Below are 63,002 nucleotides of genomic sequence, written 5' to 3' on the forward strand. Positions count from 1 at the left end.
ATTACTTCTTTAAAATATCTTTGCAGATATTTATCAATCATTGATTCTGTTGAATCGCTACTAACATTTTACACAATGTAGCCCCCTTTTTTATAAATACCCCATGGACCTTACTAAAAAACCATTTACATAAACTGAATCAACATCGCATAAATCTTCTCTGGATCAATTTAACGCGTACTTCATACGTATTAAATAATCGCAATTGAAATTTCACACATCGCTTTCATTCACATTCTAAGATACACAACGCCAGCCATAATTCATTCATTGACACCGCATGTGACGCTCCCCAAAAGGCCTAAAGGTGGTAACAATAGAGATGCGTTGGGCGATTCTGTTAGCCGATCACCGAATGGGAACCAATCACTATCGGATGCGATATTCTTTTGTTGTTTCTGTATGCCACGTTTTGCTTTGTCGCTGGGGGTGTTGCTGGCGATCAGAGGGAAAAGGGATCAGAGTTTTTTTATTAAGACTTTTTTTGTTAAACAGTGCAGTTTTGTATTTAATTTTTGCAATTCATCAGTAGGTTTTTTGGAGCCATGATTTAAACTTGCATTGTTAATTTTTACAATGTATTAAAACTAGGGGTGCAGTATATGCAACTACACAGAGAGAAACTAAAAATTGCCAGTGAATAATCGGTTTGTTTAGCCTTTCAATGTATATTAAAGTAATCTAAGAATTGCAGTCTTCCATTTCTATTAACTTTTTCATTACTGAAGGTTAGCTATAAAAATAACGTAATTTATCGGAAATTCTTGTTATGTATGTTCTCTTTTATTGATCCATTAGTCTGGCTTTGCGAGCTGTACAAGATTTTGTAGAAGTTTTCCACTATCTTTGTTATTTTATAAGTTTTGTTCTCGTTTTTGTTATTAGTCTCTTTAATTTTGATAATTTTTTAGCCTGTAGTTCGGCTTCGAGAAGGTTTTTGCTTATATTATTGTTAATGTTGTCAACTTGGTCTTGATTATATAAAGGATTTGATTCTTGCTTGCTAAGACCTTTCGGAATTACTCTCCATTTGTTCTATCCGAGTCTATCCGCGTTGTTTTTAAAGATCAAAGTTAAATTAGAAATTGAAAAATGTCTGTGCCGGGATCGAGCCCGTGCCGTCCAGTACCTAGCCACTGACCTACGTCCTTCCCTAGCGATCGTGTTAACAGTAAACATACATTTTTAATTTGCTAACACTACATTTACATGATTCTGTTCCAAGTTTTCTCGCGTTTCTACTAGAACATACTTTTTCAACTCAGACATTTTGGTTACTAGGACACATAAAAGCAAAGAAGTGAAAGATGAAAAACATCTATCTTGAAAGTATGTAGGAGCGGTACAGAGTAAAAGGGGATAGAATGGTGAAATGGAAAATTGAGTAGAGTTAGATCTATATGGATAAAATGGAAGAGGGCGAAGGTATGATTTCAATGAAACTGAAGGAGAAATTTTGTAAAACTCTCTTAAGACCAACTATGATGAACAGAACTGAATGTTCAGTAGGTTACAGCTGGTCTAACTCAGTAAAACATAAAGGGTAAACGTTAAATGTTTCTAAAATTAAAAATGAGAATTTTGGAGGTGGTACCAATTAGTACGAATATGACCGAGCATAAGTCAAAATGGTTAGAATATATTCAACATAGATATGATAATCACCTAATAAGAAGAATTGCCGATTTTCAAGTTCTTGAAAGAAGTAGTAGAGAAACAATATAATATGTGATGTTAGATGGGAGACACTTACGCACGACATTTTGGTAAAGAAAATTGATATTAGTCTGAACAAAGATAGAAATTTGCGGAGAAATCTAATTAAAAAGGCCAACAAAGCATAAGGATCATCATCATTATCATGCAACCTCTTCTGTCCACTGCTGGACATAGGTCTCTCCCATTTTTCGCCACTCTTCACGGTTCTGTGCTTCTTGTTGCCATTTCTTGGATATTCGTCCAATGTCGTCCATCCAGCGTGTTGGTGGTCGTCCTCTGCTGCGTTTGTCTTCTCTTGGGCGCCAGTCAATTAGTTTTCTGGTCTATCTTGTGTCTTTCAGTCTCGCTATGTGACCTGCCCAATTCCATTTCAGCTTGGCTATACGTTCGACGACATCACTGATACCTGTTCTTTTCCTTAAATCTTGATTTCTTATTTTGTCTTTTTTTGTCACGCCGAGAATTGATCTTTCCATGCGCCTTTGTGCCACTTGCATTTTTAGTGCTGTTGTTTTTGTGAGCGTGAGAGTTTCTGCTCCGTATGTCATAATAAGAAGAACGCATTGGTCAAATGTCTTCCGTTTCATAGCTATCGGGATGTTGCTCTTAAAGATGTCTCTTAGTGAACCATACGCCACCCAAGCAAGTGTTGTTCGTCGTTGAAATTCGCAGGTCTGGTTGTCCTTGCCTATTCTGATTTCATGACCAAGATATATGTACTTTTCTGTCAATTTTACCACTTGATTTTGGATGATTAGGTGTTCGCTGGGAACTAAATTTGTCATAAATTTGGTCTTACTGATGTTTATTTTTAGACCTATTGTTGAAGATACGTTTTCTAATTCTTGTACCATTTGTTGGGCTTCACCCAGATCTTTGGTAATAAGTACTATGTCGTCGGCAAAGCGCAGATGATTGAGCATTTCTCCATCTATTTTTATTCCTCTATTTTCCCACTTTAGCATTTTAAAGGCGTATTCGAGGACCGTTATAAATAATTTAGGTGAGAGAGTGTCGTTCTGTCTCACACCTCGCCTGATATGAATTTCTCTGGTGGTATCATGTAGTTTTACACGCATTATGGCGTTTTGGTATAATGTTTGTACTAGCTTTGGGAGCCGGTAATCTATTCTACTATTGTTCAGAGCAGTTATAATACTGTCTAATTCCACAGTGTCGAAGGCTTTGTGGAAGTCTACGAAGATAAGTACCAGTGGTCTGTTATATTCTAGCGACTTTTCTATTAAGGTTTTTACTGTTTGCAGGTGATCGTTTGTTCCGAATTTTGAGCGAAAGCCAGCTTGTTCTCGGGGCTGGTAGAAATCTAACTTTTAACATTTTAACATCTAGATTGGAAGTCAAAATAGTTATTTTCTACTCTTATGAATAAATCAGAACATATACCAACAGCCTCAAAGCTATGAATCCTGCCAGCTCTTGTCGAATGAGGTAAACATTACATATGAACTGCTACTTGGACACTATGTTCTGATTAACAAAAAAAAAATATGAAAAAATGATACAAAAAGATCTTTCACTGTTAAACAGAAAATAATTCAAGGCAACCACAAGACAATACAGAAGTCAGAATAGCGACCTATTAACAACAAGGAAAGATGTATTGAATAGATGGGTGGAATATTTTAATCAGGCACTTAATATGGACAACGAAGAAGAAAACCTGAAAGACTAGAGAGATGAGGTTGGGGGAGCAGACGAAAGGGAAAAGGAACCACCAACGATTCTTGAAGTTAAAGGTGCAGTTAAAAAACTAGCCGAAAACAAATCACCTCGGAATAGATAATGTCCCAGCTGAACTATATAAAGAGGGTGGCCATGATACCATAATGGCATTACAGCAGCTTATAAAAGAAATATGAACACAAAAATTCCTCCCCAATGATTGGGATATTGGAATACTTTAAACCATACACAAAAAAGGAGATACCTTTGAATGCTCTAACCACAGAGGAATTACGCTTCTGAATGCAGCGTATAAAATATGTTGCACAGTACTAGGTCACCGTATGGCACCATATGCAGAACGGATAGTAGAAAAATACCAGGATGGTTCAAAAATGGTAAATCGACAATTCATCAGATTGCAACCCTAAAAAAAATTTTGGAAAAAACACTGGAATATGGCATTGATACTCATCACATATTTATAGACTAAAAAGTAGTCTACGACTCTGTGAATCAAAGAAAAATGTTCAAAGCAATGAAATAGCTAGGAATACTAAATCAGTTGGTAAATTTAACAAAACTAACTCTTGAATCTTATTTCAGAGATGCAGAGACGTCAGCTGCGACGTACACGCATGTCTGGTTGATTACGAGAAAGCGTTTGATCGAGTACAGCACGCCAAGATGATGCAAATACTAAAATAAACAGGAATTAACAACCAAGATCTGAAAATAATTAGAAGTCTCTACTGGAATCAGACAGCAAATCTCAGAGTTGAAGGTGAACACACCGACTATGTGAAAATCATGCGTGGAGTGAGGCAAGGCTGTATTTTATCTCCTCTAATCTTCAATCTGTACTCTGAAAGAATATTTATCGAAGCTTTGCACGAAACTGAAAAAGGTATTCTACTAAATGGTTGTCGGCTAAACAACATCAGATATGCAGATGACACCATAGTATTTGCGGACAACTTAGAAGACCTACAAGTTCTTATGAACAAAATCACGTATTACAGTCAACAATATGGACTCAATATAAACGTTAAGAAGACAAAGCTTATGATAATTAGCAAGAAAAGAATAACAGAAGGTCAACTCTACGTCAACCAATCCCCTGTAGAAAGAGTGACGCACTACAACTACCTCGGCACCATAATAAATGAAGAATGGACAAAATACCAGGAGATTAGAGCACGCATCGGAAAAGCTAGATCCACCTTCAATCGGATGGGGGCCTTCTTCAAGAGTCACAACCTCTCTCTTGATACAAAAGTAAGAATGCTGCGATGCTACGTCTTCTCTGTGAAAGAATCTGGAAGCATTTGAGATGTGGCTATATCGGGGAATGCTTAAGATCCCGTGGACTGACCGAGTCACAAATGAGGAGGTCCTCAAAAGAATGAATAAGAATCGAGAAGTGCTGACCACCATCAAATCTCGAAAGTTACAGTTCTTCGGACATATTATGCGAAATGAATTCAGATATACTCTCCTTCAAGCCATCCTGCAAGAAAAAATATTTGGAAAACGAGGTCCAGGAAGAAGAAGAACATCTTGGTTAAAGAACCTCAGAATTTAGTTCAATACAACATCTGTGCAGCTTTTCCGCGCTCCTGCAGATAAGATAAAGATTGCCATGATGATCGCCAACATTCGTAACGGATAGACACATCAAGAAGAAGAAGAACTCTTGAAAAAGTTTAATGTAGAGTACGAATTCCTGGACTCTCAAGCAGAACAATATAAAAAATATTGAAAGTTTCGAGATGTGGTGCTACCGTCGAATGATGAAGATAAGTTGGGTTGAAAGAGTTACAAATTTTAAAGTAATGCGAAGGATAGGAAAAGACCCAGAAATTTTGTCAACGATCAAACGAAGAAAACTCGAATATTTGGGTCACGTGATGAGAGGACATAAATACACATTACTTCAAAATATAATGCGAATATATAGAACGAATTCAGGGGGAACTGTCTGAACCTTTTAAAACAAATAACGAACTGCACCAGGGAGACCCTCTCTCCTGTATACTGTTCAATCTGGCTCTGGAAAAAGTAATACGTATGTCACAATACACAACCACCTGTTCAATATATAATAAATCAGTGCAAATCCTGACCTATGCTGATAATATCAATATTGTTGGGAGAACGGAAAACGCTGTACGAGAAGCGTATGTAGCATTAAAACAATCAGTTACAAAAATTGGTTTAATAATAAACACCAACAAAACGAAGTATATGAAAATAAGCACGCAATCACAAATCCTACGACCACTTGTTGTAGAAAACGAAATTATCGAAGCAGTGAACAAATTTGTATACCTAAGAGCGCTCCTTAACACTGAAAATAATACTGCTGCAGAGATAAACCGCAGAATTTGCACGGCCAACAAATGCTATTTTGGGCTCAATCTCCTCCATAAATCCACAATTATATCGAGAAATACAAAAATAAAACTCTACCAAACAATAATACGCCCAATCTGAACATATGGTTCAGAGACCTGGACTCTAACAAAAAATAATGAAAACATGTTTTCATGTTCATCCCCAAACAGGATGTTTTGAAAAAAAAAGTACCAAGGCCAATCCATGGAGCAGTGAATGACAATGGAGTGTAATATTAAGATAGGATGTCTGAGGTGGATAGGGCATGTAATGCAGATGGAACAAAATGACCCAGCTAGAAAACCGCTCCTTGATAGACCCATTGGTCAGAGAAGAAGAGGAAGACCCAGAACAAGGTTCCTTGATAACATCGATGAAGACATGAGAAATATGGGAATACGTGCTTTATCGGAGAAAGGCGGTGGATGAGAAATTCTTGAGGAGTATAGGATCCACGCAGGGTTGTAAAGCCCGAATGATAATGATGATCTTTCACTGCTGAAAAAGAAATAAAAAAAATCATGAATACATACTATGTAACTACATTGTATTAGGTTTTGATTTATTTTCATTTCTATCAAAATGTTTTTTTCGAATATTGAGAATATCGAGATATTCTAGACAATTTTTTAGGTTTTCATTTTTTTAAACTTACATGTATCCAAGTGATATCATTTGGATTCCATTTTTCTTCCATTTTTCCATTTTTCTTCATCTCATTCTTGAAATTAAACTAAGGAACTCTAAGTATATGTACACCTTACTAATTTTTACGTATAGGTAAGAAATTCATCAGTTTACAATTGATTTTTTTATAGTTCAGGTGGCTAAAATCTTACAAAAGAACACATTGCTAAAAAAATTATATTTCGCAATAATAATACCTGACTCTTCCACCGTCAATTGTGTATTCAAAATTAATGTACTAGAAATGTATTTGTCGTCTACTACATATTATATATTGGTGACAATCTACATTGTCGACAGGATGTCCCCACCTAATATTATTCAATAAACGCATGTGGGAAGAAGGATTAGTATTGAATATAATTTTCGTATTACGAACAAGTTGTAAATTTACTGCTTTTGAATAGATCCATTCATAAATTATTGTTATTAAAAAATAGAATAAAAATACCGAAGGAATTGTGGCTATCAGAAAAATGTGCGGAAATAAAAATATTAGAAAAACATGACAGCTTTAATATATACTAGAAAATTAAAGAAGCAGTCGGCATATACAAGATAAAAGGTAATGGAAACAAAGGTGTTGGACAAAAATAACAAAATAATAATTAAAAGTTCAGAGAAAATCAATAGATGGGAAGAATATATAAAAGAGGTATGTGAAGATGACGAAAAAATAGAGACAATAGAGCCAAGAGGCGGAAATGTGCCTGTAATTATCAAAGTTGGCGTTGAAAAAGCTCTAGGACGTATAAAAAATGATAAAGCAGAGCTATGTACAGTAATCCCAAAAATGCCTTTAGCTCAGTTAAGTCTATCGGGCGAGCTGTTTTATAGGTCTGGGCGTACTCTTTCAGTAAAATATATTTATTGGTATTTTCGACGATAATTTCCATTAAAGCCAGTGTAAAAAAATAGACTTCAAATTTCGAGGGCTTCTATTTTCTGTTTTGCAACTCTTCTTGAGCAATATTTTGGGCACTAGTACGTACAGCTGTTCGATTTCGAGAGGAAACATGCATATTCCATCTGATAATCTTAGCTTTTCCGAGAAAATACGGAATTCTGTGAAGAAGAATAACTAAACTTTAATATACTAAAAACAAACGCCAAAAAGAGAACTGTAGTAAGAATTTTATAATAGAAAATAACAGCTTAACTAACCTCGGTCCCAGAGACAGGTTTTGATTCTAGCGGGAAAAATGTACACTACACTAAACACAAGACGTCATTCCAAGAAACTATTCCCATCTATATTCTTTGCTACTGCGATGCATCGAAACGGATCGGTGGCAAATTTTGGTGCAGTTGGTCTCAGAGACCATACGTTAGCAATGAATTGTTAAAGCAGCACTGCCCATACTATACACTTTTTGCCAACCTGAGTTAGAGCAGGAACATGTTGGTTACAGAATCTATGTCAATAACAATAAGTTTTTGTCGAAAACAAACTAATTAGCGATATAAAACTAATAATGCAGACACGTTATTTTAGTAAACAGTTTTTTTATCAAGTCTTAAAATGGTAAATATATACTTGTACCTTTACAATGTATATTTACGGCCGTGGGACAAACTGTAAGTTCATATACACCAAAAACATTTCTACATCATCTGTTACAGTATTTTAAACGGTATCTGCAGGTAAAATCCGAATCCCTAAAAAAATGTAGGCCATACCATGAAGTAACCTTCCGAGAACATCGAACAATCCATTATTCACTTTACAACCTATAGTTACAGAAAAAGCAAATATGCTGTAAAAGTTTATTGAATTCGACTGTCACGATTTACAACTCTGTCACTTTTATGCTCCAGTATTGAGAGAGTCAATCATCTCCGATCATGCATTTTGTCAACAGCGGACCATAAAATCGCCTGAGATAATTTTGTGGAACTGAATGATTCCTAGACGGAATTTTTTTAGAAATTTATGGTACATATTTTGAAAATTTATGCGGAAATATTCAGTAAAGGAATAAACTTACGGGAACAGAACTAAAAAAGTTTCGAGGAAGGAATTGTCACAACGATTATTTTACCACACAACTCATTCGTATTTTATTAATTTTTTTATTTATTTAACACATTTTTCAGAAAAAAATTTAATTACAAGTATGAATTTTACACGCACACATATAGAATGGTCGACGAAAAATCCACAGAGGCATCGAAAATCAAGTACAAATAATGAAATATTGGACTATACTTGAATTTTTTCATTTATATCCAGGTTCATTTTCCCATGCGTGTTTACATATTTGAGATCTATTCACATCCTTGTGGACTGCTCTCATTAGAATAAACGACGCCAAGAACTGGACATGAAGGGCGACATCACAGATATATTATCGAACCAGAGCCAAGTCATCACAGCTATCCAGTTCCTTAAGCTAGAAAACTTACTAAATAATATATAACTATAGTATATTATAATATGTAATTGTACCTTATATATAATTGTATCCACGGTGCCTCGTGCTAATGGCCGAAGCTGTCACAAGCACGTTAAATTAAATAAAAAAAAATTCCAAATTTTTGATCTAAGATTGACATTCACTTATTCGAACGTTTAATGGACTTGATGTTTCACCTAAATAAAAATGTTCGCACTCACAAGATATTTTATATTTGAATATAATGATCAAGAATTGACAAAGAATTGTATTCATAAAATAGCTTGTGAATGCGAATATTTTGATTTAGGTGAAACATTGTTTGACTTCTTAGCTAAAGGTGAGCTATTCTTTTCTCTGTTGCAACCTTTTTAATATCTTCGTTAAGCTATGGTTTCATGTTTTGCTTTTCATTTTTGGTCAAAAAGACCAACCAGAAAGAAAAACAAAAAGAAAAATAGGGAAGATCAAAATCTATAAAACATATCGAAAAAACTATATTCACGATGCTACAGAATCCAGGGCTGAAACATCGATTATCTTCCGAAGTGTATCATACTACTCCGAAACGTCCCACAGTACTTGAAATGTCACAGAATTGAAAGCTTTCTCAAAATCTATAAAACTAAGGTAAATGTTGCTTGGAACTACTTTTATTTTTCACTGGGATTATACGGAGAGTATTAGTATTGAGGGTGCAACAGTATCGTGCTGTAACTGTAGGTGTGCTCCTGATAACACATCCAGAACTACGTTGTCCTCTGCAGCCTGTCCTGGTCCTTCCGTAATCTAGTTTCGTCAGACTCTTTAACCCTTTTTAGTATAGGTAATACGGACAAGAATTTTGCTAGAGGCCGAGAGTAAGTAGGCTAATGTCTCCCCAGCTGGAAGGTCAGATAATAGAATAAGTAATCGAATTTAAATATCTAGGCATCACATTATCTAGCTACAGAAAGCTCGAAACTGAAGTGAAAGATAAAGTAAGTAGAGTAAACAGAGACTCAGGCTGCCTGAATAAAACAATATAAAGAAATAAAAATATCGGGAAAGAAATGAAAGGCAGAATTTACAAAACAGTTATTCGACCAATAATGAACATAGGGAACAAAAAGGATGATAGAAACAGTAGAGATGAAAACACTTACAACATCGTACAGATATACGACGTAGATACAAGGTGACGAACATTAAGAACTGGGTAAAAAATAAAATAGTAGAATGGAACGATCATATATGCACAATGACAACAAATAGAGTAGTAAAGACGGCAAAAGACGGTTCCCCGATAGGAAGACGATCAGTAGAAAGACCACGAAAACGATGAATCGACAACTTACTGGAGGCACATGGAAAAACAGAGTCATATTTATATACAAATGAGAAGAAGAGGAAGATGAAGAAGAAGAAGAGTTGCTCCGCTGGTAATATTTAGTGATACCTTATTTACACATGTCGTATAATTCTTTATACCTATAAAAAGTTTCCTATTAGTCAGGACATGCCGTTTTGGAGATAAGGACTTCGCCGCCTAGCCTGTCTTGCGTTGTGTATTAATGAGCTTAAAGTCTCAGATAGTCTCGGATAAAAAGAGTTTGAAAGAAGTGTAAACATATGGTATATAGCATGACTTATTTCCATTAAAAAACAAAAAGAAGTAAAAGAAGTTCTCCTTTCTCCACTATTTGTATTTACAGTCAGAACATGAATCGTGCATTTGTACATTAAAGGAGCAGAATGTGGATCTGATCACCATTTGCTTAAAGCGTCACTACTATTTACATTTAAAGGAAGCCAACGACAAAATGAAAACGAAAGTTCAATGACACTGCAAGACATTTCAACAAAGAGATATAATCTACAAGGTTTTGAAAATGAGTCTACCCAGTTTCTGTATCGAATGAGGTTGAATCTGAAATTGCACGATGTTTGTTACTCCTCACCAATTAATACGTACAACGAAATTATGAAAGCTCTTGACGAAGCTGCAATGGAAGCTATTGGAGAAGTGGATAGCATAAAAAATAGAAATGAATGGTGGAATAAAGAAATAGAAGATCTTGTGGGGAAGAAGAAGAATATGTATAACAAATGGCTAGCAACAAAGGACCCTTACTATTCACAACAGTACAACAGCTTAAACAAAGAAGTAAAAAAAGAGGTAAATAAAGCCAAAAATGAGATGTGGAATAAAGCCTGCGATAACGTAGAAAATTTTATGGGTACAGCAAGAAGTAAAGAAGCCTGGAAAACAATTAGAGGTAGTAGAACAGATAGAAAAGAATGCAGTAGGTTAACTCTAATAGCCCCAGAATTATGGGTCGAATATTATGAACAAATGCTGACAGAAGATCGAACAGAAAGATATTGGCTACCAAAAATATGATATTTCCTACCGCGAAGAAACTGAAATAACACCAGAAGAAATTAAAAAACACGCCAACGCTATGAAAAATGGAAAGGCTCCAGGACCGGGGGGAGTACCCATTGAACTGATTAAATACGGCCCTGACAAACTATTTCAGCTATTGGCTTATACTTTTAATTTATTCTTGAGAGGAGAAGAGCTACCCCCAGAATGGAAAACTGCATATATCAGCAATCTATACAAAAATAAAGGCGACAGAAAAGATTGTAAGAACTACCGAGGGCTTAGTGTAACTAACTCAATCTGTAGAGTCTACGGGAAGATAATTAAAAGCCGAATTGAAGATTGCTGGGAAGACGCTGAAGATCAGAGTGGCTTTCGTGCTGGTCGTTCTTGTATAGACAATGTGTTCTGCCTAAAACAAACAATAGAAAAGCGTTTGGAACATAATATGGAGACACACATGGTATTTATTGATCTTCAAAAAGCGTATGACAGTGTCCCATTAGCCAAGCTATGGCAGGTGCTAGAAGACAAGAATATTCCACCGATTTACATTAATGCTGTAAGGGAGTTGTACGATGATATGACGAGTGTAATAAAGATTGGACAAAAAGTGACAAAAAAGATAAAAGTGACCAAAGGACTTCGCCAAGCATGCTGCATTGCACCTACACTCTTTAAGATTTATTTGGAGGGGGTTTTGGATATTTGGAAAAGAAAATGTGAACCTATGGGTGTTAAAATTGGAGACCATACACTGTACAGCTTGCATTTTGCTGATGACCAAGTAATACTTGCAGAAGATAAAGATGATATCCACTACATGTTACGAAAAATAGATGAAGAATATACTAAGTGGGGCTTATCAATTAATCCATCAAAAACAGAGTACGTAGTAGTGGGAGGTGAAGGAAAGCACTTAGAACTAGGAAGCAAACAAATTCAAAATACTGATAGCTATAAATATCTCGGTGTAAACATTACAAACAATGGTCGGAATACAAAAGAAATAGCTACTAGAATTGGTCAAGGAAATTCAGCAATACGTCAACTGAATAGTATACTTTGGAATAACCACATCACCCGAAACACAAAAATTAGGATATACAAAAGTATCATAGAAAGCATTGCCACATATGGTTCAGAGCTTTGGGTAATAAATAAAAATGACGCATCCAAAATAAAAGCAATGGAAATGAATTATTTTTTAGAAGATGTTGTTAACTCACTAGAAGAGATAGAGTAAGGACTACTGAAATCAGAGAGCGTATGGGCATAGACATTGACGTCCTGGAAACTATAGAATGCAAAAGTCTGAAATGGTATGGCCATGTAGAAAGGATGGATGATCCACGATGGCCAAAGAGAATATTACAGTGAATCCCCACCAACCGCAGGAAAAAGGGAAGACCAAGAAGATTGTGGAGACAAGAAGTAAAAGGTGCAATGGAAGATAGGGGTCTACAAGTAGATGACTGGAACGATCGCAAGCGTTGGAAGCTAGGTTGCGAGAAACGGCGGCAGCTGTAATAAACTCATATATATATATATATATATATATATATATATATATATACATTAATGGTCCAGTTAGCATCGTTTCTATGAGAATACTTTTGAGAATGTTCAGATTTTTTGGTTGCTTCTGCTCCTCTTTAATAAATACAAAATCTTAAATAGTTGCACTAAATTCTTTACTAAATATTAAAATGTATGTCTGTTGACATACAATATTTTTATATAATCTGTATCTGTGTCTGTAATCGATCCTTAAAAAACATTTATTTCAATATAATTCAATTAAAACTTCATAAACTCTACTACTTGCATTATTAAATAAGCTTTTAAATTATTCTGTAAAGCTTAAATAAACTGAACAAACACTGTAACAGTCATAAGTGATGAATACATAAATTTTATATAATTTAAAACCGAGAAGGGTAGCAACTATCCCTTGCATGTATCATATTTCCATTAGAGGGCAGTTATTTCTTCATAATTCTTAATGAATTCATACTGACGACCCCGATTGTATTCGTACCGGGTGATTATGGTGCTTAAGTCCTAATTGCGTTGTAATAATTTGTTTCAATTGGAAGTATTTTGCTTAAATACTCTCAGGATTGGTTTAATTATTTTATTAGTTAATAGTTATTTTATTAGTTTTAACATATAATCAAAACCTAAAGAAGTAAATAGAAACAATCAATTTACACAAAAATGCCAAAATATTAGGATAAATGAGAAAATAAAACATTGATAGAAAAATTATGTAATATTTTACTACGTCAGTTCTATTTTTATTCGCGAACTACATCTTTGACGATACACCGGTGTGGGTAGTTTTGACATATTCTTCTTTTTCTTCTTTTTATGTAGACATGTTTTTCAATATGCCTCCGGTAAGTTGTCGTTCGATCGTTTCCGTGGTCTTCCTACTGATCGTCTTCCTATTGGGGAATCGTCTCTTGCCGTCTTTCTACTCTTCTATTTCTTACCCAGTTCTTGATGTTCTCTACCTTGCACCCACGTCGTCTATCTGTACTTCTAGCTCTGCCCCATAGGGTCTTGCCATCTTCACGTGGCAACTTCACGTGGAGTCATACGTCGCCATGTTACCAAATCCACTGGTAACTTTAACATCATAATATTTAATACCATACAATGTAAACCAAATTTATATATGGTTTTCCTGCGGTTGGTGGAGATCCACTGTAACATTCTCTTTGGCCATCGTTGATCATTCATCGTTTCTACATGGCCATACCATTTCAGCCTTTTGCATTCTATAGTTTCCAGGACGTCAATGTCTATGCCCATACGCTCTCTGATTTCAGTATTCCTTACTCTATCTCTTCTGGTGAATTGGCAACATCTTCTCCAATAATTCATTTCCATTGCTTTTATTTTGGATGCGTCATTTTTATTTATTACTCAAAGCTCTGAACCATTTGTAGCAATGCTTTCTATGATACTTTTGTATATCCTAATTTTTGTGTTTCGGGTGATGTGGTCATTCCAAAGTATACTATTCAGTTAACGTATTGCTGAATTTCCTTGACCAATTCTAGTAGCTATTTCTTTTGTATTCCGACCATTGTTTGTAATGTTTACACCGAGATATTTATAGCTATCAGTATTTTGAATTTGTTTGCTTCCTAGTTCTAAGTGCTTTCCTTCACCTCCCACTACTACGTACTCTGTTTTTATGGATTAATTGATAAGCCCCACTTAGTATATTCTTCATCTATTTTTCGTAACATGTAGTGGATATCATCTTGATCTTCTGCAAGTATTACTTGGTCATCAGCAAAATGCAAGCTGTACAGTGTATGGTCTCCAATTTTAACACCCATAGGTTCACATTTTCTTTTCCAAATATCCAAAACCCCCTCTAAATAAATCTTAAAGAGTGTAGGTGCAATGCAGCAGCCTTGGCGAAGTCCTTTGGTCACTTTTATCTTTTTTGTCACTTTTTGTCCAATCTTTATTACACTCGTCATATCATCGTACAACTCCCTTACAGCATTAATGTAAATCGGTCGAATATTCTTGTCTTCTAGCACCTGCCATAGCTTGGCTAATGAGACACTGTCATACGCTTTTTGAAGATCAATAAATACCATGTGTGTCTCCATATTATGTTCCAAACGCTTTTTTATTGTTTGTTTTAGGCAGAACACATTGTCTATACAAGAACGACCAGTAAGAAAGCCACTCTGATCTTCAGTGTCTTCCCAGCGTAAACTTCCCAGCGTAGTCTTCCCAGTGTAAACCAAATTTAAAAAACAATTTTTAACGGGTTTTTACCCACGTATTTAGTGGCTCAATACATGTATACCCACCTAGTGCACTGATGATGGAGTATGGATTCCGAAAACGTTTTGTGATATAGCCCTTTGGGTATTTTAAATTATATATCTTTTATAAAGGATTTTTAATAAAATATTTTTTTATATTCATTATATTATTGGGGGTTTTTAGTAACCGTATTTTTGGGTTGTCTCTTACTATTTTTATCTCCAAATACTAATCTTAAATTGTGTTCTATGGAAATTATTTTTAAATAAATTTTTTAGTTTGTAAGAAATAGTTGTATTAAAATCCCTGGTCACTATACTAAGAATATTATTACAGAATATACTAATCGTATACATAAACACCATTACGTTTATCTCCAAAACGCTACCACAAAAAATGCCGTACACAGATTTATCTAAAAATTGCATAACTTTTTCTTTTGTTCGTGGAGCAATAAAGATTTAAGTAACAATGCAAGAATAACATTCTTATCCTTCCCTACAGTTTCCACAACATAGAGCACATATTTTTGTTAATCCTCAAATAGAGACATAAGGTCTAGATTGGACCAATCTGTAAATTACTTAATTTATCAAATAGGAGTATAGACGCCAAACGCGTACACTGAGAAAAGTTTTCAGGTAAGGTTTTAATAACAAAGTTATTAAAAACATAGTAAGCATGAGGTGTAATTAAATGTTGAATAAGAAAACTAAACATAATTTTTTAAATTAATATTATGGACTGACTTCATGTTTGGGCATGGCATATTGTTTTAACATCCAAAGTTTATTGCAATCTGTCTCATTACAAACAATAAGCAATATGTATAATTTTTACGAATATGAAATCGAAAAATCCATAAACGACATGAAAAGAAATAAAGCGGTCGGTGAGGACAAAATACTGGCGGAACTGCTAAACGAAGGAGGAGACACGATAAAAAAAATGCTAAAAATACTGTTCAACAAATGTCTGTTTGAAGGTAAAATACCTAAACAATGGAGAAATGCCAACACAATCTTAATACATAAGAAAGGAGACCGAACAGACCTAAACAACTACCATCCTATTTCCCCTTTGTCACAACTATATAAAACCTTCACAAGAATAATAAACAACCGACTAACCTATAAACTTGATAACTACCAACCAGTGGAACAGGCCGGATTCAGAAAAGGATACAGCACAATCGACCATCTACATGCGCTTAAAATCTTAATTGAGAAAACCAATGAATACAACCCTCCGCTGTACTTAGCATTCGTAGATTATGAAAAGGCTTTCGACAGCATTGAACACTGGGCGGTGGAAGAAGCTCTGGTCAATAGTAGCATAGATTCAAGATACCGACAATTGATACATGATATTTACCAAAACGCAACCATGACCGCAATTCTGGACGACAAATTAATAACGGATAATATAAAAGTTAAACGAGGAGTCCGACAAGGCGATATAATTTCACCTAAACTGTTTACCTTGACCCTCGAAGATATAATAAAATCAACAGATTGGGAAAACAGAGGAATATGTATTAACGGAAAGTACCTAAATCACCTTAGATATGCAGATGGTATACTCCTGATCTCCTCGGAACAACAAGAACTAGAATTAATGCTGAATGAACTTCATGAAAAATCACTGTAAAGAGGCCTAAAAATTAACTTCAACAAAACAAAAGTAATGACAAACACGGAAGACCAAGAGGCAATAAAAATACAAACAGAAAAAATAGTACAGGTAAATGAGTATATCTATCTAGGGCAAGCAATCAGAGCTAACAGAGAAAATCAAACAGCCGAAATATCGAGACGAGTAAGAATGGGATGGGCAGCGTTCGGCAAACTTTCTTACGTTCTAAAAAATCAAATAATCCCTCTATACTTACGAAGCAAGGACGAAGCAAGGTATATAACTCCTGTATAATACCGGTGCTCACCTACGGAGCACAGACATGGACATTTACACAGGCCAATTTTTGGATAGGATAAGGAAGGCACAAAAAACGATGAAGAGACAAATGTTGGGTATATCACTTAAAGATATAAAACGTAACCAGTGGATCAGAACCAGAACAAAGACAGTAGACGCGATAGAACAAGCAGCAAAACTGAAATGAAAATGGGCTGGACACAATGAACATCTCCAAGACGGACGATGGAACAATGTCATCGGAAAGTGGCGTCCATACAATGCAAAGAGATCAAGAGGCAGACCACAGATGAGGTGAAAAGATGACATCAGGAAACAAGGAGGTCCCACATGGCAGAGAACAGCTCAATATAGGGAAAGATGGAGAGAACTGGGGGAGACCTATATCCAATGGAAGGATAGAGAATAGGTTCAAAAAAAAATAATTTTTACATACATTAACATAGTGGGAAGCCGCCCAGTGGCGAGCACCCAGATAAGACATATAATATTATAAATTTAATCAATGATATAACAATTAATTGTAACTTATTTGTTACCAAACTTGGTTGTTTGGTTGTTGTTGAAAACACCAACTATTGTTATTTCATCGCACTATAGCACTGTGTTCTGTTTCTCCAGATTCTTCTCCAGACTAGACGTTCAAAAAGTCTGGTCGTTTTAATCTTCTTACGTGTGAAATGTTGAGCACATCTGTGGTCGTGGATTTGAATGGCGGAATAGTCTGGTCTTGTATGCATAGGTTACAGCAGATATTGGTTCGCTAACTGTTGGTAACTGTAGATCGTGGTGTACTCTGTGGTTCATAATATACCAAGGGCCATTGCAGATCTGGCGTAGTACTTTCGATTGAAATCGTTGAAGTTTTTGTATATTGGTGTTACTTGCTGTATCCCAGATCTGTGCTGTATATAGCCATATCGGTTTTAAAATACATTTATAAATCAAAAGTTTGTTCTCCAGCCTAAGATTTAATTTTCGACTCATGTACCAATACATTTTCCTGAGAAAACACAAAACTATACATAATCAACACCACTGTATGCTCATTTAAGATACCTACAATGACTAGGAGGAACAAACTCATCATTCGAAGACTCCGAATAGGACACACTCGCCTCACTCACGGATACCTGATGACTTCCGAAAACCCAAATGCTTGTGAACATTGTGATTCACACTTACTAATATATAGACGAGTGCATAATATAACCGGTAACCTGAAACAGATATTTAGTTCGCCAAATATGAACAGTGATCTAATTGCAGATTATATTATCGTATATAACAAATATTGTAACATTGTTTGTTAAAAAAAACAAAGTTTGTAACACTATATTTTTCCAAATCTAATGCAACTTACCGTATTTATCTTATATAATGTAATAATCTTATATGTATAATGTAATACTCCAGACATTTTTGTACCCGTGTCAATGGTCATAGATCTCGAGACACGTTAATTTCAATTAAAAAAAATGCTGTCTTCTTCACACATATATCTCATAAACAACTCTGTCATGTTGGTTGAATTACAGTGGATATCACTAAACACACTCCAATCTTTGGATTTAATTTTTTCCACAAAGTTCCTAACATTTTTTTTATTAATTAATCTCAAATTGGTGAATTAAACAAATTATATTAGAACTTGCTAGAATTGTGGCAGAGGCAGATTTACCAAGCAAATACCCAAGAAAAAGTAGATGAATGTGATAGAGAGATAAAAAATAAAGATACGTCTTGAAGACCTGTTGATATTTTTTATAAATGATATCTACAAATTATTTTTGCTATAAATTTGACTGCAAAACTTTTGGGTTACAGTTTTATCACATAAACAATAAAGAAGATACTTTTCTCAGTATATAACCAGCATTCCAAATATTCACAATCTGCATTACCACTACCAATACAACAACCAATACCCCGATAAATATTGAAAAAGCCGAAAATGGTCGGGGGTGGGTGAGTTTCGCAGGGCAGCTGGGTTGAATAAAAGAACTCGGTGACGAACCTCAGGGGGTCGAAACCCCTCCCGCTCATACACTTCGGGGTACAGTTGACAATGTTCGACATCAATCCGGCGAACGTGCCTGGACCGAAGGCCAGATTTATTTTAGTAGTTGCAATTTCATGTCAATCTGTGTGCTAGTGTAGTGAAAAGATACCATGAGTGCTTCGACGGACTTTTCCTGCGATTACTGGAATCCCAACCACTACTATAGGTAACTAGTGTTAGTTTATTAAAATATCATGACACTATTATAGCAGTTTAGATTTATATATTAATTACATTTCTCTGAAATGCAGAACTTAGTATTAAGTTTTGTATTTGCTCAAAACAATAATTTCAATTACCACAACTGTTTTAAATATTTTTGTACATACATACATATTTTGTACGTAAATTATCGTGGAACTGTAACAGAAAAATCAATTATTAAAATCACTATCGCATATTAATAGTAATGATAGATTTATTGGGCTATTAAAAAAAGTAAATTTGACAAAATGTCATTTCAGTTTCAGCCTTTATATAATAAATTAATATAAATGAAAAATTCCGTCTAATTTCTTACGAAAATGGACAGTTTACGTAGAAAAATGTTTACGAGTTTCCTTGCAATGTTTCTTATGTGCGTGTTGATTTACTTCCTGTTTATATTTTAAGGTAACATTAATTACAAAATTAATTTATACGTTCTAATTGTACGTGAAACATTATAGAACATAATCTTCTTCGATTTAGTGCATCAGTATGCACTTTCTAAGATTAATTACACCTTTAACATAACTAAACGTATTATACAATTATACACATAAGTCTATACAAATTTGTGTGGTTTGGTTTGTATGGTAAGATCTTTTGCTTCTTGAGTATTCTCCAGGATTAAACAGTTTCCACGTATGGCGTGGCGAAGAAATTTTCCTGTGTTTTCCGCGTAATCTTAAAAACAAATCGCTGTGGAATTGTTTGTTGGTTACGTAGTGGTATTAGTTTTAAGTTATTCAGGGGAATTTGTTTTGACTACTTTAGATAGTTTGAAGATTAGATGACTTGCTACAGGGAGAAGGCTACTTAATAAATTAGATGATTAAAATACCATCCTTGATCTAAAAAGATATAATCAATTTTACTCCAATTTCATTTATCCATTTTCATTCATCAAATTTTATCTTCTGAGGTGTGTTGTCCACTGGAGTCTTCTGGACTTTATGTCTTTTATTATGTTAGCATCTGTATATGATTCTTCGAGCTCTTTGTTAGTTCAGACCTAGAATAACAGAGAGTGTTGGGTTGTTCTCTGGTTCAAATCCTATATCGTCCTGCTGCTTCATCAAGCACAGGCCCAAAGATCTTCCTTAAGATTTTTCTTCTGGTGTTTTATATTAGACCGGTACCGTTTGCTAATGCCAACAGTAAGTTTTGTCCTTCTCGATGGAATACTGTAGTTGGTTTTTCGATTTTTGTACTCCTGATTATGTGTTCCAGAGCTAAGTTGAGTTGTTGTGAAGTGCATTTCCCTGTTTTATTCCATTATTTTTTTTAAATATCTGCCAGTACTGTGGTCCAACCTTACGTAACCCTTCCATTTAAATCCGTATCAAATTCACTAATGTTTTTTTGAAAATCCAAGTTTTTGCATCGCTGTTTTCGCATATTCTATCAAATGTCTGTTTAAAATGTATGAACATCTGAAGCTCACGATCAAACTCCCAAAATTATTTCATTATTTGTTTTATTATGAATATCTGGTCAATAGTGAAGCGACCCGTTCTTAATCCGGATTGATAATTTCCGACGATTTCTTCTGTGCAGGTTTTGGTGCTTTCTAGTAGGATGTTTGCAAGGACTTTGTAGGTGCCATTAAAAGGCGTTATTCCCCGGTAGTTAATACATTGCTTTTTGTTCTCTTTTTTTGGATTGTTACAATATCCCCTTCTTTACAAGTATCTGGCATTGTTTGTTCTTACCAAGTGCCTTAAATTGTATTTAAATTTGTACTACAGGACAATTATTCAATGTGGCAGAAGATCGAGAAGCCTGTGCAATGGTGATCAACAACGTTGGATAACTGTGAGATGGCACGTGAAGAAAAAGATATATCTGTACAATGCTTCAACAAGTTTTTATTTGCCAGGGTTAATTCTTCATATGTCGGGTATTGGTCTTCTATTTCAGCTATATGCACTATACTCATTAATGTCATTAATAAGCTGTCTGCTGTCGTTTTAAAGGAAGTTTCCTGTTCTTGCTGAAACTCCTTTAAAGAATTGTTCTACTTGGTTGTTCTCTCAATTTTCTTTTATATATCTGATTATTTGTTCCTGGTACCCCTTCTTTTTTCTTTTAATTCGTTTTTCTATCTCTGTTCTTGTCTGTTTGTATGTTTTTTTTCTTTTATGGATTTCAGGCAATCGTCATCGAACCATTTATTTGATGTCTGTTCTCTTTTGTGCCTAGTATTTCATCTGGTATGCTTGTCAAAGTTAATTTTATACTTTTCCAAGCCTCCTCCTCCTCCAAGAGTCCTCGTTGCTCTAATTTTCTGTCTGCGTTAGTGCTATTTGTATAGCCTTTTGAAATTTCTGCTCTGTTTCATTATCCCGAGAACTTCGGTACTCCGTAATGCTGTTGACGTATTCTTGTGGATTTTTTGGGACGCTATTTTATTCTTGTTCTTACCTTCGTTTTTACCAGAAAATGATCCATCCCCCCCCTCTTATGATTTTTACTTCTCAGCAGTTAATATTCCCCTCCCCCCTGGCATCTAAAAGAAAATGACCGATCTGATTTCTTGTAACACCGTTTTTGGAGACCCACGTTTCTTTGTGTATTTTCTTGTGTTCGAACATTGTTGATTTTATTAGTACGTTGTGAGATGATGCAAAGTTTATTAACCTTAAATCACGAAAGTAAAAATGAGAAAATTTCTATTGACAAAACCAAAATTCAAATTTTTGCTTTAATCTGTGCCTTTTATAAATTGGAAGGCAAAACAGACGATGCTAAAGGTGTAAGGAAGATAAGGAGCATCTTAAAGTTGCATTCCAAAACATATCTCCTCATCTAAACAAACATCCTTGGCTAATTGGTTTCTAAATAGTACTCCGTAATAGGAAAGAGTAAACCGACATAAAAGAAAAGATCCTAAAAGATTTCTGGTAGGGTGAGATACGTATAAGCGAATATACAAGGGCACTATACGTGAAACCAAATCTTAACTGTCTTTTCTTTAATTTCGGTTTACTCTTAATGAGTACTAGAAACCAATTCGCCAACGATTTTTGCTTAGATTAGGGGATATGTTGTAGAATGCAACTTTAAGATGCTCCTTATCTCCCTTGCACCTTTAACGTCGTCTGTTTTGACTTCCAATTTATAGAAGGCACATATTAAAGCAAAAATTTAGATTTTGGTTTCGTCAATAGAAATCTTAGCATTTTTACTTTCGAGATTTATTATCAGATGTCGCTATAGCGTTCATATTGAAGTCATTTTATTGTTGCTTCTTTTGACGGAAAAGATTTGTTTTCACCTTTAAAGCTAATATACAGAGGCACTATACGTGAAATCAAATCTTAACTATGTTTTCTTGTCTTTTCTCCTATTAACCTCGTTCCATTATCGTTACTGGCATCATGGAGACTATGGTTATTTGTCAGTCCTCTAATTCTGTCCTGTTTGGTGAGATTATTTGTCAGTTCCTCTAATTTCTCAAAGTTGTCTTTTACTTGCCCTTCCTTTTCCTCTGTCGGTGCATGGGCAGCAATTAGGCAATAGTTATGATGCAGTTGTCGTTTTAGTCTGATATAACAGAGTCTTTCTTTAACGGGTTTGAAGCTTACTTGACTGACCCCACAGGACTTTCCTTGACTAGGAAGCCAGTGCCGAATTGGTGTTCCTGTTTACTTTCGCTGAAAAATACTACAGATTTATTAGTTTTTAGTATGCCTTCTTCAGTTCACAAATATTTACCTATTTACCTTTACAGAAGCAATTTACAAAACAGCTATAGGCAATCATAGTAATCCTGAAGACACCGAGATGGAAATGGAATTAAACTCATTAAATGTGTCACTGAAAGACAATTAATAATAAACAGTAGCAATAAAAAGTCTAAAAACCCCAAAAAGGTACAAAAGATCTGAGAAAGAAGGTCAACAATTATAGCCGATAAAAACAATTAAATCTGTATTAAATATGACAAGATGAAGCTTGAAAGAAGACAGTAAGAGGTAAACATAGATAATGTTTCAACGAGGATAGAAGATGCATTAAAATTATTCACAGCAATAGAAGAAAGTTCAGGAGGAAGCCAAAAGCAAAAATAGTGGTTCGACGAAGAATACGAATATTCGCTTGGATAAAACTAAAAATAAAGCTTACAACAAACTTCCAAGGATAAAAGACTTCGGAGATCGAGATAAATTTCAGAAACCAAAGCAAAAAGTGAAAGAAGTATAAAGAAAGCTTTATCTACAACATGTTAATAAACAATTTTAATAACAAAGATCTGAGGAATTTTTACCAATAAGCAAAAAAGTGAAGCGGTTATTAGCAACAGAAAATGATTTTCACTAAAGACGAAGACGGATATCAAGTAAGGGGAGTAGCATATATGACAAGCATATGGAAACAGTACTTTGAACGTTTATTAAATAGCAATGTCCTTGACTTATCAGACGGGGTTGATCTAGAGAGTAATGGAAAATAGAGAAAAATCTTCAACCGAGCCCTAGGCCTGCAAAGCATGTGGTACTGTATGTAGTATAATCCCACAATTGAACTCAACAGGTCTACATTCGGTTTGTTCTTCTTGGAATACCAGTATATTATCCAGATTTATCATGTTTTACCTATCTGGTTTTCTATATCTCTCTTAAATTTTCTCTTGTATTTATAACATCCTTTGATAATTATTAAATACGATGATATTTTTTTTGTTTATTTCACTTTGTGATCACATCTCTTCACCTAACGTAATATTGTTTGTATGGACGAAACCAAACAACACAAGAATGAAAAATGTTGAGCAGTTGTATGAACCCGAGAATCAGACAAGAAATATTTTTTTCTTTTTCTACTTGTCCATACAATCTTATATTTTCTCATGATTTGTTACAGAAACAACTATTTCTACGATGCCCAGAGAATCCCTGGATACGATTCACCAATTACGAATGTACCAGCCAAAGATGAGCCAGCCACCACCAATCCAAATCACCTACCTTACCCATTCTTCGGCGACAATCCGTATCAAATCAAAGACGCCACGTATCAAATTAAAGAAGAGGTGACCTACAGCAACTGTAGGTTCAACATAAATCAGAGTTATTTAGGTCCGGACACCGGTACGGATAATTCTTTGAGCCCACCGCCTGTGAATAAGAACTACATGGGTAATCAGGGGCAGTTTGATAGTTGTAGGCGATACGAATTGAGTCCGGTTGGAGGGAGTGACAGCTGTGATAAGGAGGTAGACCAAGCAAAAGTAATTTCCTTTGTTTATTTATCTACAAGTTTTTTTAATACAAAAAGTTTTATATAACAACAATAATTTTTAAACGCATTAAAAAATTATGTTTGTACTTTTAAATAAATTAAAATATTATATTATTTCTACTTTTCTGTAAAGTTAATTAAGTTTCGGTAAGATAGTTTCGAAACAAATTCAGATTTCTGCTTTAATCTGGAGCCTTCTAAAAATTGCAAGGCATGGCCAAACGATGATAAAGATGTTAATAGAGACATGGGGAATCTAAAATTTGGGAATCTAAAATGGGGATCTATTAACATCTTTATCATCGTTTGGCCATGCCTTGCAATTTTTAGAAGGCTCCAGATTAAAGCAGAAATCTGAATTTGTTTCGAAACTATCTTACCGATTTTTCTATCAGATGTCGCTATTGCGTCCATAACGAAGTCATGTTATTGTTACTTCTAATAAGACAGAGAATTTTATTTTTCACGTTAAGAACGGCTATGAATAACTATTCTGATGAGCTTTATTAAAGCGAAATACGTATCAATAGGTACATAGACGCTTTGAACGTGAAATAAAATCTTTTCTGTCTTTTTCATTTTTCTTCGGATCTACTCTGTATGAGTACGAGAAACAAATTCGTTAGGATTTCTGCTTAGATGAATAGACATGTCGTGGAATGCAAATTTTAGATTCCCCATGTCTCTATTAACATCTTTATCATCGTTTGGCCATGCCTTGCAATTTTTAGAAGGCTCCAGATTAAAGCAGAAATCTGAATTTGTTTCGAAACTATCTTACCGATTTTTCTATCAGATGTCGCTATTGCGTCCATAACGAAGTCATGTTATTGTTACTTCTAATAAGACAGAGAATTTTATTTTTCACGTTAAGAACGGCTATGAATAACTATTCTGATGAGCTTTATTAAAGCGAAATACGTATCAATAGGTACATAGACGCTTTGAACGTGAAATAAAATCTTTTCTGTCTTTTTCATTTTTCTTCGGATCTACTCTGTATGAGTACGAGAAACAAATTCGTTAGGATTTCTGCTTAGATGAATAGACATGTCGTGGAATGCAAATTTTAGATTCCCCATGTCTCTATTAACATCTTTATCATCGTTTGGCCATGCCTTGCAATTTTTAGAAGGCTCCAGATTAAAGCAGAAATCTGAATTTGTTTCGAAACTATCTTACCGATTTTTCTATCAGATGTCGCTATTGCGTCCATAACGAAGTCATGTTATTGTTACTTCTAATAAGACAGAGAATTTTATTTTTCACGTTAAGAACGGCTATGAATAACTATTCTGATGAGCTTTATTAAAGCGAAATACGTATCAATAGGTACATAGACGCTTTGAACGTGAAATAAAATCTTTTCTGTCTTTTTCATTTTTCTTCGGATCTACTCTGTATGAGTACGAGAAACAAATTCGTTAGGATTTCTGCTTAGATGAATAGACATGTCGTGGAATGCAAATTTTAGATTCCCCATGTCTCTATTAACATCTTTATCATCGTTTGGCCATGCCTTGCAATTTTTAGAAGGCTCCAGATTAAAGCAGAAATCTGAATTTGTTTCGAAACTATCTTACCGATTTTTCTATCAGATGTCGCTATTGCGTCCATAACGAAGTCATGTTATTGTTACTTCTAATAAGACAGAGAATTTTATTTTTCACGTTAAGAACGGCTATGAATAACTATTCTGATGAGCTTTATTAAAGCGAAATACGTATCAATAGGTACATAGACGCTTTGAACGTGAAATAAAATCTTTTCTGTCTTTTTCATTTTTCTTCGGATCTACTCTGTATGAGTACGAGAAACAAATTCGTTAGGATTTCTGCTTAGATGAATAGACATGTCGTGGAATGCAAATTTTAGATTCCCCATGTCTCTATTAACATCTTTATCATCGTTTGGCCATGCCTTGCAATTTTTAGAAGGCTCCAGATTAAAGCAGAAATCTGAATTTGTTTCGAAACTATCTTACCGATTTTTCTATCAGATGTCGCTATTGCGTCCATAACGAAGTCATGTTATTGTTACTTCTAATAAGACAGAGAATTTTATTTTTCACGTTAAGAACGGCTATGAATAACTATTCTGATGAGCTTTATTAAAGCGAAATACGTATCAATAGGTACATAGACGCTTTGAACGTGAAATAAAATCTTTTCTGTCTTTTTCATTTTTAATTAAGTTTATTTTTTATTACCGTTTTTATATAGATATATAACAACCATTTTAGTACAGCTATCGTCGTTTCTCGCATCCTAGCTTCCAACGCTTGTAATTTTTTCAATCATCTGCTTGTAGACCTCTATCTTCCATCACATTGGCTACTTCTTATCCTCACTATCCTCTTGGTCTTCGTCTTTTTCCGCGGTTGTTGTGATGTGTGATAAGGTTATTCCAAAATATACTATTTACTTGACGTACTGTATTGTCAAATTTTACTTGCTATTTCTTTTGTATTTCGACCATCGCTTGTAATGCTTAACTGAGATATTTATAACTATCAGTTTTTTTACTGCCTTCTAGCTCTAAGCATCTTCTTTCCCTCCCACCAGTACATACTCTAGTTGAAGTCAGTATGAAATATTCGAGACTGGACAAACATGACTGTAGACGAATTATTCCACGTTGCAAAAGACATAGAAACTTTTAGAAATGTGGTTGCCAAGCTCCGTTAATGGGGACGGCATAGTAAGAAGAAGAAGTATTCTTGTGTACTTTTTGGTATTTTATTCAGCTTCAACTTCTTCTTCTTGTAGTAATCTATCCATTTCGGATGATGCGACCATCATGGCAATCTGTATTTTGCAAACTGCTGCTCTAAAAAGATTTGTGGTTGTTGTGTTGAACCACTACGTAGATTTTTCAGCCAGGAAATCCTTCGCCTTCCTGGTCTTGGTTTTCTTTAAACTTTTCTCTGTGGAGCTTCGCAGGACACAATGCCCGATTGAAGGATAAGAGATGGAACCACGAAATACAACAGTAGAGGCCATGGTTAGGAAAGAGAAGCAGAGGAAGACCAAAAATGAGATGGGCTGATGATATTAAGAAGATCGGAGGACACAACTGGAAGCAAGTGGCGCAAAATAGAAGACACTGGATTGATTTGGGGGAGGTCTATGTCCAAAGTTGGATTACTGAAGGCTGAAGAACATCGTTAAAATAGCACTTGTATGCTAAAGAGAGCCTCTCTCGTACCCACTGCGTTCCGAAAATCAAACTGAGTACGGCTAATTTTTTCTTCACATAATCTGCATATCCTTTGATGTGTGATTTTTAGAAATAACTTTAAAATGTGGTTCATTAAGCTGATGATCCAGAAATCATTGCAGGATACGGCTTTGTTTTCTTTGGTAGAGCAATAAACGTTGACTTTAGCCATAATCTTGGTATTACTCCGTTTAAATATATGTCATTGAATATTTTTGTTTGTCGTTGAGTACCGCCGGTGTTAAATAGCTTGCGGAGGTTGTTCGTACCTATTATCATCAAAGAATTCTTGTATGTATTTTGTCCATATTCATATTTTTTAATTTTTATCTGTGATGATCCACTGTTGATCTTGCAGTTTCCTAGCTGTGTTGGATTTTTGAAGATCAGCTGCTTGTTTTACCTTTTCATGTAAGTGTATCGTGTTTTTGTTCCAACAACTTTATCTCTTCACACTTTGTTTTTAACCAATTTTCTTTGGCCTTTCGTTTTTCGATTCTTATTTGTCCCCGAATATTTTTGTACATTCTTTTGTTATTCTTTGATTTTCTTCTTTCTTCCATAAGATGCAGTATATTGTCATTCATCTAACTTTTCCTCTTCTCTTTGTTCAAATTGGTAAAAAGAATTTTTATCAGATATCTTAACAATGAGGAAACTGGAACTCTGGATGCGGTATTCTTGTAATATTGTGCATCTAAATCTAGCCAAAGTTTTTTTGAAATTTTATTTTGTTAATTAGATCTATGCCTTATAGAACAGTGATCACATAATTTAAATAAAGTAAAGGTGAGTAATTACTGAACACAATCTTTGTTTCTTCAAGGATTTTCTTTCGTATTTGTTTATTTGTCTTAAACTTTTACAGAACGCTAATAATACATTTAGATATATTGTATTGAACTGTTAAGTGTATTACTATTGTAACAATTTTTGTGGAAGTAAATAAACAGTATTATTATTATAATAATTATTTTAAACAAATAGTCATGTGACGTTGATCGTTGATATATTGATACGTTGTGATGTAAGAAGTTGATAAATTTATTGATAGTATTTAATCTGAATAAATTAAATAATATCAAATAATATCTTTCATGGTATATTTAGCCAATATTAATAGAAAAAGGTAATGACAAGTGTATATTATCCATATATCTACTTTTTTCTTAAGTTTCTTGCAGAAATAAGGCTTTCTATTAAGTGTCTTAATATAATACATAAGTTGGCAACACGTGATAAATCTTAGACAGATAAGGAGAGGTTAACAACAAAGTAATAGAGGGGTATTTGTAGGGCAAGCTAGAATATTAAGTAGAAAGTCCTCTTTAAAATATATATATTTTGTAGTAGGTGTACTATGTATAATTCTAAATAATTTTCACGTTACCTTCTTTTATATTTTTTATACACTGCTTAACACATTTCTTTGTACTTGGCAATATATGCAAAGAAAGGATCGTGTTTTCTGATCGTAATTCCTGTTTTTGAAACGTACCTTCTATACGGGCGTTGTATTACTTTTTTCTCTTCACTAAAATGCTGACACAAGCGTCACAGAACGAACGCCACAAGATGTCGTATGGCATCTTTCAGATAAAACATTGACTTTTTCACCTAGAATTCTAATCTGTAATAGAAATGTGGTTTTTTCATTTAAGATTTTAAAATTGCCCCCGCCCCACTGCTTCCAATTGATTGAGACATCGTTTATTTAAACTCCCCACACCATACAAAAGAACAGAAAATACATAACACTTTAATACTCGTTTTGTAAGATTTAGGCTGAGGTCTCTACAACATAATATTTGTTTCACATTATTGAATTCACTTTTAGCCTTTTCTATTCTAACCCTAATTTCTTTGGTATAATCGTTTGTATCATTAATGTTTGCCCCTAAATAGTTATAATTCTGAACTCGTTCTATCGTCTTAATATTTAGGTGTAGATTGATGTATCTAATATTTTCCTTTTATATAACAATGAGTTTTGTTTTCTTTATGTTTAATGACAGACCAAATTGTTCACTCGCTGCAACAACCTTATCTAGAATTCTTTGTAGATCTGTAATATTTTTTGCTATTAGTATTGTATCATCAGCATATCTAATTTCACGTATGAGTAGGCCATTTATTTTTATGCCTGCTATTTCACCTTCTAATGCTTTTTTGAATATTTTGTCTGAGTATGCATTAAACAGTGATGGCGACAAGACACAGCCCTGTCTAACACCTCTTTTGATTTTTAATTTATTGGTTTTTAAATTATTTATTCTAATGACAGCTTCTTGTTCATAATACAGATTATTTATTATTCTTGTATCCCGTGTGTCGATGTTCTTTGTTCTCAGTAGTTTTATTAACGGATTATGTTTCACTGTAGCGAATGCCTTGTAATAATCTAGGAAGCAGACATAGATGTCCTGGTTTATATCTAAACATCTCTGTATTAGCACATTTACTGCATATAATGCTTCTCTGGTTTCTTGAGCATTTGTAAATCCGAACTAAGTTTCTCCAATGTCTTGTTCTAACTTTTTATATATTCTACGATGAATAATCCTTAGGAATACTTTTAGTATGTGGCACATTAGACTGATGGTACGGTGATCGCAACATTGTCTGGCATTTTCCTTTTTCGGTATAGTCATGAATGTTAATAGAAGCCATTTATAGGTAATAGGTAGATAGGTAAAATACCTGTTCTGTATATGATATTAAATAATTCGACAATATCATATATATTGCAGTCGGCGATAAGTTGCAATATTTCTGTCGGTATTTCGTCTGGTCCTACTGCTTTTCCAGTTTTCATTTCTTTAATTGTGTGTTTTACTTTACTTTCTGTTATTTCTGGTCCAGTCTCTTCAACGAAATATTCGTTATCTATTTTGTCTCGTTTGTCGTTAAAAAGCTGTTCTATATATGTAGTTTGCCCATATTAACGAGTATATTTTATTTGTATTCTGGTTTTCTAGATCATTCTTTTATTTTCCTGTGTAAATTAAAGCTGCCATGTTTATTATATAGCATTTCTAGTTCATCACATTTTTCTTTTAACCAATTTTCTTTTGCTATTCAAATTTGTACAATCTGGTACAATGATCTTTTTTCTTTTCTTTAGTTTTGCGTAGATACTTTTTTGAAGATTCTATTAAGTCAGCCTTTATTTTTTCCCAGTTTTTGTTGATGTTTTCTTCATTGCATTCCTCTTCAATCTGTACGGTGTTTACAGGTTCATTTATTTTTTTCTTTGATATTTTCTCTGATTTCTGGATCTCTTAGTGCATTTATATCAGTTCTTTCTTCTTTTTCTGTCTTCTCTATTTTTTTCATTTTAATTTTCATATGTGCTACTAAGAGATTATGGTTAGATTCTATATCTGCTCCAGGTTGTGTTTTGATTGCAGCAATACTATTCCGATATGTTTCTTTGATCATTATGTAATCTATTTGATTTCTCATTACCTGATGTTTATTATCTCTTGGCGATTTCCACGTGTTCAAAAGTATATTAGGTAATTCAGACGGTAATAATAAGTAATATTCACGTACAATACAAAATCGGTTCAATAACCACTACTGCTAATATCGTCGTACCAAATATCTAACAGAAGAAAAGGTGAGACCCAGATGGTCCCGTAGAAACAGGGTATTGATTAGTAAATATAAATTTCTTTGTTCACCTACCATAAGTAATTGTTCATAGACAGTTCAGTTCCCCTTTTATTTGGCAATTTTTTCAATGTTGTCATATATTTAGGTTCTGCATCATATTACCTTGTTTTTTATTCTATCTCTGATAGTGATTCCGATCACAGTTTTATATATTGTTTTCTAAATGTTTATCAATTTCTTTGGTGGTATTTTATCTAGCTATTCAGCCACATACGTTATAATCTGCAAGCCACAATGGGCAAAGATCTTACAATTGACTTACTTCTTAATGAAATGACTTATAAACATGTCTTAATTTTCGACATGCTCCTCAATCTAGTCTCCGTTAATGTTTATTTGATGCCTAAGGTATATATATAATTATTGCAATTGTGCCCCAAAAAAAATGACTGTTCTCCTAATGACGTTAAACAAATATAAATAAGACATAAATATTGCTTAAAAAATAAAGATATGATCTGGTTTCATTCTTATATTTACTTTATTTAAACCTTTATGAAGATGATCAAAAGTTTACCTTAATTTTTGAGCAGTGTATAAAGCAATTGTAAGTTCCTTGATAATATAAAGCTTTTCATCGTTTTCTACAACACGTGAAAGAGCCTGTAAAATAACTATATTTAACTTTACATAAAAAGACATTTTTATTTTGCAGAAAACAGCCAAAGCGGAGGACTCGCCAGCATTAAGGGCTTTATTATCCAAACCTGCCGGTAAGAAAATTGCATATGATTACGGCGATCTCCACAAACCGGCTAATAATGGCTATCACAAAAATCGTTTTGATGATGGTTTTAGTACTACAAGAGAGGGCAACGGATTCGATGGCGAAGATAAAGAGATTATTGGCGTATTTAATAAAGAGGAAGGTTGCGCCGAAGATAAGATCGCTGGTGATAATTTACAATCTGTTCAAGCCAGTTTTTACCCGTGGATGAAGACATCACACGGTAAGTGGAAGACTTATTTTGTAATAAAACAAACCACGACTAAATTGATAGAAAAGGAAGTATATTATCTGTAAAAAAAAGAAAATATGATGATAATGCTTTGTTTATTAAGAAGTTTCAAGTAAATTCACATTATTATGGCCTTCAGTTTAATCTTGTTGAGATCAGACACGCAACACCTCTATTAAAAGTTCTTACAATCTTGAAGCTAACATCAACATATTGTTATATTTTTTTACAAGCGAAATAAATAAAGAGAGGAAGCTATTTTTTTACTTAATTGGATTTCAATTTTTCTCTTAAATCTAATGTTAGTATATTTTAATACAATTAATTGATTTGTAAAAGTAAAACTAAGTACTTAATATACTTAATATAATATACTTATATAATATAACATAATTACTTATATAATAAACTTAATATATTGGAGAATTTATAAATATCATCAACTTCTTTTAAATGATCTAACTCTTACAAGTGAAGCTTTGAGTTTGAAAATAAATACAAAGAAGACAAAAACAATGATTATAAGTAAAACCTATGCACCCACACGCAAATATATATCTACCTAGAGTAGAAATCGAGCAATTCAGTCAGTTTAATTACTTTGGTTGTCTGCTAAACGGTAGTTGGGATCCTGAGACTAAAATAAAGAGCAGAGTAGAAGAAATGCTTTTTTGAAACTTCGTAAATTTCTGACTGATCGCAAGTTGGATGTCAACCTGAGGTACAAAATGCTTAAGTGTTACGTTTGCCCTGTTCTCTTGTATAGAATGACAGAATGGACGTTAAAGGCCAGATCCATTAACAAACTTAAAGTTTTTGAAATGTGGTACCTTCGCCGAATGTTTAGAACATCATGGAGGAGAAGAGTCAGAAATGAGGAAGTATTAAGGAGAGCGGGATTCCAGAATAGGGAACTTTTGATTATAAAGAAACTTATTTAGGGCACATATTATAAGGAAAACGATACACTCTTTAGCAACTAGTAATAGAAGGAAAGATGGAAGGTAAGAGAGATCTGTTGAGGTATTTTTGTTCCAAGAATGTGCGTCTTACGTTTTACGGTTGTTTGTAGATATTAGCTAAAATGCAGAAAGAAATTAAATTAGTGTCTTACGCTTTCAAATATGTATTAGCCCTATAAGGCCTTTTAAGTTTTGTGTAAATTACTCGTTAAAATTTTAGAACATTTTCTCTCTATTAGGTGATTTAAGTGCTAAAGGAAGCAAAAGAACAAGACAAACCTACACACGCTATCAAACGTTGGAGCTCGAGAAAGAGTTTCATTTCAACAAATACCTTACAAGGCGTCGCCGCATCGAAATAGCACACACGTTATGTTTAACCGAGAGGCAGATCAAAATTTGGTTTCAAAATAGAAGGATGAAAGCGAAGAAAGACGGCAAGCTAGGTAAGTTGACTGAATAGAAATATTTAGGCATATAGTTTTGGACTTTCAAAGTTTAATATAGAAAAGCAGCTTATAAAAGTGATCAAATAAGGTATTTGGACTCATTTTAAAATTTTGGTGTAGAATAAATTGCAATAATTTTGTTCTCTTAATACATTTTCTAGGTATTTTCATATTTCTAATGTCTGTTCCGGTTTGTTTTCATTAAAGAAATTGTTGTTCTATGATCTTTACATTCTTTAGAGTTGTTTTTCTTAGAGACTGCAATGACAGTAGAAGTCAGCCAATCATCCGGTTTTTGTCTTGTTTCATAGACGGTATTAAAAAGTTTGGTAAGCACATGTGTATTGTTTTCGTTTAATAACGTTTCGTTTAATAACATTTTATGTTTATAGGACCGGATCAGGACACTTACCGTCCTTAATATTTTGAGTTCATCTAGTACTATTCATTTATTTTCATTGGTCCACTGTCTGGTTTTTTTAATACTGTTGGTCCGAGTATTTCATTTTGAAAGATGCCTTTTATATATTCTTGTCACGGTCGTATTTTTGTTTCGTTGTCTGCTGATATCTAACCATTGACACTAATATGTTTATTTCCGTACCTACGTCTGCGGCTTGCGGTGATTTCTTTAATCTTCTTCTCTATGTTAAACGAGTCATGTATTTCTTGTAGATTGTCTATTTCACTGAATTTTTTGTTCAAATCATTTTTATTTGCTTTCCTTTTTATCTATTGTATTTCTCTCTGTGTCTTGGTATATCTTGTTTTGTATACAGTTTAAATTGTCAATTTGATGTCTTCTATCTTTTTAAGATCTTGGCCACTTGTGTAACTCATTGTTAACACTGATAGAGGAATAAAGCCATTTATTGATCTATTGGTAATTTTATCAACCAAAATTCCGAGACAGTTTGGATGAGACTGCTGAGTGTCGCTTTCACAATAGTATAGCACCACACTGCATGTGGGACATTTACCATTACGCGGCCATCTGATTTCATTAATTCCGAGAATACCGATATTGAGTTTTTCCATTTCTTATTCTAAATTATATAATTTATCAGCTTGAAAAAGCTTTTTACGTTTCACCTTGCACTTAAGGTCGTGGCATATTATCATGCACGTTGCGTTTCCAGCACGTAGCGTTTAGTTTCCGAAAAATACACCTAACGTTTCCGTTCAGTATATTCGAAAACGATATTTTACTGAAGCCGACGGCTACGTAAGCGGTTGGTACGGATAATGTGAATAAGATGTCCGTCGTTTTCCCCTCGTTGTTTATTTAGGTATTTATTTGATTTTGATACAGAGTATTTAAAAAAATAATTTTCGAGGCTGTTTTGTCATTTATGCATGTGTTTTTATTGCTTTCTGACAATTAATCACAGAAGTAATAAACAATTAGGACTTTTGTACGGAAGTGATACCTCTTCTTTTTAAAAATACTTTTTGGTTTGATATGTATGGCTTCGTAAAATGTAGTATTTTGTTTTTTAACTGAAGGTATAATTAAATTCAAAACATATTCAAACTGAATCCTATTCATTCTAAAATATCCATAATATTTTTCATCGTCATCAATTAATTATTTGTATAAAGTCCAGTATTTACCTTCCTTCTTCCTTTCTCTTCATCGTTAAGTAGAAGAGCAATTGCACATAATTTTTGTCGAGAAAAGCGCGATCATATCTTCACCGAACCAAACTGAAACGTTCTATGTATGAAAATGTGAACGCGCAGTCCGATTGCTGGACTGGAAACGCTATGTGCCGGAAACTATACGTGCACGATAATATGCCGCGACCTTTATTGTTAAGTAATACAAATTAAACACTGATCAATACAATTCATCTAAGAATTTAATATTATATCAATGCAAATGATACCGAATCAACATTGACCATGTATACTTCAATAGTGACCAATAAAATATGCTGGATTGTGATGAGTAACACCTCTAAGTAAATAAACATTATACAAAGAAAAGGTTTTACCAAAAGTGTGTACCGCAAAATTTAAAAAAAGAACTTCCACAATATACACTAGGTACAGCTATCTGTTTCTCTACTTTTTATAAAATAAAATATAGACTCATAATGGATAACTGGTTTTTGTTAAAAGCACTACCATTTGGTAATTTTTTTATCTTTTTTTTTTCAATTTTCATTTCCGAATATAGGATCCTTTTAGTTCTTCTCATTCATCTCAATTCTGGACTAGTCAGTCTAATCAGCCTGACTAGAACTAAAGAGGACACGGAAAGGAAAGATTACCGATTTATCATTTCCGTTTGACATTATTTTAGTTTTGCTGAAGTTAATTTTCAGCCTTTTTTTTTGAAGATTCTAAATATAGCTCAATTATCATCGTTCCAATATCTTCCATTGATCTCGATTCCTTTATTTTTCGAGTCCAGTGGCTGAAAAATGTGTCCAGTGTTGCTGTAGATAGTTTTGGGAACATACGCCTCGGTTGATTTTTCTGGTTTTAGTTTTCGTTCTGTTCTCTTTTACGTTTTATAAATTTTAGAAAAAATTGAAATTGGTCGGTATTTTTAGGTATATGATTACTTCTTTTACATATTCTTTCAGCATTTTGGTGAAGATCCCATTGCTTTCAGGTGCTTATTCCTTTATCATTTTTTCATCTAGTAAACTGAAACATCAATGTTTCAGTTTACTAGTTTTTTACATTCATCAGGCTCAGAAAAACAATCTCTGAAACATAATTCACAATTGATGGTGGTATCGTTTAGCATCATATTTTGTTTTCAAAACATTTGAAAATTTTTGCAGAATTTACAAATTTATGTGTGGTTAAAGTCTCAAGTATTTTTTATTGATCAATTATAACCTCTATATTTAAATTTAATTATTTTTACTGAATTTAAACCGCTGAATTATTTTAAAAAAAGTCATTTTTGTGTAGGGGAGACCAGGGCTAGTTGACTAAAGGGGTTAGTTAACTAATTGCCTCTTCTTTCTCTAATGTGTAACAGATGTCGCCTCTAGACACGATACCTCAACTATAAACTCTTGCGCCTCCATTTTACAATACCGCTGTTATGGTCACTTGTGTTTTGTGTCGGTGAGAAGGAGAAATCTAGAATCATCCTTAGTAAGTAATTAATTTGGTTCTCAACATTTTCGTACTATTATCTATAAAATCGTTCATCACAAATTTCACTCGATATTTTTAAGAAGTAAAATATATTTCCTATGATTTGACGTGATTTATTCGGATCTACCTTAACACTTGTCTATCGTACGGACCTCAGAATGACAGGATGACGCTGGGCGCTTGTTGACTAAGCCGTACCGGTGTCTGTTGACTAAGTCGACAAACCCCAACAATCTAGATAGAGTGTTTACGGACCCCTAAAAAATACTGCAATTCAGCTATGGATAAGAGGATGGGAAAAAATCCATCTAAGACATTTTCCATATATAATGTTCCTGGCATTGTAAAATTGAGTCTGCCTCTAGCTGCTACGCCAACCAGTATGATGGCTGGGTTCAGTAAAACAGGGATATGTCCTCTGGATGAGGGTATCTTTACAGAGAGTGACTTCTTGTCAACATATGTGACAGACAGGTCTACACCAAGAAATGAAGGAGGAAGCGCTTCCGAAACCAACAGAAATATTTTAACATTGGAGAAAGCTAAAATCGTGGAGAATCCATCGGAAATTCTAGAACATTTCCCAGATGTCAACGATAATTTGTCTGCAAACACAGTTGCGTCGACAAAAATAGAACCTCCAAGTTCGATATTACTTTCCTTTGGAGAAGTAAGGCCGTTTGCTAAAGCAGGTCTTTGACAAAATCCGAGAAAATCACGGAAGATGAGACAAACTGCTATTTTAACCGATACTCCAATAAAAGATGCTCTCGCGAAAGAAAGACGGAATGCGAAAGACAAGAAAGGTTCACACAGAAGAAAAAGATACAACCAAAAGAAAGACGTACTTAGAAAAAAAGAATACGAAAATTAGAGAAGGTCGAAAATTTCTTTTTCGGGAAGAAATTCCGATTCCATCTACGTTTGCAGCTTATCATGACCCTACATCCTCAGAATATGAGGGTGAAACTGAGTGCTTAGTATGTGAAGAACCATATTGAAATATCACTAGAGGTGATGACTGGGTGCAATGCACCCATTGCAGCAGATGGACTCACATCAAATGCACGAACATAGGTAATATCACATTTTTCATATATCATATCATATCAATTGTAATTCAGATGATGATTTGTGAGTTTCGTTTTTAATTGTTAGATTTTATTAACGTCAATGGTCAAAATAAAAGTAAACAATTAAATCCGTATTTGTTTTTGGATTGTGTCTCTATTATTACCCTTATGATAACACTAAGAAAATATTGAGTCAAACCCCCAGGCCGTTAGTCAACTAAACCCGTACCCGGGGTTAGTTGACTTATTTTGCAAGGCAGTCAAAATTTGCTTGAAACTTTTTTCTACGGAGAATTTAAATAAATTGAAAATGTACGTCCAATACCTGAAGGAGTATAGAAATAGATGACATACTTAAATTTAATAGTATGCAAAAAATAAATCAGGAAAAATTAATTATTAAAAAAATAAGTCAACAAACCCCGGTCTCCCCTACTCTTAAACAAGCCAAATTTGTATGTTGTAATTTGTACTCGTAATTAAAACAATTTTATAAAACATTAAATCAGGAGTAACAATCAACAATTCTATTTCAGCTTTCCTACAGCAGGATTTCTCCCCTTTAGACGACCTCAGCGTAAGCCAAACGATGTACCCCTCCCCTTCAGATGTTACCAATCCCTTTTATCAGAATTGCGTACCAGAAAATCGGGAAATACCGCGGGAGAATTTAATGTCGGATGAGAACAGAAACTCGTTCAGAAACGATCTGGCCAAACCATTGACTGCAATAAAAAATATTCCAGGTCCTCCATTAACTCCCTGAAGACCTCACATTTCTGAAATTTATTTGGAAGGAGCTTATATCAAAATATAAATAGTTGAATATCCTGTTTAAGGAGTAGGAAGTGATTTATTTATATTAAACGATATGTTCAAATTATTTTTTTAAATAATTTGCTTTTTAGCAGGTACAAATTTAATTTAAAGCGGGTATAAACAAAAATGTTCCTATAAAATTATCTCAAAAGACTTTTAGACATTTAAGTCAACTTAAAAAGGAAAATTAGAATATTCTAATAGACAACAAAAATTTAATACTAAGACAAACGGATTACGTATTGTTTTTGATTAAATATTCCAAAGGAGTTTTAATTCTTATAGTTGTAAATAATTATCATGGTAAACGTTCCAGTGTTACTTTTCATATTTCTGTTTCCTTTTCACTTGCTTAACTAAATCTCTCATTTACAGTGTCATGCATAATGATTGATCACGCAACACCTTACTCGCCTTTCAGTTTCATATATTATACTCTAATTTGATTGTACTTAATATATTTGTGAAATACGCTCTTTTACTACATTTTTAAATCAATTTTTCATCGTATATCTTCACTACATTTCAGTATTTTTTACAAAAATTATAGTGGTATCAAAATCACCGTAAATTTTGAACTAATATTCCATCTATGTATGTTTGGATTTTTTAGGGTTTTAGCGCATAAATTTTGCAAAGCCCCGAGTCCACATATCTCTCCGTACTTATTCATCGCTATTTACTCACAAATTTCCAATTCAAAACTGTAAATTTAATTCAAATGTTATACTTACTACTGTATTCTAATATTGTCTCTGACTGGTATGTGATTTGAACCAAATACCCAATAGAGTTACTCACTATGAAGTGAGCCCGCTAACGCGCTAAGCTTTTGTGCCAATAATATGTGCTCATGATATTAATAAATTGCCTTTTAGAATATAAACTATTATTTTTATTAACTCTGTTTATTAATTGAAAGATCAGACTTTCTGTCGCATGCCATAAATTACCTGCCTTAATACTAGATTTGAGAAAGAACCGTATAAAGTTATATTAATTAAGAAATAGAAAAAAATATAGTCACTAGATTTTATAGAAATATATTTATTATAGATTAGGTGTATATTTTTGCTATATTTTATAATAAAGATTGTATATTTTGTTATGTGTTTTCTTTATTACCTTCAGAAATACGAAACGACATAAAAATTCGAAACGTATAACTGTATGCTCTTAAAAAAATACGATTATTAAGTTTAAATTTGGAGAAAGCAGAAATAGCTAATTCAGAGAAATGAAGAAGTAGATCTTAATCTTGTATAAGAAAAATCTGTGAGAACATACTGCTAGCATACGCGGACGACATCAACCTAATGGGAAACTCAACTCAATCCTGTAGACCAGCTACAACAAAAAAAGTTCATAAAGAGAACAGGCCGAAGGGACACAAGTGGACAAAATATCACCGACAACTCCTTTAGCTTCGAAAGAGCTTCAAATATCTGGAAGCAACGATTACGGCTGAGAATAATATCATTGAAGAAATGCAAATCAGAATCTAGCCTGCAATCGCATCTACGTGTGGGCTGAATAAGCTTATAAAATTAAAAAGCTTAACAAGAAAATCAAAATCTACTAATCTATTGTCAGACTTATGGACTATGGACTTATGTCAGACTAATAACATATGGATGCATCACATGGACAATAACCAAATACTAATGAAGAAAAACTCCACAAACCAATATAGAATGGGAACAAATATAAAAGTAAAACAACTGTATAGTAATAATGGTAATTGTACAAGAGACTCAAAGACTAAGCTGGGCAGGACAAGTACCTATATAGATTTAGTAATCAAAAAACTTGTAAAACTGGTTTGAAAGAAGGTTGCTAAAGGACAAAAAATAACTGGGCGTCCCAGAATATTATGGAGAAACTGGACAACAGATTGATGGAGGACCGAGACTTTTGGAACAAAAGTTGTACAGTCAGTAAGGTTCAACCAGGGTTGGACTGAGAAAGTAGTCTTGATGAAAACAACTAAAGAGAGTTGGTAAAAAAGTAGACCGAGATAGAGATGACAAAATAGTAAAGTTGTATAAGTTGTAGGTCAACTCTACGTCAACCAATCCCCTGTAGAAAGAGTGACGCACTACAACTACCTCGGAACCATAATCAATGAAGAATGGACCAACAACCAGGAGATTAGAGCACGCATCGGAAAGCTAGATCCACCTTCAATCGAATGGCGGCCTTCTTCAACCTTTCTCTTGATACAAAAGTAAGAATGCTGCGATGTTACGTCTTCTCTGTCCTTTTTTATGGTGTCGAATCGTGGACCTTGAACGAAGATATGTGTAGAAAACTGGAAGCATTTGAGATGTGGCTATATCGGACAATGCTTAAGATCCCGTGGACTGACCGAGTCACAAATGAGAAGGTCTTTAGAAGAATGAATAAGAACCGAGAGGTATTCACCACCATCAAATCTTGAAAGTTACAGTTCTTCGGACATATTATGAGAAATGAATCCAGATATGCTCTCCTTCAAGCGATCCTGCAAGGAAAAATATTTGGAACCAGGAGGAAGAAGAACATCTTGGTTAAAGAACCTCAGAATCTGGTTCAATACAACATCTGTTCAGCTTTTCCGCGCTGCTGCAGATAAGATAAAGATTGCCATGATGATCGCCAACATTCGTAACGGATAGGCACATCAAGAAGAAGAAGAAGTTGTAGAAAGAGTAAGTAATTCAAAAATATACAATTCTTATAGGCTAACATCGTTTGTCGTGAGATTAGTTACGATATACGGTAATCGATGTTGGGATGTTAAAAAGAAACACCAATGATGAGTACACTAAATAGTATCAGAGCTTTATTCATAATGAATGTTATGGAAATAAGTCTTCTACTCATAATCCGTAATAGGTATTTATTTTATTATAATTAAAATTGAAAAGCGATTGGGCCACCGGCCTCGCTGTTTACAAACTTTTAAAACATCTTCAGATCCTCAAGAAAAAAGGATAAAATATATAGCGTATGTAAACAAAAGTGTATATAACAAACCAAACAATTACTTAAGTAGTGCAGAGGACTTAATTGATAGTTATGATCATATAAGACCTTCTGTGTACTTTTAATCTTAATTTTCTATAAGGGTATTCCTATGCGTTCTAGAATCTTCTTATGTTCTTCTTAGCCTTCTCTCGTCCATTTTTGGACACAGGCCTCTCCCAACTTCTATCGATATCTATCCTGAGGATTCATTTAGGGTCTCCCACGGAACAGCAAAATACACGACACATGACATATCTGATTTGACAGTCCTGTCATCACACCAATACCATAAAAAATAACATGGTACCTTAAAAAATAAGATCTAAAATCCCCCCTTTTATATATTTTGAACTTTATCACTGTCACTTGTCATAACAAAAAAGATTAACGACTGGTATTTTGTATATTAATGTGAAGGTATTAACATCTGATGCATCGATACAACTTGTACTCATATGTAAGTATTCTCATTTATTTTATTTTATTAAAAAAATTACTCATGCAGTCAACATCTGAGTTAATCTGGTGCAAAATTTTAAAATCTAATTTGAAACCCGCTTGTTTCTATTTTAATTTATCTGTTTGTGTTGTCATTACATGACTGACTATGGATTAACCCTCTGTACTACTCATAAAAAGTTTGTTTTGTCATATTTTGTTTTCAATTACAAACATTTGTTTTGCAACAATATATTTTTTGCCCTAGGTCCTTGATGGTCAGAAGATGCTGTAAAAGTTGGTTAACAGCGAAACCGGTAGCCCAATCATTTTTCAATTTTAATAAAAACCTATTACGGATTGTGAGTAGAAGACTTATTTCCCTAACATTGATTAATATGTGCTCACACTAGTAACTCTTTCATTAGTTTATTCGTAATTTCGTAATGCTTTAATACTTGTCATCCAACAAATAATTGTTTCTACAATTAAATTTTTATAATGGCCTTCTGTGCCATCGGCGCATTTGTTTGAATCGGCTCTTGCATCATCTAAGCGCCTTATAGTTTTTGAGGTTTAACACAATTTTTTTGTATATTTTCGCTAATTCATTTTAAAATTGTGATTGTGATTAGCATTATCGGTATACTTACTAATGTTTTTTTAATAACTAGCTCAAAATTCTACAGAAAAGATTAAAATAATCTGATTGAAGGGATTTTCCATAATCCCAGAAAGTTATGAGGTGATTATTAAGTTGTTAAAGTACTATTAAATTAAATCTTAATGACAAATTTGCCACATATTTTGACTATATAAACACTGTAGTTACTCTAACACATTTATTCGCTCTTTGATTTTTGATAAAAAGTCAAAATGTCATCCCAGACGAAACAAACTAAATTATTGAACAAAAAGCGTTTTGAAATTATTTTTCACCATAAAAACGACAAATCTAGTCGTTTAACGAAACAGTCATAACGAAATAGCATCCGCAATAAAATGTAATCAATATACAGTAATAAGAGTCATTAAGAAGTATGCTGAACAAGGAAAAATTGACGACAGACCGCGTAGTGGCCGGCCAAAGAAAACTTTTGTTCGGGATGACGCTGCGTTAAGAAGAACAAGTCTGGCAGACAGAAGCCTTAATTCCATCCAATTCACGAAGCTGTGGTCTAAATCGACAGGTGTAAGTGTGTGTACTTCCACTGTGAGAAAAAGACTGCTTAGTTTTTGACTTAGAGGATGTAAGGCACGGAAGACACCACTGCTTTCAGAAAAGCAAAGATTGCACCATTTGAAATGTGCCAAGGAACATCGCATCTGGACAGCAGAGCAGTGGCAGAGTGTACTGTTTAGTGATGAATCCACTTTCAATATTAATAATCATGCTGGAAATGCCTACGTCAGAAGATTTCCTGGTGAAGAATTTTCTCCAAAATGTGTTCTTCCCACAATTAAACATCCAACCTCCGTTATGATATGAGGTTGCATGTCCGCTCGAGAAGTTGGTAGCCTTCACGTTGTCTCTGGGATGATGAATGCTACCAAATACACTGAGGTACTAAAGAATAAGATGCTGCGTAGTGGAAAAGACCTGTTTGGTGAAGAAAAATTTCTTTTTCAGGATGATAATGTTCCTTGCCATAGAGAAAAATTGGTTAAAGCTGGGATGGAGAATAATGAAATAGATAGGATGGACTGGCCAGCGCAATCCCCGGACCTCAATCCCATCGAGAATTTGTAGCAAAGAATATCAAACATCATTTCCAAAAGCAAATCCACAAATAAAACGAAATTAATCGAATCTCTAATACTCGCTTGGCACTGTATTTCCATGGAGGAACTGCAAAAATTAATAAATTCCATACCCAAAAGATGTGACCTAGTTATTAAAAACAAGGGCTGGCCAATTAAATATTAAAATTAGTTTAAATTACTTCAATGTGATGTACAATTTCGTCTTGATGTAAATAGCCTAATTTTTGTAATATTGAATAAAAAATTTTCCGAACTACATTTTTTTTATTAATCAAAATTTTTGCTGTGTTTCCATTTTATAATATTGTGTTTTAGTGCTTGTTTGATGTAGATAGTAAATGGTTAAAAAATATTTAAGGTAAATGCCTTAAACTTCTATTTTCATGTATTTGGTAAGGTGGCGCAGGACTTTTTAACACCACTGTATGTCGTCCAAATATTGTGCTTTATCGATATAGTACGGATACTGACAGAGTGATGCAACCTTGTGTTTTTGCAAAACCTTTTGCGGAAGGTTTGATAAATGTAGGTACCTACGAATTTTTCAGATGAAAAAAACAATTAAAAAGCCAAAACAATATGAAGAAACAAAAATATCGAGAAAGAAATAAAAGGCAGAATTTATAAAACAGTCATCAGACCAATAATGACATATGCGGCAAAAACACAACCCGGTAGAGTTAGGACAAAAAGAGTTCTAGAAATATCAGGATGAAAACCCTTACAAAATTCGATGGTAAGACGCTATGGAACAAAGCTAGAAGTACATATAATATGTGACGAAGGTACAAAGTGGAGTAGGTACATCAAGGACGGGGTAAGAAAAAAAAAGAGTACAATGAAACGATCATATAAACAGAATGACAACAAATAGAGTATTAAAGATTGCGAAAGACAGGTCCCATTCTGGAACAACCACTTACTTTTCGGATTTAATCCAAACTTGTAACAGCGCTCCCACGTCTTACCCCTCGCTGCAGCATCGCGCGGACCAAAATTTGACTCTTCGAAAAATTGTACAGAGAATTTCTGTCTCTTGGGTTTCAGTTGTCGACTAAGGCAGACAGACATACCGCTTTTACATTTCAACTGCCGACAAAGCAGCCACTTGGTAAATTATCAGATCACCGATTAGCTATTGTAAGTTATATTTTTCTTATACAAGCAGAGACAGAGAGCAAATAAATAGTAACTGTATTATCTATCAAACAATTTAAAGGTATACTGTTTATAATTGAAATAGATTTCCTATGAGTAAGAAGTACTTTATTTAAATACACACAACAAAAAGAACCACCGCTTAATGGAAATATACCAAAAACCGAAGGAATAATCCGAAGTAATTATAACTGATTATACCAGAGACGAATGGAACGATCTCTGGAAGAAGGACGAGTATTGCTGATGTTGTGGAGCGGAACTAAAATGGAATTGGCCGGCCATGTAGCGAGAATGCATGACTCACGATGTACGAGCAAAATTACACATTGGAGGCCAAGAGCAAACGTATTAGAGGAAGACCACTTACACGTTGGGCTGACTACATCAGGCGTATCCAGAAAAATTGGCAACAAAGAGCACAAAATAGCAAGGAAAGGAGGAGTTTAAGGAATGCCTATGTCCAGCAGTGGACGTGATAAATGAAGGCTGGATGATGATGATGAATTATACCTAATTACTTGTACCCAGCCGAAATATTTATTCAGCTACACTTTGACAGTTTTAGAGAAACCCTGTCAGTTATACAACTTACTGAAGGCACATTGAAAAACAGATAGAGTCATGTCTATATAAAAAGAAGAAGAACCAATTATCGCTTGCCAAATTATAGATCCATTGGTTTTTCAGCAGCCAAATACCCTGTATAATGTCAACGGAAACATAATAACAGAACTAGAAGAACAGTTGAAGACATGGAAAAACTATATTGAAGAACCCTTTGCAGATGATAGACAACAATCTAAGCTAAGTAACATACAAGGAGACGAAGGTCCAGAAATAACGGAAGAAGAAGTAATATACGCACTAAAAGAATGAAAAATGGTAAAGCCCCAGGTCCAGATGATATACCAACGGAAATCCTTAAACTAATAGAAAAAGACTCGATTCACATTTTAGTTGAACTTTTCAATAACATTTATATATCAGGAAAAATACCACAAGAATGGCTTTTATCCACCTTTGTTATTATACCAAAAAAGATAAATGCCAAACAATGTAGTGATTACCGTACAATCAGTCTGATGAGCCATGTACTGAAAATATTCCTGAAAATTATACACTCTAGAGTACACAGAAAACTGGAAATGGACATCAATAATACCCAGTTTGGATTCCGAAATGGACTTGGAACAAGAGAGGCATTGTTTTGCACTGAACGTTATGGTCTCAAAGATGTCTTGACATAAATCAAGATGTATTCATGTGTTTCATAGATTACAACAAGGCCTTTGATAAAGTGCGGCATGATCACCTAATCAGACTCCTGACAGAAAAGAATTTAAATAAACGAGACATCCGACTAATAGCAAATATGTACTACAATCAGAAAGTAGTAGTGAGAGTAGAGAATAATACCACTAAAGAAATTGAAATAAAGCGAGGTGTGAGACAAGTGTGTATACTGTCACCAACCCTGTTTAATCTCTATTCCGAAGACGTAATGAATAGAACACTCTCTGAGCAATCCGTAGGTATTAAAATAAATGGTGTTAGATTAAACAATCTGAGATTTGCCGACGACACCGTTCTGATCGCAGAAATACTTGAAGAGCTACAGACATTGGTGAATAAGATAGCAGACTGCAGCGAAGAATATGGACTATCTTTGAACGTAAAGAAAACTAAATTTATGGTAATATCGAAATCAACACAAAATGTCCAAAATTTATATTTACATAATGAAATTATCGATCGAGTTAGCAAATACAAATATTTAGGTACTTTTATAAATGAAGACAACGATAGCTCAGCAGAAATCAAAATAAGAATAGAAAAAGCCAGATCCATATTCACTAAAATGAAGAGAGTGTTCTCCGGAAGAGATTTGAGCCTTGAAATGAAACTTCGCCTGATGAGATGTTACGTACTTTCTGTGCTGTTCTACGGAATGGAGTCATGGACGTTGAAAAAGATTGATACCAAAAAATTAGAGGCATTTGAACTGTGGATGTATCGCAGAATCCTGAGAATATCATGGACCGAGAGAGTCACAAATGTCGAGGTCTTGAGAAGAATGAATAAAGAAAAGGAAGTCATCATGCGAAGCAACGGCTTCGAATAATTACCTATGCAAGGGAAAATAGCAGGGAAAAGGTCCATAGGAAGAAGACGAAACTCCTGGCTAAAGAATCTAAGGGAAGGTATAGCTGTAGCAGCAACGAATTGTTTCGGTCAGCAGTTTCGAAAATACGTATAGCCCTGATGATCGCCAACCTTTGGAAAGAAGATGGCACTTGAAGAAGAAGAAGAAGGTTTTTCAATTCTTCACGCAATATAATTGAAATTTGAAAGTAAGTTCTTTGTCTAACCTGTTTGAGTTTAATTATGTGCGAAACACGTTTTCGGAATTTGAAGATCGCTTTCTAGTTCACATACAGTCACATGAAGATCCTCAAACGTAAGTATCACGTTCTATGTTTGCGGGTGATGTTCTACTGTAAGGTTATTCAGAACACGGGTCATTGCCAACAGACGTACCGCAAGTTTTAAAACTCATTCATTAATCTCCAAAGGACTTTTTGCATCATTTGAATAGTTTTTGCATAAAGATTAAGTCATTCACGGCACCAATTAGCTCTTTAGATATCTACAAACTTATATTTCTTATATTGTTTTTAACCCGTTATTACCGTTGTAATATTCTCCGACTTTAATTGAATATTATATTAAAAAGCTCCGTATCAGCTCGTTTATTATATGCTGAAATTTCTAAAGATGACAATAAAAATTCATAACTGGTAGCTTCTTAACCCTTTCATAAAAGGATGTAATCCTTTCAATATCTACCTGTTACAAAAATTCAAATAACTTTTCAAACATTCACAAAGAAAGTAAAATTTATAACTCTTCCGACAATCTCTTTTGTATGCTAAATGCCATAAAGCTATTGTTAGAATTAGTCAATTTTACTTGTCATAATTCTGTTAATTTGAAGTATGACTGTCAAAACATTTTAAAAGTTACCAGTCCCTTGGGGTAAATTGCGGATTTATGAAAGATGTATTGATATTCGGCTATTTGTTATTTGGTAATGGTATTATTTCCTCATAGATGTTTAAAAAGATGAACTAGAAGTACATTAAATTGTAAAATTAATGATATTAAAAAGAAAATGTGTGAAATTGGACTTATTCTTTAATATATTGGTCTTTTTACGTGATATGTTTCAACAATTATTTTAAATCTATTTTCAATTGCTACGTTAATATTCTCTTAAATATAGTACGAGAACAATTAAAACTTAAAAATTTTTAAACAAATGCCATTTACCGTGTAGGGGTACACATCTTCTTTGAATGCCCCATAAATAAACACAAAAATCTTTACATAGTACTTCTATACAAACCCTCTGACAAAGTTATATGAAAATAATTAATAAATATATCAAGTTCTTTCAAATAGATCCATAAAAAATTTTTTACTTGTCAAAATAAGGAAAAAAATTAATAAATGCAGAAAATATTGGAATATCCTAACATATAAAAATTTACGTATCATTCAAGTATCACCCAGCTGTCAATTAGTAGTAAACAGAAATTTATCGCTGGTTGTGCATTGCCTAGAGCAAGACGAGCATAACCTTACATGTAGGTACTGGGTAAATGCGAAACCCAAAAAAAAACGAAGAAGAAGATATTCTAGAATCTTTTGGAAGACCAGTCTGTATTGTATACTCGGACAAAAGTAAGCATACCTACGACAATTTACATTTTAATTTTGGAGGCCTTCTATAAGAAATATTGAAATTTTAATTATTGCAGACGTTAGTTTACATGTTTAGAAGTATGAAAATGAAAAAAAGTGAAAAACCTAAATTTGTTAGTTACGATACTTTACGTAGGAGGTGTCGATATTGTAAATTGCCTTTTTGTATTGTATTGTATTATTGCCATTTGTATCTGAGACACATGCAAGAAAATTTGATATACGTTTATAATAAGGAGAAATAAGAAAATGGTAATATAATGAACATGTAATGAAATATGACTATACACAAATTGTAAAAATCGCCTTATTTCATCAATCAACCATATAAATAACTTCTGTAAGATTATTTAAAGTTATCAGACAGCATATATCTCACATAAACAAACCCATACCTGATTTACATCATGCCCCCATAACACAAACCATAGACACGGTCGCCCACCCTTGAAAGTGCCAAACTGTCAAAATTCCAAAAATGCATGGCTAATATCGGCTTCATTCTAAAATTCAACCGCTCATGGTACACAAACGAAAAGTTGGCTTGGGTCGGGTCAGCGACAACATCAAACAATTGCCTACGTACCAGCTGTCGGAGCTTTATAAAGCTGCGACATGCGCTCTTGGAGGGCCTAAGATGGCCGTAGTAACGTGATACTAGTGAGGTTAGGGACCGAAATTCGGAATAGTATGGCAGTTTTTTAGAAGAAATTTGATATTTTTGGATTCATCGTTGTTTATTTCAGGTAAGGAATGTTGATTTTGTTTAGTTTATATTATTTTTGGAACATTTTATGTACGTTTATTCGATAGTTAAGGGTGACGATATGTCACATTTCTTAATTATACTTTTGAACTTTTTAATTTCTTTTAGAGAGGTCTAAAAACAACATACCAAAAGATTTAATTAATAGTTGTGTAATTTGTAAGTTGTGTAAATGTATGTATGTCGACATAATAATTTTCGTACATCCTATAATGCTTTTAGTGCAAAACAATAACTTAATGAAGTATATTATAATACCTAAAGGCTCTTGGTATACATTTTTATTATTATAATATTGGTAATAATATTATTATACTACAGCTTAATGATTTCATGTTTTTATGAAAATTTTCATTGGATTTTTTTTATTTAGAATATATACATGTATAACCTTTATGCTACTATGTTCCAATAATCTTTTGTACTAGATTTATTAAAAAAGTACAGATATCTTGTAGAAAATTACTTATACTCGGTTTCTTAAATACTGTTTGTAATTCTGCCAATCTGCAAATTTTAATTATAGGAAACGTAGGAAAGTGGAATGAATATTGATAGTAACCAGTCTTTTGGTAGGTGACCAGTCTCTATATGTTGTTAAGTAGCTTCGTAAGAGCTGTGATTTGGTGTGCCTCTAATAGCTTTAGAATTTCATCATGCTCTTCATCAGTTCCTGGTGATTTCTCATCTTTAATTCGGTTAATGGCCATAGGTTTTTGTTATTTCTGTGCCGTAAGGATTGTCCATGTCACTTGGTCTTCTTGCGGTATCTTCGAATATTTCTTGCATGTATTCTTTCCATCATCTTAATTTATCTTCAATTATATTCAAAATCTGGCCTTTGATGTCTACAACTATGCCTGTATTGCGTTGTTTTCTGGTGTTCTGAACCTCATTAATCATTTTGTGTATATGCAAAGCATCATGTTTACGCCGTAATGTTTCAGTTTCCGTACATTTCTCCTGCAGCCACGCTTCTTTTTCCCTTTTTTAATTCTCTTAGTATATTCTCATGCAATTTTTTGTATACATTGATATTACCTTTTAATTTCCTTCGCTCTTCCTTCCTCTGTAATATTTTATCTACCATCCATTCTCGCTTTTTTTTTTCTTTTTTAATTTAAGATCTTCTTACGAAAGCATGGTAGTAAATGTCTTCATTTCGTTCCACTATTCTTCTATGCCTGTAATAGTTATTTCAACTATTTTTGCAAGATTCTTATTAAACTCTGTTTTTACTCGTTCCTGGATGTTATTTCCTTTCATTACTTTTATATCTATTTTGGGCCTCATTTTCTTATGAATTATTATGAGTCATATGTTAATATTATCAACTTTAATAAAAAGATAATAGATATGGTGTTTAGCAATATTTGTTATTCCATAATTTGGCCATTGAACTTCACTTCATCCTAAAATGTTGATGTTCAGACGTGTTGTTTCTTGAATCATATTAATTATTATTTAATTCTGTATCTAGCCATAACCGACAATCACAAATTTATCAATTTTTTAAAGTTTTTGTAGATTTGTCTCATTATCATTATGTAACTAAACGTTTTATTAAAACACCTCTAATTTTCTGATGTTTCAAAAGCTTATTTCGTTACTTATATCTTCTTCTTTGTCTTATTTTAACAGTACTAGTTACTGTTTTTTACCTGTCTTCTAATCTCGTCCTCTGACACCCAACTCTAACATTTATTTTTGGTAATCTGCCTACTGGTTCTGTGTTTAGTTTCTGCGCCTATATTGGCCGTATATCTACTAACATGCTGTCATCATCATCTTTCAAAAAATCATTAACGTACCTGCTCTAACCCTTCTCACCACATGTAAAAGTAATTTTGTTCTGTTTCTATCTTCTTATTTTATCTCTAAGAATTCATCATCATAAAAGCCCTTGCAACCCCGTGGATTATGACCAACACCAAGGAGATTTGAAAATAAAATTCTGAGGTGAGTTGAGTTATTCCCCTTTAAAATTTACAACTTGATATGCTTTTGCTGCTGTCGTAATTAATTTTCATTTCATCCTGTCCTTTTAGTATTCTTTCTAGTCTTTGATATTCATTGCTCATATATCTTCTCTACATCATCCAGATATCTTTTTCTAGACATTCCTCTGAACCTGGACCATAGTAGTGTCCAGTTGGGTATCATTTCTAGCATGCTTGTGTGTCGTCTTCCCAATATGTGTCCAACCCTTTTTAAGCGTGAGACTTTATGTTCCTGACTATGTTGCTTCCGAAATTATCCTTTAATTTCGTTATGTTTATTGATTTATTTTTGTTTCTTTCTACTTTGGATCTAGTATTATTCTCATTATTTTCCTTTCAAATTTAAAGAGGCTTTCTCTTTTGTGTTAGGCGTATCTGTTTATATCCAATATGTAAGAAATTATAATGATGACTGTCTTAGTCCTTTTGTGTCTGGCTGTATGACGATAAGTCTAAGCCAAAAAAAAAAATATGTAAGAACAAGATTTTGATACATTTCATATGCTTTCTTGCCTTTTAAAATTCTTTCATTTGTTCTCTTTTCCGGATTTTCCTATTATTACTCTGAGGTACCTGAATATGAATACTGTTTTAAATTTATAGACCTGTGTGATTCTGTTTAGGTGTTTCTGTTTTACTGTGTCGTCTTTCCTATCATTATGTACTTTTTTTGTGTTGGTTTTTCTCTTTCTCTTTTTCTCTCTTCCCTATTCTCTTTGCTTCTTGATCTAATTTGTTGAGTACACTTATGCGTGCGATCTTTGTTTTTACTATAATGACCAGATCATCGACATTTACTATTAGCTAATTTAATTTCTTGAAGCTGATTTGTAATAATATAATATTTTTGTTCATCTTCCTTCCTTAATATTGCTTCTAGAATCAGCTTGAATATTGTTGTAAAAAGAGAAGTATCCTTATTTCACGACCTTATTTACCTTTTTTACGTCTCAGAAATTTTTCTTCTTCCTTTTTATAAACAATTCTGCTTGTTCATTGGCGAATTAATACCTTTATGGAAGGTCACTTCATCTTTTGCTCGGTCTTCCAATACGTGTGCCAATTGATAACTTATCTCTTGCCATTTTGACGACACGGGTCTCTTCCATTCTGCTTATGTGGTTATTTCTTTGTTTTTTTTTTATTTAGTGTTCATTTATTTATACACTGTACATTACATTTTCTTCTAATATCTTCACTTTTCTTTCGATCTCTCAGCGTGTTTCCTGTTTTTCTTCTCAGTACTCTCATCTCTACCGTTTCCAGTAGCCTTTGTGTTGTGGCTGTCTTGTCGGGTCTTGTTTCTAAGGCATATGTCATTATTTTTCTTACTCGGTCTTTATAAATTCTTGACTTTATCTCAGTTTTAAGGTGTTTCGCTATATAGTGTTATTAAGGCATCCTGTCGTCTATTTGCTTTTTGTACTTGATCTCTCACTTCTTTGTCCAAGTCTTCATAGCTGGACACTGTAATTCCAAGGTATTTTATTTCCATTACTCGTTCAATACTAATGCCATCAATTTCTGTTTTAGATCTGGTTGGTTCTCTGCTGATTACTATTGTTTTAGTTTTCTGAGATGAGATTGTCATATTAAATTCTTCTGCTCTTATGTTAAATCTGTGGACCAGTCTTTGCAGACTATCTTCATCTTGGGCTATCAATATTGCATCGTCTGCGTAACAGCGTGTTTTTATTTCTTTATTTCCGATTCTGTATCCTCTTTTTTTGTTAACGCTTTTGATGATTAAATTGAAGAGCATATGGCTCAATGAGTCTCCCGTCTTACTCGAGCTGCCTATTTCTATAGTTTCTGTAAGTTGTCCATCTATTCTGACTTCCATTTTGTTGTTTTGGTAAATGTTTTCGATAGTTTTTATAATACTTCTAATATATAGAAAATACATTACATCTTTGAGTATTACTCTGTCAAATGATTTCTTTAAGTCAATCAGACACAGAAATGCTGGTCTATTATACTCTAGCGATTTCTTAGTAATTTGCTTTACAACGAATTTTGCATTTGTACACAATCTTCCACTACGAAAACCCCGTTGTTTATCTGCTATACTTATTCTCTGATTTATTAGTTCTTGTAAAATTTTAGTTGTAAGTTTTAGGGTAGTATTTAAAAAGCTTATGCATCTGTAGTTTTCTGGCTGTTTTTATCTCCTTTTTTGAATAGTAGAATTAGTTCGCCCGTTCTCCATTCTTTCGATTTTTTATTGTGTTTTATAATTTTATTAGTTAATGTTGTTAATTGTTCTGTCATTGCTGCTCCACAATATTTTAGTAATTCGTTTGGTATCCCGTTTCTACCTGCTGCTTTTCTGTTCTTCAGCTTTTCAAGTAGTTTACGAGTTTCAGAAGTTGTTCCGTTGAATCTTATATTTCTTTTAATCCTTTAGGGTTACTCATTTAATATTCCTTAACTCACGATCACTGACATTTCTATGTGTAACAAGATCACCGACCTGTTAGATTTTATCTAACACATTGTTTTTTGTAAATTAAATCCAAAAATTAAGAAATGCATATATGTATTTAATAAACAAAATTAACTATTAAACTCCAAACTAACTAAATTAAGATTACGAATAATAAAATTTTAAATAAAAAAACTAAATTAAGTATAAAAAATCCATAATAAAGGTAACAATCAATGGAATCTAAATCAATGTTTTGTACACTGTGTTTTCAGCAAATAATTATCATACTTTTTGTATATTTTTAAAGCCCTTCTCTCTATTCGGATTGCCGAATATAGGCCTCTCCTAATTCTCACCATTCATCTCTGTTGTTTGTGAGACACTTCCACATTGGTCCTGCAGTTATTTTAATATCGTCGCTCTAGCGCATTTGCGGCCTTCCTCGTGGTCTTTTGGCTTCATATGGCCGCCAATTCCCGATTTCTTTATTCCATCGGCCATCCTTAAGACGTTCGTTATGTCCAGGCCATTTTCATTTCAGTTTAGTTGCCTGTTCGACAGCACCTTTTACTTTTGTTCTATTATGAATGTCTTAATTAGTTTTATGGTCTTTGAGTGATATACCTACTATGTTATCTCACTTTCTGTATGTTCCCTGCAAATCGATTTGCTACAATCTCTGTAATGGTGTTGTGTAAATGATTTTTTCTTACTGGATAGTATGACAGTATCTTGGTTTCATTTCTGCTGTTCAGCACTGTACTTTAACCTTTGTTGTGACACCTGAGTCTTTTGACGAAGTACGTCAGGCAATAATTGCAGTATGGACGCTCATCGAGTCAAATGAGGTACTGCAAGGTTTTTTGCTGGATCTTTAATATAGACCCTTCGACTTGTCACATTTTCGGTTTTACTTTTGAAAATAATCTGACTATTTATAGTCGCAATATTCCGAAGACTGCAAAATACGGTAAACGGCCATCGGTTGCTTATTCTGGTTACTGAATATTTGGACGTGTACGAACTCATCACTATATAAAATGTATAGACCCTCGGAGATATAGTAAACTGATCACCGGCATCCTTTGGAGATTGGTAAACTCATCACCGCAGATAGGTAAACTCATCACCGGGATTTTTGCCTGGTTTCTAATGCGAAAGATTGCCTCTTACCTGATATACTTCTCGTTTATGTGATAATTTAATAAATTCAGAAATTATTTAAAGCAAGTTGCTTTAAAATTTAACTGAGATTATTAATATGTCTCACGGTGTGGCCTATTAGACGTATCTGCCAATCTAAATGGTTTTGAGATCTAAAAATTTAGTTGCATAGGATTTCGATAGTGAAGCTTAAAATGAAAATATTTGTCAATATGTGCTATTTTTGTTTATATCGGAAGTAGTCCCAACTTCGTTATTTAATTTTCATTGCATTTTTATATTTCTCATTGAATTCTTGAGATAATTTGTTAAGCATACATTTGGTCTAAGTCTTACCGTTTTGGCGTTATTTGACTATCTTGAAAATAATAGACGGTTTTGGAGAGTTAGTAAATATAAAATATCTGAAAAATAGAAAAAGCTAAAAACTTGAGTGTGCTATTAGTGCATTTAAGTCGAAGGAAACTTAATTTTTTACACGTGCAAAGCTTTACATTTTATGGCATCATTGGCGGAAATTTTTAAATTTGAAGTGATCAGCAATGCATTTATTGCGACAGAATGCATCAAAATGCTTAAGTACAGTTTCCTGTACTTTATCTTTCAATGACTTGTACAAAGATCCCACAATAAAAGTGCTTTTAAAAGCAATTTTTTTACATTATTTGGATAGTTTTCGCCATCATTTGTAGGAGTCAGATGAGTTGTTCATTTCATTTTATAAACATCATGACAACTAACCTCAATTAGTGTAAGATACAAAATAATTTTTATTCTGTAATTTGTACTAATTTTATTTATTGTAGCACCCTGATAATGCAAATAAATATTTGCGAAAGCTTGGTAGACTAAAAAGAGTACTTCTTTGCCCTATCTTCGGCTGCACACCCAAATACAGTCCTTTCTCTCTATAACGATTTGCAAGAGACCGGTAATTTTCATTGTTATAAGGAGAGATCGTTAGACAGAGAGAGAGACAAAAATCGTTAGTGTAATAATAATAATACTGTACTAACTAACCTATTGTAATTTAAATAATTGATCAAAACAATTATAAATGAATTAACACTGTATATACTGTACACAACATGGATTTATTAAATAGTGATATAAGCAATACAGTACAAAATAATTACTGTACAATTAAAAAATGTAAGTATACTGTACAATACAATAATATGGTACTGTACAGTATTTTCAACAAGGTATAAAAAAAGATTACATCCTATATTTAGCTTACATTGACAGTCTATCACCCTGGTCCGTTTCCTTTTCCCTATCCACAGAACTGACCTGACCTTGTTCTGAAGACACATAAAATCTTCCGCAACATTCATATCGTCTTCCTGGTAGATGAAAAAAGATGAAGTATTTTTGCCACACCTAATTCTGGCTGAGGGGTCTAAACTGGCTCTGCTTCCATTTCCGCTTAATTTTAATTTTTTTTTATTTTAAAAACTAGCCATTTGCTGGGATTTTATGGTCTATACCTGATCCTGGTAGACCAGTGATGAGTTTACCAATCTCTTAGGGTCTATTTTGAAAACCCTACTTTTATGGCGGTGATGAGTTTGTACTATGTAGGAGGGTATTTATGGTAATTGGTGATGAGTTTACGTGTACCCGAATATTTTGTTTTTAGATGATCTATAACGTCAACCTCATCTGTTGTGACATTATAGAATATTATGACATCAGGCTTATGCTGTTCTCCAGAACAGGGATCTATAGAATCAATATCGTGAAGGTTAACAACATCAAAACGTTCTTAATTTTCTTAGGAGCATAACTAAGAGGCATTGGTTGTTTTAATTTTTTTATCTTTGAACAAAAACATTGAACTATTTATTTTTCGGGACTTGACGTGTAAGAATTCCAGAGGGATATCTTTCCTATTTTTACAGATAGCAACCACTACAATTAATTTATGATTTAGAAATAGATCATTAGCAAAATCAACTGACGTGTAGTAATAATACATGGTATTATTTCTTTCTGAATTATCTATTAAAAGTATTAGCCTTTTTCATCCACTTTTGGCTTAATTTGGAAACTGAAATGATTCATTTGATTGCTTCCATGCGTAAATTTCCATATTTGCAACATAAAACATTCTAGCATCTACCAATGCGTGTATTTTGATCCCGTATTTTTTGGGCTTATTGGCTATATATTGCCTAAATTTACACCTACAGTTCCATCAGTATACCATAGTTCTTCGGAAATGCTGAGCCTTTTTTACACCGGCGAGATACAGTTATCCTATGAATTCACTGATTTCTATAAAATATGTAGGTGGACAGTTATGTTATTTTTGATAGAACCGTCGCATTTCCTTGAGCTTATGGTTTGTGCAGTAAACAACATGGGAAATGGTCTTATCCGGAAAAAACAGTCTAGCACAATCTTGCAGTTTTTGGCAACAACATTTTTTGACGTGACAACGTCTTAAATTAGGTTGTGGCTAGGAGTCATTCATGAAAAAGTGTAACGCCCGCTCACGTCTGTTACGATGAGTCACCGAACGAGAGAGAGGCCCGCCGGACCGGCGAATGCCTTGCGTCTCTCTCCCACTCAAACATGATCGGTCCGCTGCGCGCGCAGCACTAGAGAATTAGGCGCGTTGAATCGGTGCGTGCTTGTGTCTCTGTCTTTCTCGAGCGTTCTTGGCGTTCAAGACACATTACAGCAGAAACACTTCCTTTCATTTCATATTTCTCCTATCATCGTCCTATCCTCAACAAAATCGCTCAAATAGAAATTAGTTAAGTTTAAGTTTACATGTACAATGTTTTAGTAAACAAAATATATTTCTATAGTTAAAATTTGTGCAATTCTTATTTTCATTCAATTCCTTGTTCCTATTGTGCAATTTAATAATATTCATATCAATAAATATTCTACCGAGAAAAAGACGTTGTCACGTAAAATCTTCGCCCGTAAAACCGACTTTACAGGCAACCGATTCTTTTTTATTTTTAGTTGCTTATTTTGGTTGGTTGATTAATTGTGCCTTAATAAATCAGTAATTTGAGGTTAACAGATCATATTGTCCTTATAGCCAATCGTATGGCCTATGCAATAATAATACATAGTAGAAAAATTATATCACGCTTCCTTGGAGGTTGTACGAAAGATCAACATGAGACAGATACAAATAATGATTAATGTGGTACTAAATCGTAATATTGGTGTTGATAGAAAGGATATTGAGCAGACTGAGTCGTATAAATACTTAGGGCAGTTATAAGTAAACAATGTTATAAGTGAGTTGTTACCCTGTTGCTGAATAGAGTGCTACAAAAATAGTTATGGCTATAATAGACATAAGTAGCCATCTAGCGCTTATGTGACAAAATATCTTTTCGACAGTGATGCTGACGAAAGTTTAACAAAATACCCATCTAATGAAACAAAAATAAAAAAAAACACTGAATTTCGACTTGTGACAGTTTTGTTGCCGATGTGCGATATATATGTATGTATTTAAAACCCATAATATACCGACACTGTTCATTGTGATCAGGAAACCCAGACATCATACATTTGACTTTTCACAAAAATTAATTTTTACTAAGAGTTAATTATTAAGTAGAGATTTCAGACAACTACATTTCGGACGAAAATCTATTATTCATAATTTTCTTTTATTACGTACGTCCAAGATCGGGGTCTACCCTCGCAGATAAGAAACAGATCTTCAATAAACCGATAATGACCACATTATGAGGGAGATGTGAGCCGATATTTTAATCATCATTATTCAGCCATCCTAATGGTTCGTATTGTGTCCACTTTCAATTTATCATGTACGGACGGTCTAATGGATGCTGCGGAATATTTATCTTACTTTTGGTTTCCACTGTATGAGCTTATTGAACAGATGTGTGATTAGGTTATTTTCCCTGGTGGTGTGGGTTATTTTTTACGTTTTTTGTGTCAAAGCTTCTATTTCTACAAATGATGCATTATAAATGAACCGAAGCAGTTGCTTATTCAACTGGTGTTAGTGTTACAAGTTAGAAGTTTTTACGTTACGTGTTACTCTTATTGTTATTGATATTAAATGAGCTTTATTTGGAATTATTAAATAATTATTTTGGCAAAAAAGTTTAAGACCTGAAAACAACAATCAAAATGAAGTTTTTAATTCATATAAGCAGTGGCGGATCGTGATATATTTTAGTTTGGGTAACGCAAAAACTAATACAACAATTTTTTCACTCAACTTCGAAAATTTTATATGATCCATAAATAAAATCTGGCGTTTCAAACACATTGAGCTTTTTGAACTTTCGTGATAAGGGGAGCTATATTTTGTTAATGCATAAATTGCTTTTATTAAACAATTCCCTTTTTAACGCCCTGGAACTCTCAAAATATAAATTTATTTTTTACTGAATATGATAATATATGAAAATATCATACCTTAAAAGAGCATAGAAGATGAATGGACCTTTATATCGCCAAAAGCACAAAAGTACTTTCTGCTTACATGAAACACTGTAATTACTACCAATATTTTTTTTAAATAAGCTCGTTCATCCTTTAGTTAAATTAATTTTTGTATATTTTTATCGAAATATTTATGTCTTCGTAGAAAATTTATTTTGTCATCTAGTAGGTACACTGTTTCGTTAAACGTTTTATGTGCTCAACGTCAAGAAACAACGTTCTGATTTTACTGTATTTATTGAAGTTTTTATACTAAATTTGAACAATATTAAATCTTCACCAAGTATTTCGCAATGACTGTTCATTAAAATAAAAATACTCAATTTATAATACCAATGATTTTGTTTAAATATTGTCTGGAATATATAACGAGCTTCGGCACACCAAATGTAAAAAACTGTATAGCAATTATTGTGGTTGAGTACGTAAATTGAGCAAAAACTATAGGTTTGTGTTTATGTGTATTGTGTGTTGCATATGCGCCCTGTGCCTTGTTGGTACGATTGGAGAAAAATTAGAGGTTCTACGAGTAATATATAGGAAACATACAGTATCCTTACTTAAGTAAAAATATTTATAAGAGCATTGATCATTGATGGTCACGGCACACATTTCACCTATGAAATAATCGAATTGTTCACAAAGCTACAGATAATTCTAACTGTTCTATACCCTAACTCGACTCGAATTATGCAAACTGCAGATGTGGCCGTCTTTAAACCCTTAAAAGAAGAATGGAAAAATGTTGTATTAAAGTTAAGGAGAGACCACACTACTGAAGTTGTAACAAAGCACATTTTTGCTGCAGTTTTAAAACCAGTACATAGTTGATGATGCAATGATGAAAAGCATAAAGAGTCGAAAGTCAGTGAAATTACATTCGAAACATTTAAAAAGTTGTTGAAGAGGAAAAATAGAAAGGCTTAAAAACTTTGTTGAAAGTGTTGCACATAATTCCGATTTTTTGACGTTGTTTTATATTATAAAAAAATTTTTGAAGGCAAGTCAGTGAAAACTGATCAACTGGAAGATATGGATAAACGCGAAGATACAGATCAGCAAGAAGGAACGGACCAACTTCATGGGAGGATCCATTTTGAAATCTGGAGCCATAATTAAATTTTGAAATTTACAGGAAAAAAAAGATGAGGGTTTTATTAAGCATAATTCGGAAATTTTTGTAAATGAGCAAATGTTATGAGCATTAAAAATATTTCTATGATAATAGAAGAAAAGACGTGCTTAGACAACCAAATGCCTAGCACTTTTTGTTCGTTTCTGAACACGTCTTGTTAAATAAATCATTTTCATCAATCAGCAATTATGATATTTGACCAAAAACTCCTGAATGGAAAGGAAAAAGAGAGACAGAGAAACTACCACTTGTTCTGACTTCTTCCGTTAGGAAAAAGGCAATTATAGAAAAAAAAACTACAAAAAAAGAACTGGAGATGAAGAAAGAGAAGCGTAAGACTTGAACAAAAAACAACTAAAAGAAAACCAAACGAATAAAAAAGCGGCAATCAAAGAAAACCTAAACATAATGATACAGAAGGATCACCAAACAACACCAACCTTAAACTCGTCCTTAAAAATAATACAGATCCAGAAGCCGTCACAAGCATAGCAAGTGATATAGAAAACAATGATCCCAATATGATTTTTGAAATTTTCTCTAAATGTAAGTGTTAATAGATGTGCAAGCAGGAAAGTTACTTAACGAGCTCAGAAAATACAAAATAGAACTAGCAGCAATACAAGAAAGTAAATGGCTAGGACACGGAATAAAAGACACAAAAACGCATACAATACTGTATAGCGGAAAAGAGAGCGAAAAGAAAGAGTTCGGAGTAGCTTTCATAGTTGACAATAAGATAAAACACGCCATATTAGATTTCAAAGCAGTGAATGAGAGAATATGTAAACTAAGAATAAAAACAAAATTCTTTAATCTCTCAATCATTAACATACATTGCCCAACAGAAGAACATAGCATGGAAATAAAAGAAGATTTCTACGAACTGCTAGAAGAAGTATATGACAGCTCTCCAAGAAACGACATCAAGATCGTACTAGGAGATATGAATGCTCAAATAGGCAAAGAAGAACTTTTCTTAGGAACCATTGGTAAACATTCACTCCATCAAAATACCAACGAAAATGGAGAATTACTTATCAACTTTGCCAGTAGAAAAAACATGATCATAAGTTCGACTTTTTTCCCACACCCCGACATACACAAAGCGACATGGATTATGCCTGGAGGAACAACCGCTAACCAAATTGATCATGTCTTGATAGACAAACGGGCCGCAACAAGCATACAAGATGTGAAAAGCCGAAGAGGAGCATGCTGCGGATCTGACCATCTCCTAGTACAGATAAAATACAGATGCAGAATTCAGAGAAACAGGAGGGAAAGACAGGAACAAAGAACAGAACAGCTAGATATACAAAAATTGAAACAACAAGATGTCAAACAGAGCTATGAAAGAGAAATAACACAAACACTGACAGACACAGGTAGTCTAGGCACCGAAGAACATTGGGAAGAAATCAAAACAAAAGTTATTGACGCAGCAAGAAAAATCATAGGCAAGAAAAAGAAAAATAAAAAAAGGAAATAGTTCAATGACGAGTGTAATAAGGCCATACAGAAAAGAAATGAAGAACACAAGAAATATATGGAAAGAAGAACCAGAGAAAGAAGGGCAAGTTACCAAGATGCAAGATGGAGGGCAGACAAAATATGCCGAACAGAGAAAAGAAAATACGAAAACGGCAATATACAGAAAATGAAAGAAAATCTTCAAAGCAACAATATAAGACAGGCGTACAGATATCTACGCAATTTAAGAGAAGGATACAAACCCTGAACAAATCTATGCAGAAATCAAGAAGGGCAAATAACCAGTGATCCAAAAGAAATAAAATCAGTCTGGAAAACCTATTTCCAAACTCTTTTAGGGACACAAGAAAATGAAGAGCATATAGACATGCATCACAATGAGGGAGACACCGAAAATATAGAACCCCCAACGATGGAAGAGGTAAAACAGGCAATACGAGCACAAAAGAACAATAAGGCTCCCGGTATTGGCAACGTCCCCCTTGAGCTATATAAATTAGGTGGCGATCACCTAGTAGGACAAATGCATGTGCTCATGAACAAGATTTGGAATGATGAAAAGATCCCTAATGATGGGAAAACCGGGATTATATGCCCAATCTATAAAAAAGGGGATACACTGAAATGCGAAAATTATCGCGGCAT

The 63,002-nt window shown here is 33.7% G+C and overlaps 1 protein-coding gene across 1 annotated transcript; it reads left to right on the forward strand.

The window, feature by feature from the left end:
• The first annotated feature begins 19,012 nt into the window (after positions 1–19,012).
• On the forward strand, positions 19,013–39,853 carry LOC140433259 (uncharacterized). The gene is made up of 5 exons (XM_072521294.1): positions 19,013–19,214; positions 24,119–24,485; positions 32,049–32,343; positions 33,554–33,760; positions 38,496–39,853. The coding sequence occupies exons 1-5, from the start codon at positions 19,159–19,161 to the stop codon at positions 38,723–38,725; spliced, it is 1,155 nt and encodes a 384-aa protein (XP_072377395.1). The 5' UTR covers positions 19,013–19,158; the 3' UTR covers positions 38,726–39,853.
• The last annotated feature ends 23,149 nt before the right edge of the window (positions 39,854–63,002 follow it).

Source organism: Diabrotica undecimpunctata, chromosome 2 (assembly GCF_040954645.1).
Source record: "Diabrotica undecimpunctata isolate CICGRU chromosome 2, icDiaUnde3, whole genome shotgun sequence".
Lineage (NCBI taxonomy): Eukaryota > Metazoa > Arthropoda > Insecta > Coleoptera > Chrysomelidae > Diabrotica > Diabrotica undecimpunctata.

Bases quoted from the DNA above. Each gene is read 5' to 3' on its own strand.
- LOC140433259 (XM_072521294.1), top strand. From the start codon at position 19,159: ATGAGTGCTTCGACGGACTTTTCCTGCGATTACTGGAATCCCAACCAC. The intron at 24,486-32,048 runs GTAATTTCCTTT...TTTATTTTGCAG, and splicing joins AGGAGGTAGACCAAGCAAAA to AAAACAGCCAAAGCGGAGGA. The intron at 33,761-38,495 runs GTAAGTTGACTG...ATTCTATTTCAG, and splicing joins GAAGAAAGACGGCAAGCTAG to CTTTCCTACAGCAGGATTTC.